This window comes from Aythya ferina (assembly GCF_964211825.1).
Source record: "Aythya ferina genome assembly, chromosome: 12".
Classification (NCBI taxonomy): domain Eukaryota; kingdom Metazoa; phylum Chordata; class Aves; order Anseriformes; family Anatidae; genus Aythya; species Aythya ferina.
The window spans coordinates 10,776,444-10,835,179 of record NC_140308.1 but is presented as its reverse complement, the minus strand read 5'-3'; the positions used below and the strand labels follow the sequence as shown (position 1 = coordinate 10,835,179).

Sequence of the window (58,736 nt, the reverse complement as noted above, 5' to 3'; positions counted from 1 at the left end):
AATATGTTTTGCATTATGTTAGGAGAGTTATTGATAAAAGAAAGCTCCAACTCCTAGCTTGTTATGACCATCCAAGTAGCAAAGAAATAGGTGCTTATTTATGAAGAAATGGCTTCTTATTTGTGTAATACTATTAGTAGATGTGCTCCCAGGAATGCTAACCCACTGTTTCTCTTATTAGCCTGCACCTGACTTCAAAGCTTGCTGAAATTAAGCTTATTAGTTCTACTCATGTTGTCATTATGCAGACACCTGTTCAATGTAGTCCTTGTAGTCTTTTTTTTTTCTTTTTTTTTTTTTTTCTTCTCTCGATTCTCTTTCTCCAACCCTTATTTAAGGTGAGGCTTGGGTCCTCTGTGGTTTCTTTTCATTTCAAAAGTTAGGAATTTTGTTTCTAGCCTGTACTGCTGGTATTTTTCAAGGGCATGAAGATGGGAAGTGTTTCCCAAAATAAATGATAAATGCTTATTGCAGAATATTACAGAGCTTCTGTGATTTTAGTGATTAGATTAGCTTGGTATTGCCTTTCTTTAGCATTTCCTTCCAACATCTTAAGTGTGTGTGTACATTTGTAAAATGTATGTTTTCAAGGATATTTTTGATACAAAACTTGAATGACATAAGAAGACATTCTTCAGTTATTATTATGGAGGATATACAGGGCTTTCTAACAGTGTAAATTTGAGGTTGTCTGGATGTACTTTTCTGATTTTATTCAAGAAGACAGAAAAAGAGAAGTTGTGAGGGTTTGTAATAGCTTTCCAACTCTTAACCATCTTGTACTTACCCTGTGTAACAGAGGGGAATTATATCTGATAATACCTTTCCAAGCTCTGATCATTTGGGCCCCCAAAAGTTTTGTTTCAGAAACTCTGCAATCAGGGATGTGAGCACAATGTGACCACTCAAAGAACTTAAAGCACAATCCATAATGATTTTTTAAAATGGGAATGGTGTATAAGTCCTGCATCTCATTCATGCACGCGTTCCCTTTGAAGCCAAGAGATTGATTGTATGACCAGACACTGATTGAATGTATACAAAATATTGTGTAAATTTACAGTGCTAGATAGAGGAATTTGAATAACTGTAAAACATGCAGACATCCAGTCATGTTGGGTATCCCTGGTCTGGTTACCATAGCAAATAAATTAGCTTTCTGTCTCGGCTGTTGAACTAAAGTTAGTGAAACATTTGTATGTGAATGCAAAACACCAACAAAAAAATAGCTTTTGAAGGAAACAGTTTAGCTAAAAATGTGCCAGATGTTCAGACTAAAATACCAGTTATCCAATTTTCTTGTGAAAAGTTAATCTCCTCTTACATTTCAACCATGCTGTGTTATGTGAGGTTATACTGGAGTACAATGTGAAGGGATGGATCATGCCATATTGTCAGCAATACAATGGAATAGCTTATATTTGAATGGAGAAACACATTTTCAGATTTGTTGCCAGGAAGATCTGCACATTTTGTGTTTCAATGGGTAAGTCAACAAGCCATGCTGTTGAAGAACAAATTAACATTGACTGAGGCCAATGCCATATCTTCCCTTAAAGTACAGCCTACATATTAATTAACATTTGTAAAGCACTTTGAGGTGCTGGATGAAAGGCAGCGTAGAGTACAAAGTTGTTGCTATGATTAATTAGTTATCACACTGAACATGTGAAGTTCTGTATGAGAGTGTTGCAGACCATTATTTATTAATTGCTGCTTTTGCCTGTGGCCTTCTTTGTTCCATCCCTTACCTACTGTGTTACTGCCCTTATTAATTATGTTCTTTGGTCTGGAAGGGAATGCTTTGACCTGTGTGGCAAAGGCCACAGATTTTCATCAAGTGATACCTGCAGGAACCATTATCTTCTAGTAAGGTACCAAGACATCTGACCTTGATGTAAAGGCTTCAATCCCACAATCCTAACAACTTGCACTATTAAAAATACATGACATGTATTTTGCTCATCTAAAACTTCTGCTTCCTTTGTGTCCTGTTATGCATTTGTCTGTAAATCAAAGGCTATCATTTTTTTCCCCTAACATGGGACACTGAGCAGGCCAACTGTCTGTCTTTACAGTGGACATGCCAAAGTGGAGCGCTGGTAGTACCGACATCCTGGGCCTCCTGGGTCCTGGCAGCAGCCTGGCTACAGCAGCAGTGGAGCCCAGATGAGCTACTGCTGCTTGAGGTGTGTGTGTGGGGTGGAAATTATCCTGGTGAATCTGTGTGCTAATTCAGCTAGACTATTTCCCCTACCCAAACCATGTTCTTGAAAACTATCACTTTATTGTGCTATCCGTTGTGACTTTTCAGATTTCTGTGTAGACATTCCCCATGGACAGATCCCTTCCTAATCTTTTCTCCTGTAAATAGATTGAGCTCCTCAAGAGTGATTAAAAGGTGGATTTTCCAGAGCTCAAATTATTTTTCTTGTTTTCTTCGGAACTCTGTCAAATCCCTTTGAAGCTTGGGTATAAAACTCATGGCACTATGTTTTGTCACAGTGCTAATGCCATCTTTTTGCTCTACTGACGTTCTTCCATTCATATGTGCAAGGAGTACTCATGCTTTCTTTACTGTTGCATTACAGCAGCATTCCATGTTAACTGCATGTGAAAAATGGAGCCATGGATTTTCTTGTCTAGTAGACTCTGTATCATATTTATGGTGATTAGAACAATGTTATAATAATTAGTGCTACATAGAGGGAGAAGCTGAAAAACATGCTGGGCTTTGAGAGCTGAGGCCTCAAATTCGTGGTTGTGATAATTCCTTTAGAGAAAATGCAGTGTTTTTCAGTGCTGTGGTATGTCTGTGTATCCTGCTGAGTATGTGCCAGTGCTGAAATGGGAAAAGCCCTGGATATTAGAGGCTGGAGCAGTAGTCATGGACTAAACTACTGTGGAGAAGAGGTTAAGAGAGTCTACAGAAGTGATGAAACCAGCATGAAACAGTAAAGTGGGAAATAATTTTTCTTTTGTAACTGTAATATCTAGTTTAAATATAAGAAGCAGATTTTTCACTTTTCCAAATGACTCTGCATGTGAATGCAACTGGACACCAAGGGGGTAATAATCTACTTGGTGCACATGAGATTGGATCTCACTGCTAGGAAGAGGGAGCATAGTCATTGAAATACGGCCCATTCCCATGACCCTTGATCTCCATGCTAGAAAACTTCTCAGTAGCTCAGTTCAGCATGGGTTTTTGGCTTTTCAGGATACTAGATTATGGATAGGAAAGCCCAGTCTGTGCTCCCATTAGGCCTATAGCTTTTCTGAAATGAGCTTTGGCAGAAACCAAATCCAAAGCGTGGCTTGCTCTTTTCAGGGCTATGGAGCAAATCCTGCTACTGGTTTTGTCCAGGGTCACATGAAGCTGAATTTGGGCACTTGCTTCTCTTTGTCTCTTATTTCTGTGGTTTGAATGAAAAAGTAGAAAACCTGCACCCACCGCTCAAGATGATAAATAAATAGATAGGGTGCAAAGGTCGTTTTGTCACTATTCCTCCTCCAAGATAAAATCAACTCTTCCTAGAACTTTCAGCCAGAGACTTCTGCAACTGGTCTTTAAAGACCTTCAGTGCCCAGAGGTTGCTCTGTTCCCCAGCCATTCTCAGTGGTGGAGAGCTCTTCCTAACAGGGAGTTGCAACATCCCTTGATAACAGCTCATGTCCTAGAAGAAACCTTTTACAGAGCTGAAAACTGTTTACCTAGTATTTGTTTTTCTGTTGTTTGGACAGCTTTATTTTTTTTCTCTTTTTCTTCTCTTCTCTGAACCACTGGGCTGCAGTGCCACTTACCAGTTGTTGAAGGTGAATTGCAGCTGGCCGAGGAGTCCAGGTGCCTGTGTCGGCACTTCATCCATGCCAGCCATGAAGTATGGGAGCTGTGGCACACCTTACCTTGTCCGGCATCTCTCAAACCTCTGCTACACTGAGGGTGGGTTTCCATTGCCTATTCCTTCCTTAACCATTCCTATCCACTCTTTGGCCTGCAAAAGAGATCTTGAGAGAGCTTAATTTAACTGAGAAATGTAGTTAGGGTCAGATAGACCTCTTCCTTTGGTAAGTATGTCCCTTGTTTTGCATCATATGTGTGTACCCAAGACTGGCAAGCTTTTAAGACCACCGAGACCTTTGTATACAGACCTCACAGGGTATGCTTCTCTTTATAAATGTACCGAAAGTCATTTTTTTTTCTTCTCTGATTTGAAGGCTTTTCCGAAGTCTGATTGCTCTGATACTTAGAAATGTTCTTTCGATTATCAACTGACATTATTCCAGGCCAGCTTATATTAATTTGTCAATGAGCAAATACTGTTTATGAGTTTAAATTGGTTTTCCTTCTTTAGTGCTTATTCATGTAGCTGTACTCATAAACAATGATCTCGTCTCTTCTTGGCATTTGCTAACCAAGCCTGCTCTTTGAGCTCTCTGGATTTCCTTTCCATGAGGTTTTCTCTTTGCTACTCTTATTCTGTGACCTTCTTTGCACAGATATACCAGTTTCAAAGGATGTATCAAAAAGGAGTGACTGGATTTATTTATTTATTTTATTTATATTATTTTTTACATGGCACTGCTGTTTCCCTAGCTGCTGGAAAAGCCTTTTTCAATCCATTCTGAAACTGCAGTTGACTTTGGTTTCGGTGTTGTGTCATTGCTTCATAACCATTCCATAGGCCAGGTCCTAATCTGTGTTATTTCATTGACAAAACTCCTAATTTATTGCAGTGTTTTTGTCATTAACCCAGCACTACATGGATGGGCCTTTTATGACTTTCAGATGCAAATTTTTTAGCATAACTATTATGTGATTGTTGAGGAAGTAAAACAGAAAAATAGAATATACCAATGCTCAAAGAAGACTTATATGAGACATGAATACTATGTCACTGATTCTGCTATGTGTTCCTAGAAATGACTTGAATGCATTTTGATGATGTTTCACGTGTGCCAGGCAATTAACACACTACATTCAGTATTTTAAAAATATTCTTTACATTTTTTTGTGTCTGGAAATTACCATGGACTTTTGATTACGGTGCTCTTTGTAGGTGAAAACTGCTTACTGCTTTTCAGACATGCAATGCCCATGCCTTGTGTGTGTATAAATCAACAGAAGGAGCGAGTTGGTACAGAATAGAGACTTATATACAGAGTATCATTAGACCGAATATGAGATATGAGATGGAGGGGAGTAGTACAAAGATTTTACTAGCACTTACTTGAGACTGTTGGTATTACTCCCTTGACTTCACCATTTTATGAGACTGTGTGGCTCTCCCAAGCTCATGCTGATAACGCAGTCACCATCCCATAGTATCTGGTAATTACTGTGTCTACACCAGGTATTATAAATACAGACAGAGAAAGGAAGAGAAAAAACAATGCTGTGCTAAAAGATTAAACAATGGCAGAATTAATTAGTTGCAATTGATGAATTTGATCATGCCTACAAACACCTTTAATTCCTTAAAAGCTGTTACACAGACAGATGTAAAAGCTCAACCTGTGGAAATGGAGAAAATTCTTGGATTGCCTCACCCTTGCATCTGTCTTCAAAAGCTATTTCTAATCTTGCACAGGCTGTTAATGTGGAGATAGTAGCAGTTATGAAACCTGGGCTAGATTCCAGATATGTTGTATCAAAGTGTAGAATGAAAAGGAAATCAATAGTCACTCCTCGAGGAAAGTTATGCCAGAATTGTCCAGTATGGTCTAGATTAATCAAAGCTATAACAGCTTTTTTTCATTAGTAGAACATTAACAAGTAAACAACATTCCTGTTTTGTTATTTAGCTGTACTAACCTTTTTCAACAGCTAGGCCCAGTGATAAGTCTGGATTTTCTCTGTTTATAGAAAACTGGTACGTCAGCAGATAATAGTACAACTCAATATTTATGGAGTGCTGGCTTTCTGGAAATGGGGAAACTGGAAGTTATTACTAGACTAGTTCATTAAAATGTAAACAGGAGTGAGGAGACAGCACTGACAATGTTTGTTTATTTATTTTTGCTATTGTCTGATTATACAGCAATGTCATGGCTATGGTGTGAAAGTGGGAGTTGGTTTTGGCAGAAGTTTTTCTGCTGACCCCCTGGAAGGAGGTAAATAACAGCAGCATGTAACACTGCTTCAGTGACACCTCGGTGCACGGATGTGGTGTGGCACATCCCAGTGTCTGCGTGAGCAGGACCTGTTTTCTGACTCTGATATTTATCTGTATTTAAACCAGAACTGTTCTGTTCTTGGGGTATCTGCAACAATCTTTTAAAGAACCTGTGACAATGGAGAGGCCACATAATGTTGTTGTGATTTAATTGACCAACATGCGTTGCTTTATGAATACCAAGTAGAGAGGTGTATTTTAGCTGTTACGTAAGCCTAGCAATAAATTTATTAGAAGATGACAAACTACTTGGCATATAAGAGTGAAAAAAAAAAGGAACAATACTTGTTCTACAGAGTTTTATTATCTGTATGAGAGAGATCTCATGCATAATTAGATAGTGAGCCATATATATTTTAACTATTGTTTTTAAAATTAACTTCCTCCTTGAGTTGTGTTGCTCAAGCCTCTGTGAGGAAGGATTTGAATGAGCAGAAGATGGCTGAACAGCACAGATAAGCAAGAAGAGGGAAAATAAAAGTGTTCATAGCATAAATGGGCAGCATAGAAGTGACAAGGTAAAGACTGGGAAACGTGTGTGATTGATTTGGTCGATTCAGAAGTTTGTGGGTTCTTCAGCAGCAGTGATGCATGAACTGTGGTGTCTAGCGTTTTGTACTGAAATGCTTGTAAGATATCTCAAGATTGATTTTTTCCAAATAAGAAAAATGCAAAAGTTTCAGCTCTTTTACATCAAAGCAGAGCTCCTTTCTGCATTTGTAAGAATTTCAGAAGTCCTGTGGTACTTCTGAATTGTGGCAGGGTTTGTCTTGGTGTGAGGGGCCAAGGACTTATATTCCCACTTACTGAATGCTCCCTTGGACAGGGGAGTGTTGCTCCAGGATTCCAGAGCTTGCAGCATTTCTTTGGTATTCTTTGTACACAGCTTTCAGAGTGTTTTTGGATGAAAAGTACTATGCAAATACAAAAGATTAATAATTAAGATTGTGTTGATTTGCAGTAATTGTGCATAATGTAGTGCACCACAGGAATTCCTCTTTTGGGCTGACTGGTCTGTTGCCTTTTTTTTTTTTTTTTTAAAGACAGGTTAATTATGAGATTCATAACCATAACTATGCAATTATCACAGGATAGGCAATCCTATTGATATGCATAAAAGTGATTTCATGAATCACAAGGACTTTTGGCTTATTTAACCAGTCATGAAAACTCAACAGCAATCTTGTGTTTCATAAGGTTGCCCTTTTCACGGGTCACTACAGAAGTAACAGGGATATGGTGTACTACAGAGGGCTCAAACCACTCCACAGTTGTGTGGTTGTTCCTGATCACACTCCTGAAGTGCCGTTACCACTCTGTGCTATATTTCAAGAGAGGACATTAAAACACAGTAAGGATAAATAATTGGAAAAATCCCATTTTTCTACTGGTGGTGTAAAAGAAACCAAGAGATGGTTTAAAACAACACGTGAGCTGTATTTTATACCTTCTGTAGTCTCTAGCATGGGTAACTTGAAGTCCTGAAGACTTCTGTTTACATACAGGAGCCCCTCACTATTAAAGATACAAAGATCCACGCCCTCACACAGCCGGTCCCCTTGAACTACCTAGGCTGCTCATGTGCATCAGGCTGAATGGGGTTGGGGCTCAGCACGTTCCTCCATCCCTCAGTTGAAGTGCTGTTAATTACTAGGTAGAGAACTGCACTTTGACACTGAGAGCCATGACTGGCTCTGTGTAACCTTTGAGTACTGTTCATATAAGCTAAAGTGCATCCAAAAAAATAATCAAAAAAACTCCTCCTGTAAGCCAGTGTGGCTCAGGATTGAACTATGGTTAGGAATATTAGCTGTGCTATTTTTAATCCACATTAGGAACTGAAAAAGTGGGCCACAAATGCAGGCAAGATCATGAAGTTAGCCAACTGTAGTCTTTTCTGAGTGATACTTCACAGCAAAGTCTCTGAACAGCTTCACTATTACATTTACTTATATTGAATGATTTTGAACATGTCTATGGATGAAGAATGAGGTGAATGAATGAAATCATTGCTTTCTGTAGCCTAACTAGATTTTTTTAAGACAACAACATTTTTTATACACAGTTGTGAGGGAATAGAAGAGCGGTGCTGAAGAACCTGCTTAACCTAAGGGTGTGCTCACAGCTTGAGCGGGGCTTGTGCAGGTATCTTCAGATCTGGTTGAGGATCAAAGCAAACCTTGGTAACCCCAGCACATTCAGACTGAAATGAGGGAGGGACAAGAGAATATTGCCAAGAGAGAAAATCTAAATTCTGGCAAATCTTAAATGTAGGTGGAAGATGGTAGATAAGAAGGCGTGGTAGAAATCAAGCGAGTCCTCCTACTCCCGTAATACAGTGGAAGAAATCATGTGTCATGTAATCTGGATGCCTGTGGTGCCAGAAAGAATAGGGTGGGGTTAGCTCTTCCTCTTTGTATCTTATTTTTCCCATTTCAGCTTTCTTGCCTTTGATTTTGGCTTCTCTTTGCATCTTCCCCACTGCTGATGCCTGAATTCTCCTGAAACTTCCTGTGTCTGACAGCCAAAAGACCACTGTTTCTGTTCCTGTCTCTTCTGCGATCTGCACAATAAAACAATTTTTATCTTTATCTCCAAGATAAAAAAAAAAAAAAAAAATCTGCAAATCACCAAGTTAGTTTCTCTTCACCAAATTTAAAAACATGTGAATGCTGCTGCTTGTCAGGTGAAATTCTCCTTTTGTACCAAACATTTCAAACATTTTTTGGTAAGTTTGTTTTTATCCAGTTGCCCAGCAGTTAAGGCAGTTGCTCTGGATTACAGATGTCTTGTTCCTATTCTGACTGCCAGGATTGGAGGCAGCATGGTCTAAGAGAGCACACAGCTGCCATCACTGGCGTGTGGTCTGGGCTCCCTCAGTTGCTCTCAGTCTATCCTTTTCTTGTTTCACTTTGCAGAAAATCTTAAATACCCACTCTTCAGCAACTTCAACCTTTTCATCCCATCTTGTCAACAGTCAGGTAATGGAGTAATTTTCTCCTTGCTCCCTTATCCTTCACACATGCTGAGTAAAAGTCTTTCATACAGAGTGAAATAGTGTTAATGTGAGGGACTGCTCCTTCCCTCCTTCTCGGCACAGTGCAGCCTTCTGAATGCCCAAGGGCAAGGCACTTCCAGAAATGTTGGTTCAGATGCCATCAGCCAGAAAATGCAACTGATCCCACACAACCTGAATGAGCGTGCTGACAGCTGAGCTTCTGGGTATGGGGGGTTAACACTAACACTTCCTCAGGCAGTTTTCTGAGTCTGCTCCCCCTCTGCCCCTGATAATTCTCTCCAGATGAAACTAGTTGACCACTTAACAGTTTCAGGATGACTAAAGCAGCATTTGCCAGTAAATTCACCCTCCTCCACTCTACTGCTGACCATGCTCCTTCACTGGAATTCTTGTTTCTTTAACATGTCTCTCAATTTTTTCTTCCTCCTTTTTATATTTCCTTTTCCTGGTTACCTTCTTCCCCATTTATGAGCCCTTCTGAGTTGTCCATCCACCTTGTTCAATGTGACTCTGCTCTTTTCTTTGAAGTTCCCACTTTCATGGCTCAAGTCACTAGAACACAAATTCTTCAGGGTTGGGCCAAAATACCTGACATCTCCAAATAAGCTCCTTTAGTGATAGGAAGCATTCTGAGTAGGCTAGTTAGCCCAAAATAGTTCTAAAAGGTATAATTCCTCTTTTTCCTCTGCACACTCAGAGAAACGTGCAGATCACAACAGTCACTCCGCATTTCAGTGTTCTCAGGTGTTGCCTCGTGAACAATGAGTTACTTAACACCAGTTGGCAAAACAAAGCTGGCATAAAACCCATGTGAGACTTTCCAATTGTTCTCTGAGTTGTCTTTAAAATGTTTTTTTAAAATTGGGTCTAGATTTGGACTTTGGAGATCAGGGATAAAACATCTCTGTTTTAAGCTCACAGCTACTATGTGTTTTTGGAAAACAAAACAAAACCAGAGAATCTCTTTGAAAGCGTTTTCCTTTAATCTGTGCCAGCAGCAAGGGTTCAATACTGAGTTGTACCAGGCAAAGCGCAACAAGCATCAGGCAACTGATGTGTAAACTGATCTTGCAGTGATACCCTCCCACCTGCAGCGCATGTTGGAGATGTTAAAGGTAAATGAGCAGAGCTCCAGTCTGCTGGAATTATTCTATCCATTTCATTACTTAACTCCTGTAGGTTGGGATTATTTTTCTTTTGTATTTGAACAGAGCCTGAAACAATAGGGTCTGTTTCATAATATGTGCTATCAGAATACAAACATGAATGAATGGAATTAAGAACTTGATTGACTTTCTTAGCTTTCTAGGTACCCCCACAACCAATCTATTTTAAAGGAGATTACAAGGCTTGAGACAAGAATTTTACTGAATAATACGGCTTTCCGTTTTCCCCTTGGTGTTATCTTCACAAGTTTCCAATCTTTTTGTGCCATACGGATTTAAAAACTTAAATTTTACTGGCTGTCAGAATGCCATTAGATTTGATGCGTTTTACGTGGCCTCACTCCTATATGGCGATGAGAGGAGTGGAATCTTAAAACCCATATATAAATAAACACAGTTTCTGGGGAAAACGGATTTGGGATGCACTTTTGTTCTGGCAGAAGCATGACAATCCTTTTTTTATTTTTCAGGTGTATGATGCACAAATCATAGTTTTGACTTTAACAGGTTTTAAAAATTGTCAGATTTTAAATACCAGAACAAAACCAAAGAAGGAGTTTTAGACTTTATTTGCTGTTTCCCTTATTTGTTGCACAACTGAAATAACGACATGAAATTATTTAGCAGCCTGCGATTACTACAAACAATGGAAGGAGATTGTTTATCCGCTTGCTTCTGCAATGAAATGTGAATGCTATGCAGCTGACTACTCTGATGTTAATAGCCGTGAAATCAATTCTCCCTTAGTCTGTTCAAGTGTTTTACTGACTAAGTGAAATTTTTCTAGTTTAAAATTCCAGCTTTTTTTCCAGTTTAAAAATTGTAAATCTCTCTGATGAGATTTATGACCAGTTAATGGTTTTTAATTCAATATGAACAAAAATACAGAAGGAATTTGTGTGATTTTTAGTCACTACTACAGTCCCTGAAGATTCTGCCTCAGACCCTTTCCTCACATCTAAGATGCTAGGTCTCCAAAAGCCCTGGAGCCCTTCTTTTGGTCACTATCTGTTGGTGCAAGTACAGGAACCTCCTGTCAGGGGTAAGGTTTTGGTGTAGGGGCTTTGGTAGCATTGTGCTCCGAGGGCCAAATGCTCATGGGAAATCAGCGGGGAAAGAAAGTCTCCCTGTTCACACCCTCAGCATATCTCACTTCCTTCTTGAAGTGGAACAGGAGCAGAGCAGTAACCACACTTGTGTTGACGTCCCTCATGAAAAGGGCTGTCACAGGAGCCATTCGGAGTGGGACCAAAGCTTCCTCTTCCCTGTGCTTGTCTCTGTCAATGGCCAGAGGCAGATGCTGAGAGGAGAGAGAAAGTGCAGGCAAACACGTGGTACCCCATGGATCCCATCCCACCTCCGTCTGTTTGCAGCTCAGCAGCTTCCATCATTTCCCCCTTGAGAACACTCCCACAGAATTAAGGCCACAGAATGTAGGCTCTGTCCCTTTCCATCAAATCTGAGGCACCCACAAGTTCTGATATGTATAAACTGAAATTCATAGTTGGGCAATTTTCACATATTAGTGACTCAGAATAAGGAAAGTGTAATTTTAATGAGCTTTATCTGGTTAGCATTCATGGACTCACTCCTGGGATGTTTCTGGTATCCTGGTGTAACCCAATGGCTATTAAGAGGAGAGCGTGAGGCATGGACAGAGCCATCAGACATGGAAAAGACAATGATACCAGCTAGGTGCTCATTTCTGTTAAAACTTTCTCACCCTCTCAATTCTACCGCTGAAGGAAAGTGAAAAAACAATTCCCTGCAAGCAAATGAAGGCAAAGAAATTTCAGGCAGCTTGTGTCTGTAAACCAGTGCTGGCAGCAGATGATATTAGAGTCTTCTTCCTCTAACCTTTTTTCCTGTTTCTCCGTGTTAGTTCCACCTGTCAGTGAAAGAAAGTGGAGGGTTTGGGCATTTCAATAGATGCAGCATCAGCCTTGCTGCAGCTGGAAGACACTCAGCCAATATTGTGCGTGATACTTTAGAGCAGGAGTTGCAGTCTAGGCAAAGGGTGCCTCAGAGTGAAGGGAGCTCTTTGTAAGAGCATCTTTGTTATGCCCAGATTTGAGCTCCTGTAGTTTTCAGTGTACATAGATACGAGCCACAGTGAATCCCAGAACATGCATAGAGACTTGTAGCTTTCAGAAACAATCTTCCGTTCACTACAATGGGATTTACAAGGGAAGTAGCAGAGGGTGGGTTAGTCTTGTACTAAGTACGTGCTGCTAAGGGAAGAATGGAGGGTATCATCTCTCTTTTTAAACCAAGAGATTGTTACCTGGCTACCTATGTTTAATGAAAGTTCAGCATTGCTTGAAATGGGAGAAAAAAAAAAAAAAAAAAACACAAACCAAACCAAAACCAAAACCAACAAAACAAAAAGCACCACCAAACCAAACTCCAGAAACCTTGGTGCCATAGAGATGGTGTCATGTCTTCTGGTATGTATCTAATCCTATTCCTAGGTCCTTTGGTTTTTGTTTCAGATTGTTAATGAAATCAAAGCATATCCTGGGCCTATCCAGGGAGTGGTTTAGTTTGTGTAGCTGAAGAACAATCACAAGACAATTTTCTAAAAACAATAGGAGATGAAAGAGGAAGTTTAAACCACTTCCCAGTTGAGAAAACACAATTCTGCTGATTCACATCTGTGCAGAATGATAGTTTTCTTTCTTTTGCACAGTTGTTCTCAGATTGCCCAGATTATATTAATATGAGTGCAATAGGACACTCCCAGTTGTAAAGCCCAGTAATCAAACAGAAATTCTTTTAACTGTAATTATCTCTTCAAATTTCATCTTAGGTTTCAGTTTTTAGCTTCCCTTCCTGTCGTACTCTTTGTACAAATAGACTTGTGTTATTCAAGGATGCTTGTGCAGAAAAAACAAATCTACTGATGCACCACAGATTCTGAAAGGGTGTATCAACAATAGCACCAATACCATTTGTAGGTCAGAAAATCACTCTGTGCAGGATGTGAATGTTTAACTGAAATAACCTATTAGTTAGGTAAATTGAACACCACCACTGTGAGCAGAGGGATGGCATGGCCTTTATAAGTTAGCTCTTGAGTCCTTCAGAAAAACAATGGCTAGCCAACCTTTGAACTTTTAGCCTAAGGAGACGGGTCACAAAAGGAGACTTCAGGATGTACGGAAGGCAATACTTTCTGTACAAGATATACTCACTGTAAAAGAGGAACTTCAGATATTTTCACTGTCAAGTTTCATAATACTGACGATAATTAGGAAAAAAAAAACACATATCTGACCTACCTAAAGAAGCCAAGATGGTATATGAGCTTTTAAGTAAAATTAATTGACTATTCAATGTGTACAGTTTGGAAGAAAATGCAGTCACATACATTGTGATTTGCCCTGGTTGAAATTAAACGTAAAAATCCTGTTAACTCTTGGTTGTCTCCAAGCAGGACAAAGTACCTGTCAGATTTCCTGGGAGTAAGCCTTCTCTTGTTGTGTAGAGGCTCTCTTGATCAACTTCTGTGTTTCACACGCTCATTTAAGTAGTATTTAAGTCATGGAGGTGCTTTGCTGCTCTTCCATAGCTGCCAGAGCATGAGCTCATAATAATAGCTGTTATTTTGCACAGATACCATATATAGAGCCTAGGATTAATGGCACAGTGTGGTTTCCTGAGTCACTGGGTAGTCCTTTGGCTTTTCCACAATGGTTTTGTGAGGTGAGAAAGGCCACAGACCTCGATCCTGGCCCTTGATGTGTCTTCTGTCTCTTACACATTTCCACAGCAGGACAGGTGCATGGGACTTTCTGTAGCACAGGGGGAGTGAGGGAAGAGTGGCAGGATGGGCTCTCACCAAAGTGCTCCGGAGGACATTGGGGAAGTCTGCTTCCAGCCAAAAAGACCAGAAAAACGGGGCTGACATCCAATCAAGCCAAATGTGGCACCAAAATGATTACTGGCTGTCATTAATATTTGAGCTTCAGCTCAACGATTCACTACTTTTTCCATGGAAAGTCAGGGCTATTTTCACAAATGGATCATGGCAGTAATAATTAGTTAAAAACCAGTTGTTAAACTTCCCATTCTTTATTTGGAACACAAGTTCTTAAAAGACATGACTGAAAATTTTTCTTATTGTATTCAAATTTTCTGGTAAGTTAGAAAAGAGTCTTAAAGTCTTGCCAAAAGTCTGTTCATCTACCTCTCCCTTATTCTGAAAAAAAAATCAGGTTCTATAGCTTACTACTTTACTATTTCTGTAGCGGTTAGCATTTAACTAGCCCCACTTGCTGAGTGCTTGACTTACATCTCGTTGCACGTGCTGGCCATCTGCATGGATGCTACTGAGAAGAAACACAGACTGTGACCCAGCAACAAAGACCTTCATTTGCATGCGTGCGTAAGCCTGCATTTTTCTAAAAGGATATTTGTGAATTAGTTGAAATAGATTAAAAATTAATACTTCTTAATACAAAACCCAGTATTTTAAGTTATGATCTTCTAAATCTTTTTCATCTTTTTTTTTTTTTTTTTTTCCCCATCATGCCACTATTATACCATCAAAAGGGATAAAAGGGTTAAGAAATAAAGCAGTGGAAAATTTGAGAATATCAAAATGATTGGTTGGCTTTAACATGTTTAACTGTAGATAATTTATATTGTAACTTTAATATAATTAAAGAAAAATACTATATTTAAATTACCAAAATTTCTAGATAATTTTTTGGTCATTTTTTTTGACAAGTTCTTGCTAATGTGGGTATAGTATTTTAGAACAAGTATTTTAATGTAGCACTGTAATAAAATTTTACACTTATTTGGATAGCCTCATTGACCATCAGAACATCTCAGCAATTACTAACAATCTCCAGAGGCTGAAGTATGGGACTGGAATCGTCCTTTCTAAGAAACAGATTTGAAAGCCATCGTATTGGTATCCATGGAGACTAGCAGCAAAAATATTGGCAATGAACCTATCGGGGGAGTTTATGGGAAATGCTTGATATAAGGGAGATGATTTCCTTTCTTTTTTTCTTCCTTTCTTTCTTTTTTTTTTTTTTTTTTTAGAATTGCAAAAGCCAAACATAAAAAATCGCATTCCATGAGTGAAAAATAAAAGAAACAGTTTGTATTTATTTTAAGTTATGTTATTTGAATAAAAAGAGCTCAGCAGTCACTGCAGGAACTTGAGAGTTTGTAGAGCCGCTACTTTTTTGTAGGCATTTCTTAATACAGCTGTCACAGCTAATATTAATGTTGAGGGTAAACATGAATCAGATTATGCAGCAGAGAATAAAAGTCTTCACTAACTTGCAACATTTCATTCAGAAAGAATTTTTTTGTTGTTCATATCAATAGGAATTACAGTAAATCTCCAAGATGTGTAATATTACAACTCTGGAACATTATACAAGCTTGTAAATTCTTATACCCAATACTCAGAATAAAAGGCCAGTTGTATCGTTAGTTACTACTGTGCACTCAGCACAAACTAGCTGGGTTTAAATCCTGCCAGATTGTACAGTACTGTGACATACATAGGGCCAAATTTAAGGTACAGCTTTTTCAAAACTAAGAATTAGGAATATTAATTCTCATGGAGGTCTGTAGAAGTCAAAGGAGCCAAAATAATTTCTGGCAACTTTGATTCATCCTGACATAGAAATGATGTCATTAGCTTGAGTCCTGGGAGAGGTTCTGTGCTCCGTGCTCTCTTATCCCTGAGATTCCTTTACAGATACCAGTTGAGCAGAGTCAGGAAAACATGGTTTAAAACAACCCAAGTCCTTCTTTTGTCTCAAAATATATGTCTGTCTGGAGACATAGAAACATGTCACAGATGTTAATCAAGATTCTTAATGCAAAAAGTCTATGAGAAAGATTCTGGAGAGCCACTCAATTGTTACTGGGATGGATAGTATAAAATTGACATAATCCAGAAGAGAAATAAATCGTTACTGCTCATAGCAATTATGAACTCTCTAGAAGGGTTAAATGTGTTCCCTAGAGAATGCCAAAGAACTGCCTCTGTTCTTAGTCTGAATAGTGGTTTAGTTTGCAGGTCCCTTTGAACATTTCCAGTATGTGTATATCTTTTCTGTATCTCTGTACTTCATAATTCAGGCATTATTCTTCCTTTCTTGACTGAATTCCTATGTAAGGATCAGGGTTGCTGCTCGCCCTTCCCGTCCCTTTTCTCAGGAGGTAGAAGATTCGGCACCTTTTCCTGGGCAACATGGCTGTTGTGTGTGTGATGTTTTGCTGTTTCAGAGAAAGCATATTTTTATAACATCTCATCTAACACTAGCATTAGCTGACTAGCACTAACCTAACTACTAATTTGAGTGGCGTTAGGGCAGAGTGTTTTATAAGAGTCTTTCAATTTGCTGTCCTGAAAATAATATCTGAAGTGTATTTTATGTTTGATTGTTAGGGGCATTTAGTGTTGCCTTGCTTAGTGTAAAAGAAGCATTTTTTAACTAAATAGCAAGGCATAATTTTGGCAGTGGAATTCTTTGGTTAGATGCCTTTGTGTAAAATAGGATTGTTATTTACATTTATTAAAGTTGTTTGTATATGTCTTGGCTCTCGTGAAATTCTCCATAGGCTGACAGATCTGGAGAGCAGGGCAATGCAGGCACCGTCCACAATGCTGCCATCCCATGCATACCTCACAATTCTGAGAAAGGCTGCCAGTCAGTGAGGGACTCCCACACCCTTGGAAACCTCAGAGTAATGGAATTTATTTGAGCTGGCCTCAAAGTCCGTGACTGGACAGTGGGTTTGTGAGAGAGGTGCTCAGGCAGATCGAAGCTCGGAGATGTTAACAGCTTTGTTAAGGAGTCAGTCCTATCTGAGCAATTGAACTAGAGTAACCTTTGCTTGCTCTCTGTTTATACAGCACCAACACCCCTGGAGACAGCTCTGTGTGTATCTATGAATATCTACTTATAATAGTAATATAAAGTCCAAAGCTTTGGAGTTTGGATAACAAGATTGTTTTTCTTACCAGCTAGTGAGATACAGTAGTGGATAATCTCTCCTATTATGGCATGGATTCCCATGCTTGCTCTTAAAGCTCTTTGGCAATACTGCTCTTAGATGGCTCTGACTACCTAATTGAAGTGTCTGATCTGGAGCACAGTTGACTCCTCGTAGAAAGAGCAAACTTCTTGTGCGGGTTGATTCCAATTTAAGGAGGTTGGATTGTCCTGTAGATATGTCTCTTTCTTGTCATTGGCTTTTAAACATCTCCATTTTAGAATGGCTCTTTTTGTAGCAAAAGCAGAGATATAGGAGTTGAAAAATCTGGGCTTTAATCCTAATGGTTTCCTGTTTGGACAACTCACTTGCCCTGTGTGCATTTCATTTTGCTTTTTGGTTTTCTGCCTTGTTTTCTCATTTACAAGTAGTGCATGCTTATCTCCAAAGGTTATTGTTCAAAGCCTGAAGAAATTTCAGTTTCTCAGGTGAAAGGTCTTATATAATCTTAAAGGATTATATTTGGGAGTTACTAAAGCCTACAGTTAGACAGGAAAACAAATTTATTTAAACTTTTGTATGTGCATACTTATATAGCCATTTTAAGCTCTACTTTTAAAACAAAGGGACATCTTAATTCTTTTGCCACTGATTTTACCTGAATTTGATCAAATCCCCAGTCGTGTATGAGCTATGGAGACTTACATTTTCATTCTTTTCCTAGTTTAATCTCAGCTTTTTGAGCTTCTCTGAACAGCAAACTGAAGTTGTAATTCTCTAAATGGAACTGCTTTGTGTTCCCTTGTGGTCTGGAAACTGTGTGAAAACTGTGCAATATCTTAACCTTTTTGCAAAGGACACTTAGTAAACACACTAGAAACCCTAGTAAAATTTCTTGTTATGATCTGCTCTCTGTCTCCATTGCAGCCTTCGTTCTCGAATTCTCGGCTCAGGCAGTAAGTCCTGCTGTCCTTACGTGCACCCTGGCTGGGCCAAATTCCTACTCACAGCAACAGCCCTTTGCTTGCATAAAGCCTGAGGGACAAAGTGTCAAGGCCATGAGAGAGGGCTGCTTTGCAGTGACTTTTTGTGGATCCTGGCATTTTGTGACTGCAGTTTACACCACTCAGCTCTGCGGATGTGAGTTCTGTGGGGACCCCCTGCACATCCTGAAGTTATATGGCAATTTAGCAGAGGTTTCCGTGTGTTTGGGGTGAGATTATTGTCATTGCTTAGGTGATATGCTGTGCCTTCATACACCCACTCCAGTTCTTTAGGAAGCATAGATTTACCTGGACTGAGGCTTCAGGATTATGGAGAAAAAATATAAAAATGCCAAAGAATGCCCGAGCCGTGGTTTAGATCAATGCAATGTACATTACATTTCTGGTCTAATCCAGGAGAGGGTGCTAACTTTCTAGCCATCACAACTGGCACACTGTGCTGGAGGAGGATTTTTCACCGCTGATATCCCATGTCTGACTGATTATTCACATATGCTGTCCCCAAAGGAGAGTCATCTTGGGAGTGCAAAACCACCCTCTCAAAACATTGGTTACCTCTGTTCAGTGCAGTAAATATAATTACATGACATATTCTTGACAGGGGAGTATTTATTGTTAATGTACTTAATTTAAATGCTGTTACGTATCGTTTGCTCTGTTCCCTCACTCTTCTGCCTTTCGCCTATTAAGGAATATTAACAGGCTCTGAATTTAGGTTTCCCCGCTGCAGTAACCCCTGCTCTCTGTGGCATTATGGGCAGCAACGCCCCCCACACAGCGCAGCAGTGTGCATGTCAGCAAGCTCCGTGCCTGCAGCTTGCTGCCAGCCTCAGTTAGTGACTAGGCGCAGGGCGAAATGTGTGTGAAGCAAAGTGTGCCCACAGCAGCACCCTGCGTGTGAAGGGAGCAAGGAAGCGGTGTGTGGAGCCCAGCTAGAGGAGCGTGTCCACGCTGCTGGGCCCTCCTGCCCAGTGCCTCCTTACAAACCCCTCCCCACAAAGCTTCCGCCTCTGTTGTCGCCTGGGCTGGGGAGATGCAGGACAGAGAAATAACCAAACCCTATTTGCTGAAGTAAGTTAATGAGCTAGAGAGGAGCACAAAAGAAAGAAGGGAGATGGGCTGGGGTGTTTTATGGGCCCACAGAGGGGAAATGCGCAGGCAATTGTGCAGAACATCTGCCCGTGGCCTGTCCTGGTGAATTGTTGGCCCTGGGTGCATGTGGTGTGCTCATGCACCTCCTAGAGCCACATGTCCCCAAAAGATTGGAAAGCATGAGGCTGACCTTTGCTTCCTTGGCCTGTTGGAGTGCTCTGGCAGTCACTGGCACTGACCCCATCTCCACCCTGGCACCCCGGTCCCCTCCCAGGCAAGGAATCCCTGCTGAGTCAGCAATCCCAGGGCGGTCTTCTCTCTTTCCCTCTCTTTTTTTTCTTTTCTCTCCCTCTCTTCCCCCCCTGTTGAACTCTCTCTAATTTTAAGCTGTAATTGTTAAGCAGAAGGCTTTGAAAAACTGCCACGTGTATAACAGAGAAGTGCAGACACCAGCAAGAAAATGGAAAGAAAATTAAAGTTCTGTTTCTGTGTGAGTGTGTTTGGGTTACTTGATGAATTTGATTAATAATAATTAGTTTTAATCTAATGTTGAATTCGTTTTAATCAAACCTTGTGATTTTGGGTGCTTGAGGTTGGAGAAAATTTTACTGTGAAGAGTGGCTCTGAGGCACTCCTTTGCTCTCTGCATAGAGCCCAGCATCTCTGAAGGCATAAACAACCAAGGGCAGAGCAGATGGAATCATTTTTCTTTGTTAGTTATTTTAATACACAGGAATATAGGAAAATTAATATGGAAAATACAAAATCAATTTGCCACATATTTAAAATGAACAGAACATGAAAGTTCAAGAGAAAGGGAAAGAATTTTTTAAGCCTTTAAACATTTGTCATGTTGTTTCTCAATACTCTGTTAGTAAACAAGTAAAACCAAAGGCAAGAGAAATGCTCTACAGCATGTTATCTAGCAAGAAATTGAGATCCAATTTAACAAGGAGTAAATCAACAATGTGGGTTCGAGTATAGTAGGCTTGTGTATTAGCACAGAGGTGTGTATAAGTTGAGTTGATAATATAGGCTCAAGCTGTCTGCAATGAGAAAGTAACACGGGGAGCCATACATGCTCTTGATGTCTTGAAATGGTCTGACTTGGGACAGTCAGCTCAAAAACACATCCCACGCCAGTGGAAAATACTCAGTAATACTTTAATAGTCCTCCTGAAAATTGTATCCATGAAGAATGGCCCTTTAAAGCTTAGAAGAGTTAATTGCAGCAAACAGTTTATTGGGCTAATTAGCCCACTTTTTCTGTTAATTATCCATGAAGATTGAGCATTTTGCTGAATTATTTATTTGGAATTATTTGATGAATAGGGCGTGCAAGCATATTTCAACCTCGAGAACTATCTGTCATGGCTATTACTTTAGAATTCACTGTTCACACTCTGTAATTAGCTAGATAAGTCATGTGGTTTTGTTTTGCTGTGATTGGATGTCTCCCAAATTTACAGTTTTCAAGAAAGCTAGGCTTATACTGAAGTGAATACATTTTGTCCAAGTGATCGTTCAAGTTCAAGAGAGTAACATGCTCCTAAACTAAAAGAGCAAAACACAGAAATAAGCCTATTGTTTTTATTGTCCTAGTGTTTTTTTGCATAGCTACAGATACAGGACATCTGCTGGCCACCACTGTAGGTATCCATTGTTTTACATACCATAGCAATTGTTCCTGGCACTAGAAATTTGTACATTGAAATGATTTTTTCTCAAGCGTCTGTTTTGTACAGCCGCTGTTGTTACACCATTTAATGTTTCTCGAGCTCTGCTGGAGGTTGTGAAGGTGTCCTTTGTTCAGAGCTTCTTTCCAAGCGAGGGATAACAAGAACTGTGTGCTGCGCAAGAGTGACCGCAAGAACTGTGGAGTGCTGGAAGTGCTTGGCTACCAGCGTCAGCGTGGGACTGCTGGTGGCATGTCATACTGACTGGTCTGAGTGGTGTCAGGGTCTGGCCCTGATCTGTGTGTCTTTGCAGTTGACAACCCCAGTACCATGCATACGCTTCCCTACCTGTTTTGAAAATCTGGGCCTTAGCGCTTAGATGTGGGCGCTAACCAGAATTTACCAGATTTCTCTGGCCGTGTCACTACATAGCTATCCTGCCCACTGCATCGCATCTGTGAGGCTAAATGGATATTTTCTCAATTATTCACAGTCACATAACTGGCCCTTTAAATTAGGCAATAGGATTCCAGACACCAGTTATGGCAAAAACGCACGATGTTCATCTCCATTATCTCTGTTATTTAAGGCTTTCAGAAAACCACTAACCTTAACTCCTACACTCAAACAAGCACACACTAGCACATAGAGTTAAGCCAACTTTTTAACTCCCAGTCATTAAGGATGTCAAAACATTCTGATATATGATATAAACTCATTATGACTGGATTTTGTTTTTATTAATGTAAGGGTTAGGTTGTGAAGAACAGAAGATTTTTTAAGCCTCTTACTCCGTAGACACAATGTGATTTGGTGGTTTAACATTGTAACATTTTAAAGGGCTTGTTAAGCTCTAATCAGAGCACATTAAGCGCTAACATTTTTAAAGTGCATAATAAGACCTAAACATTTTAATAGCATATTAACTTGTAATATAAACCAAGCACAGTCACAGTGTTGTCTTTTTCCTAGTGTTTTTCCTATAACAAGTTCAGACAAGTAACTGATACTTTTAAGAGCTATTAGAAAGTTGGGGTTTTTTGGGTTGTCCTTCCTGGAAAAAAATGCGAGGAAATTTATGCATAAGAAGTTTTGTTTAAGTGAAATTGGAAAATTATGCAGAAAAATTTGCTTTGAGAGTTTCCACCTCTGAACGTTAACAAATAGGATATGCTGGTAGAGAAAACTACTCTTCACAATGGAACACTGCTTTCTACTGGGAAAATGGTTTTGCTTGGCAAGTTTTACTCAGATCTGATAATTTTGGAGGCATTTATGAACAAGAATCATAGGATGGGCTTTTGCCAGTGATAAAAATTCACAGAAGATCTATGAGGGATTTTTTTTTTTGCCAACAAATCTTCCACGTATAATTCTGGAAAAGAGGTACGAGTTCATTGGTACTGTGTCCCAGCAATTTTCTTTGAGGAAAAAAAAAAAAAAGTACAACATAGCCTGTGAGCGTCTCTTCTTAATTGGTTTGGAACCTCTTGATGAGTGATTCCAGGCGCACCTTCCCTCCGGGGAGCTGAGCGCACCACCTCTGCAACTATCCCAGCCCTTCCCAGGTTATGGCAAGGCATCTGAGCTACCTTTAGGACCTTCATCTTCTCCATGATACTGTGAGGGGAAGTTGTGGTTCAGTTGCTTGAGCTCAGGTTTGATTGCAGCTGCTCCTATTTTCATGTAGTGGCTGTGACCCCGGTGCCTTCCGTGGTGGTGGCGGGAAGGTGATGACAGTGCCTTCAGAGGGCAGTTTGTAAAATGAGTTTGGAGATAGCTGGCTGAAGCTGACTCAGAGCTGTTGTTGTAGTACTTGACCAATAGTGGGCTATGTCCTCCCTGGATGTGGACAGTCATGATGATATGGAAATACACTTGTGGATTTGGTTCATAAGATACTGTAGCCATAAAACTGCCTTTGCGTTACTGCCCCGCTATGGTGGGAGACAAAGCTCCCTAAGTCTGGTGTCCTGAAGATGGTCACCTCTTCCGAGTTGTACATTGCTGCTGCTGTCCAACACGGTGCAGCAGGGGTGGCAGGCAGCAAACAGAATGCCCTTATACTAATATAGTATATATATTAGTACATAAATATCCTAAATATACTATACAGGATATACTAAAACCTTGCATAGCTTTGGCAAGTGCAGATCAACTCCAGCCGTGGTCTGGATGGGTGAAGAATTAGCTCCATCTGGAGAACGGGTATATGCTTGCTCTTTATAGAAAATGCTCCCCTTACTGTGACTCTGAGTGGACAGCTTCTGGAATAAGACACTTCGTGATGTGAGGAGGGCTGCCGAGGGGATAAAACACCCTCAGAAGCAAGCACAGGGCCCTGGCTATGTACACACAGCAGGCCCTTAGCTCCTGTGTAGGATCTCACAGAATCACAGAATTGTAGGGGTTGGAAGAGACCTTGAAAGATCATCGGGTCCAACCCCCCTGCCAAAGCAGGTTCCTCCAGCAGCTAGGGAAAAACTGCAACGCAACAGCAGCAAAGGGATTGTCTGTAAAGGAGCAGTGTTCAGGTGGAAGCTAGAGTGCAAAGAAATCAAGGGAGTGGTGTGGATTTTGCCCCGTGTCTGGGCACTGTTACCTGAATGCCTCTGTTTGTTTGTTTATTTATCCCATGCAGTTGGAAATAGTTAAAATAAAAAAAAAAAATGAAACCCCATCCTTATTCTGGAATAAGAGTGACCACAGGGAGGAAGAGGTAATTCTGGTATAACTACAAGGGTTTAAGTACTGCAGTGTAATTGTACCATGTAACAGGGAAAGTGTTCCTGTGGAGACAAGCTTCAGTCAAAGAGACAAAATCTTAAAATGCTCTAGACCTCATCCTATTTCAAATAAATACCTGTCTGTAATCTCATGATGATGAGTCTTTATTTTTAGTAAATAACTTGAGTCAATAAAAGGAGCAGGCTTTATTTTCAGGAACTGTATTCTGGCATTAAAGTGACAGATACCCTGCACCATGTGGGATGTCTGGGGGGGATGAACCACAGCTGGGGATGTGTTGCTGTACTGATGCTGTTGTAGCCCATGACTTAGGTGCAGAGGTTGTTCTTCAGTAATTTTCCTGATTTCACTTCTGAAATGTGATACAATCAGCACTGTGTGTTCATCTTCATTATACGTCACTTGATGTTCTGAAGTGGTGTCGGTGGGTAGCAGTGGATGTTATCTGCATGTCCCTGGAAAGAAGCCATGTCGTTACGGAATCACTGAGTGCTTGAGGTCAGGGCTCGTGGAGGTCACCTCTGCTCAGGCAGGGTCACCCCGAACAGATTGCCTAGGACCATGTCCAGACATCCTTTGAATATCTCCAAGTAGGGAGACTCTGCAGCCCCTCAGTGCAACCTGTTGCCTTTTATGAAAAACATTGGAGTATTCCCTGCCCTCCATTATGACAGCTTGGTGCACATTTTGTTGTAACTCCTGCAGCCACAGTTCATCTACTTGCTGTGACCTGGTGGCTAGAAGGATGGTACTCTTCCTATTAATACTAACCAACTGCAGTATGATGTTGCTGCTGCTAAGCTTTCCCTGTGCTAGCATCGTTTTAAAGCAGCAATGTTTTTCCTGATCACTTTTTTTAAATGAAAAAATCTATCCGTGCTAGGATGGTATTTGCAGAAACATTAAAATCATCAAGTGCTTGCAGATCATCTCGGAGTGACTTCCAGCCTGCTTTGGTGACTTGCTCACTCTGGAGCGAAACCTTACAAGGATAAAGTATGTAGGTTCTAGATTCTCTGGCATCTTAATTTAGTACATTACATGTGAAAATGGCAAGGAATTCACCATAATTCATGGTGCCTGAGAAATTGCATTTTCAGTTTAAAGGAAACCTTAGGATAGACTATGCAAAGACTTTAGGACCCAAAGGAATGGTATGAATGGCATGAAACTACGTCAGGGGAGGTTCAGGCTGGATATCAGGAAAAGTTTCTTCACCAAGAGGGTGGTCGGACACTGGCACAGACTCCCCAGGGAAGTGGCCATGGCACTCAGCCTGTTGTAGTTCAGAAAGCATTTGGACAATGCTCTCAGACATATGGTTTCGTTTTTAGGTAGCCCTGTGTGAAGCCAGGAGTTGGACTCGATGGTCCTTGTGTGACCCTTCCAGCTCAGGATATTCTGTGGTTCTGTGACCATAGTCCACAGACTGTGTGAGGTGTGTTTCTTTCCAGGTGGGCCGTGTGTCTGCCTGAGATGGGGGAAGTTCTGTCGTGCAGAAGTGTTTGGTAGTTCCTGGGAAAGGAGGCTTTGAAAGGGAGAATGAAAGATAAGGAGATCCCTTTTGAAAAAAGCAGCTGCTTTCTATACATTTTATGCCACACTCAGATCATAACATTTCTAAACTGCAAAGTTGAGTGGAGTACCTGGAGCACTTTCAAAGTCCCTAAAAGCCATCTAAGAAAATGCTTTAACTGAACTCTGTAAGGACTGTGGAGTAGTGTTGCACATAGTGCATGGATTAACTGTACTCTTGAAGATGAGCCAATCTCATGTGCTCATAGCCCAGCTTATTTCAGTAGGAATATTTGTGGATGCTGAATGTTCAGTCTGTGTTTTGACAGGTATTGCTTATATCTCATTGCATAGTTGCCTGCAGGTTACAGGTACTGTTATTGTAGAATGCAATGGATATGTCTACCAGAGAAGAAAGGCTCACACACTCTTCAGCTTGTACTCTGAGCTGCCTGGGTGTGAGTACAAACACATTAGCACTGTACTGAGCCCAAACTAATATACCTGCCTCATTAGCAAGGCTTATCAACTCACCTTCAGCACTGTGCTGAAACCTATGTGACATCTAATGTTCAGATAATGGCTGGCCAGCCAGGAGAGCTGGCAGAAAACTCTTGTGCCTATTAATCTATGAAGACATCTCCTGTGGATAAAGCATACTGAGAGTTTGGAGTAGTGTTATTTAGACAATATTTGGGAGCCTTTTTTATTTAAGTTCTAATTATTTTATTTACAATATAAGAATATGTTTTAGCGTATTTGCTAAACTTGGCTGCAAGAACTGATAAAAAGGAAAATGTGGAGGTGGAAGACAGTAACAAAAGATTTGTCAGGTGTTTGTGAATTTTAAACTTTGAAGAGACATATGTAACTGTCTTGCATGGATGTCCTCAGGAACCCAGTAATTTTACCTAGCTTAACACAAACCTGAACATTTTCAGTGGAGGAAATGAAATTGAGATATGGTTACTTAATAACAAAATGTGTGTTTTCAATCTATCAGTATAGACAAAATTCATCCTTGGTTAGTTATTGAATTTAACAAATGAATCTTTTACAGGCATCACTTACAGAGATGAGAGTACATGGTCGAAGATAAAAAGTGAGGAGAGTTTGGTATCATATTAAATGCTGGACTGTAGGCTATAACTTAGAAGCACATCACACACCAGGTTAAAGGGCTGGGTTTGAATCGCTTCCAGTACACTTAATAATACAAAACCTTCTGGCAGAAAGAAGAGATGGGTGAAGATGGAAGAGCATCATATCTCCTGACTTGTGTCAATAGGTTGCTTCTCTTATAAAAAGTGAGGAGTTTAGGTAAAGTACACTCATTTTCAGGCAGTGTATAGAATTGCAACAGCTTTTAAATAGAGTGCAAGTTCTCTTTTTTTCTTGGAACAAAAATGTTGATGTGAAATTGAAAACTCCTTTCAGATGCCTGCTGGGCTGGCAGGATGTCAAGTTGTTTGGCTTGACTGTCTCTCTCTTTCACTCCCTTCACATTGTTTACAGACAACATACTCAGCTCCAACTGACTGTATTTAAATATCAACTAATTATGTGCAAGAGGATTTGGAAAAGGGCACCACACTAAAGAGTCTCCATTATCTTAGGTTGGTTAGGAATAGACCTTGCTGCAGGCAAATCACAAAGAACTGTCCTAAACAAAGTGCGTGGGTGGGGGAGAAGGAGATAGGGCACGCGTGAGAGAGAGAGAAAGGAGGTAGGAAGAGACAAAAAATGCTTTCAGCCAGTGCTTTCTGACATCTGATTAGAACTGAGAAAGTGGATGACTCCTGACTTTTGCCTCAGGTTGTATGCACTGATGTGAAACGTCTTCTTGATGCACCATATTTGCCAAATGTAAGAAGAAGGGGCACTTCCCACACGGTGCAGTTTAGTCAGAGTACATCAGGACCTCACTGCCTTCCCAGGTCTTAGCTGGATTTGTGGCTTAGTCCCTTTAGAATCCCTATATATTTTTTTTTATTTAGATATGGAGGTAGTTCCAGCACAAATTTTGCTGAAATGTGTGGCTACTTTAGCCTGGATTTGCCTGTAACATGGGCTGGCACTGGTGTACCTTACTAAATCATTCAAGGGGCTGTTAGTCCTGCACTGCCTTAGCCACAGTGTTCTTGGAAAACAGGCGGTGAGTTCTCCTGCAGCTGGGCCAGGTGGCTGAGAAGGAGTCCTGAGTGCTCTAAGGCATGAGCTCGGACACAGGTAGCTGTGAAACCAAAAGTGTAAAGTGCATATGGTTTTGGAGAGGAGGGACTTGCAGCTAGGCTTGGCAGTGTTGTTCACGTAGGTTAAACGCGGAGGTAGGTCTGCTGTGGAAGTGATGGTGCATGGGAGCTCTTGGGAGATTTTTGGCTACTTGCACGTTCAGAGTTATTGTGCCTACTTTGGTGGTGTGGCCACCACTTAGGAGGCTAAGCCAGGCAGAGCTTTGGTTTCCTGTCATCTAAAGAACTCCTGGTATTCTTGAATTTTAGAAATATATAAATCTTTCTCTTATTTGTGACAGTGTCTTTCTTTTGGTCATATACCCTTTCTTGTCAAGTTTGGTTAATGTAAGCAATATGATACAAATGGTAAGTAAATGAGAGACTGTTAGGCTTTTATTTTCACTTATCTGTGATTTGGAGTTTTATGTGTACAGAGATGATTAGTGACCCAGCGTGACCTGGATTTTAAAGCTTTGTCCAGAAAGTTCACTCATCTTTGCACAGAGTCATAGCAGATTCTTTAATCATTTGGAGAAAAAACCTTTAAAATCTATGTCCAGTAGTTTATCAGCTTCAAAAAATTATGGGGTAGGGGAGGGGAAATATAAGAGTTGGATCCTCTTATGACTAAGGAAATTTTCTTTGGGAGCCTCATCTACCAAACGTGCTTATCTTCTCAGGAATTACAATGTGGTTAGTTTACAGTCTATTATGCAAAGTTGCATGCAATGTGTTAATGATATTGGTAATTTAGTAACTATGTTCTGCACTAATTAGTAAGGCTGCATATCATATTGCTCATCCTGGATCACTTTCAATGCTGCTGCATATTTTTTCAGTGTTTTTAGCTCTCGTCATTGCAGCGTGTATGTACAAGCCAACATACCTTGTGAACTTTGGAAAGAAACTCGAAGCCCCCAGTGTTTTATATTATGCCTGTCATATTTAGCAAGAAAACAATCTGGTGGTTTGATAAAGAGATTATTGTGGAAGGACAGCTTCTGTGGTTTAGGGAATAGAACTACCTAGAATCCTTTTCCATCACCTGTATTAAATGTAGGGTAAAGGACGATGCTTTGCATTGGGAATACAGCTGAGCAAAAAGGTTGTGACACTGTGAATCTGATTATAATCCCCCAGTTAAATAGTTGGGTCAGAGGTAGGTAAAACGAAAGGGTGCACATTGTAAGATCTCTGCCATGTTTGTTCCTGTTGAATAGTTTTTCTGGTGCTATTGTACGCTGCACATTTTTAAATAATAGTCATACCTTTCTTCTGTGAAGTGACTGAGTTGAAAGGTATAGAAAAAAGTTGCTATTACAGAAAGTAAAGGTAGCTATTTGGAAGTGGTCTTACTTCAATTTTAGATATACAAATGAGTATCATAGTTGCTATATGCTGGGTTCTCTCAAGACCACTGGGAAATGCGGATGTGTTAGCAGTTAAACATCTTTTGGGAGGTGGGTGGCTGCTTCCCACACAACTCCCAAAGAGCTAAGGAAGCACTAAGGAAGAAGAGACCTGTTGCCTGCTGCAACAGCTTGACTATTAATCTAGATTCCCAAGCCTTTTACAAAGTATGTAGGACAATCTTGTGTGAGGGTTGAACAGCCCTCAGGGAGGAACCCTAGAAGCTGAGAGAGGGCTTGAATTAAAGTTTCAGATTAACAAACCAAACTGGATCACACAGAGACTTTGAAATACTTAAAATATCTGATGCCAGATCTTCAAGTGATGCATGCTGTACTACACTGTGCTAGCAGAGCCTTTTGACCTCAGCATGTAGCAATATGCATTGGAAAAACGCATCAAATTCTTTGCTTCTGAACATGCTACAACTACTCAGGTAGCGACTCGAAGGCTTTGTTAGCTAGTTCTGTAAAAATGTCATCCTCAGGGTTCAGAAGCGGTTACAAATGAAATGAACCATTCAAATTTAGTGGAGAGGAATAGAGAACATATCAGAATGTACTGTTATGTCACTGTGTAAATCCTTGATGCACCTGCGTTTTGAACATTGTGCAGTGTTCACTTTTACCCCAGGAAGGGCAGAAGAGCTGCAGGTGGAACCATTTCCATCCAGGAGGGAAGGATTTAGCAGCCTGGCAGAGTGAGAGGAGCTGGCATCCCGAGTGGCAGGGGAGGTGATGCCGAATATGACATCAGGCACATTCAAGGGAAACAGAAAGAGGTTTAACACAGTCTGAAAGTCATTGGAATGAGTTGTGGTGAGTGCCAAAAGCTGACAGGCTTAAAAGGTGATGAGAGGAATCTATGGAGGGAAAATCCATCAAGGACTAGTAAGCAGAAGGACACTGCTTGTGGTTAGAAGTTGGAGGGATTGCTGTAGGTTGAGAGACTTGTACTGGGGAAACACCACTGTGTGGCACTGACCACTGCCAGAGCCCACGTGCAGGGCAGAATGGGCCTTTGGTTTGACCCAGTGATGTTGTTCCTATGTCTCTGATGGAAGGACTGGTTCCAGGTCTACTTCCCATATGTCAGTGCTGAACTAGCCAACGGTACTGTGCAGATAGGGAGCATTGATAAGCCTGTATTGATATTGAAGCTAGGTGGAAGCAGTTACTGCTTAAAAAAAATAAATCCTATAGCAAGTAAACACCCTTGCTGTTGTCTGTTAGACTACGGTCTTTCCTATCATATTTAAAACAAATAATGTTTATCTGCTGATAGTGGAGATGAGCTGACTAGAGATGGATTTTTCAAGAGCAAATGTCAGGTGTTAATTTGATATATTGAAAAAAAAAAAAAAAGAAAAAGATTGCAGCCAAAAAGGAGGATGATGTGGTCAGCAAAAGTTGATATGCTGCTTGGGAGCACTGAATGATTGCTTGCCTGTATTCTTTACTATTCATGGAATAATCAATTTTACAAATTTCTCCAAATACCTGTATGTCAGATTTTTGTTTGTTAGTTTTTGTTTTTCATTTTACGTATTTCTCTCTTCAATGAGATTGTTAATTTCCATGTCATTTAAAAATATATAAAAATCAGGACTCTGAAAAGACAAGAATCTCAGACAAGATTTTTAGTTATTTTATCTTTCATTACATCTATTGCTTTGAGATTATAACATCTGAAAATAGTTCCCTCAAACAATTATTAATGCACACCTGCTGTGTTTCCCATGTTCTTGACGTTCACAAAATTGGCATAGGGCTTGAGAACTTCAGTAGTGTTAGGATCTGATTCAAGCTCCAGTTGAGCCAGAGAGATGCATCTTGCATTTGAGCATCTTTTTCCTAACTGTAAATACAACAAAACTTTTTAAAAATAAAAATCTAAACCCCAAAGATTTCCCCTGGTACTGAGAGAACTCAGTGTGAATCTGTGGCACACAAAATGACTATTGCTGGTGAATGGCCCAAGGTTAAACAGTCATTTAATTTTATCTTGTGTAATAAGTTACCAGATAGCAGTTAATAATTGAAGAGATTCCCATATTTCATAGCAAAAGGCTTCATTATTAAATAAAAAGAAAGAAGAAGTAGAAACAATTTCTGGGGAAATTAGTGTGTCTTTTTCTTTGACCTGTGAGTGCATGAAACGATGAACCTATGATTTCATACGTAGACAATCTTTATAACAGTGAAGAGACCCATCAGGAAAAGGAAATAATGAGCAGAGTAAGAGTATGCTGTGTGGCTGAGCCCTAAGCAGAACAGTTCAGGGGGGTTCCACCAAGAGAAGGCCAGGCAGCCCCTGATGAAATTCAGGGACTTTGTTGGGCAGTTTTGTAGTTTGCTCCCTCAAAAAAACAGTGTAACTCTATTACATTTCACACTTGTTAAACAGAAAAGCAGGCAGCCTTGTTGGAACTGATGCCATTTTTTTTACAGCAACCTTTTCATGGCACAGAAATGGGAGTGGGAGCATACTCAGCAGGCCTGAGCCCTGATTTGAAAACAGGAGCTAGCTGGGGCATGAGGCTTCCAGGCAAATTCACCGGCTGAAGTGCTTGGCATTTTCCTCTGAAAAGCCCCAGACCTACCTCACAGTGCCCAGTCAGTCTTGCATTTCAAGGAGTTGGCAGGAGAGGGAGGAGATTAAATTCACCCTTTACCCCACTCTCCGTGCCTCAGGGACGCTCAAGGGAGCCTCCACATGCATTCTCCCTGCTCCTACAGTATGTTTTCCATGACTGGGAGAGTGGTGGGACGACCTACATTCTGTTGAAACCTTTGGCATCATCTCTTCCTTTGTCCCCATGCTCTGGCTGCTGCTGAGTAAGTCCTGCGGAGCACTCTGAAATGTGCAGTGGATGCATTTCCCTCTGTTTCACTCAACAAGTCCCATTCCCCTACTGCCGAACAGGCCTGCCTTGTATTTGCTAATGGGGTCCTTCAGATGGTGAAAGCATCACGTTCTTACCCATTTTCAAAATGGATGAATAAATCCAGATTCTGACGGATTCTGAACATCCAGACGTGATTTTTTCATATCAGACTTGTTCCTGAGTTTTTGGCCTTTTTTTTTCTTTCTTTCTTTCTTTGTTTCTTTCTTTTTTTTCCTTTTTTCTTTTTTTTTTTTTTTTTTTTTCTCCCCCTTATTCACAAATGTATCTGTTCCAGTAAAAATGTCATCAGATCCAGGGTGGGGTAAAGCAAGAGGAAGAGCTCCACCCAAACTTAGTGGTTAGGACACTCATCCGAGATGTGGGAGATCCAGATTCAAGTCAATGTTTTCCTGGTTCAGAGCAGGGACTTGAACCTTGAGTCTTCCCCAGATCAATGAATGCTCTTACTGCTGACCATGGAGTTGGGGGTGAAAGGCTTTGTCTCCCAGGATATTTGAGAGGTTTTGGTTTTATTTTGTACTCTGTTGAAGACAAATTTCAAACGCCAACATTATTTTGCATGAAATGGAATAGCTCTTTTCCAGCTAGCCCAAATTCCCTACATGGTGAACTTGGCCAGCGTCTAAGAAGCAGACGTTTGCCGTCACTTTGGAAATGAACACCTGGAGGCAGAGCCATGTCTGAGCCATTGTACATTAGAAGGATCCATTTTGGACTGCGTGGATGGGTGTAAAAGCAAAAGCAATCAGCCTCTTGCCTATTGCACATAGACATTGCTCCTACCAAATGCAGACATTTGTGGACCAGAGGCTGCCCCCAGAGCACTTAGTGTATGGACATAACAACTAGGGCCGTTTGCCTACACTACAGATAATATGAAGGCACAATTTCTTGCGAGCTCCTGCCATCCTCCTTCTGTGCATTGATTTCATTCATGGAAACGGAAACTATTTGCAGTGCTTTGAGACACAAGCATGCTTACTGGCCATTTGAGTAGCTTAGCTTGGAGCTTTCGGGCTAGCCAACAACTAATGTAAGGAGTTGATTGAGAGGTTAGCTGTGTATGGGGGCTAAAAGCAACCTCCTTGAAAAAGCCTACTAAAATTAACACTACTATGAAAATTTGATCTTTGGCTGTCAGTTTAATGTCAGATAATATGTTCCTTTCTTTCTCTTCTTTCTCTTCTATCTTTTCTCTTCTTTTAAAATTTTGTTTCATCCTGATGTATCCAGGTATCGTTGTGTACTGATCTAGGAAACCTCTTATCACTTCAGACAAGCTTTCTCACAGAATATGATTACTGATTTTTATTTTATTTTATTTTTTCACAACGAATGAAAAAAATCTACTACATTCTAGTTATTGGAAAACAAACTTGCATGAGCGTGTAATTTCACCTGGAGATTTTTAATGAGTATTTTATAAAAAACTTTCTGTTTTGGAACTAAGCTAGTTTTTGCTGAGCTAACACCCCCCAGTGTAATGTACGTATTTGCAGTACTTGGTTAATATTTAGTAACAGAAACTGTTTTGGTTTCTGAAAAATTATAAGTTTCCAGGTAAAGAGAAAATAAATTATAATGTGATGAGAGACACTGAGAAAGCATATATAACTTCATGTTTGTAAAGCTGAACTATAGAAACTGAGTGACTACTTACGTAATAGATCCCGACTCAGCTGGGGAATGGTAATCCGTGCTTGTTTATCTTGAAGATCTATCACTTTTAATGAAGGATAATAGCACTCACAACAGCCACATACATGCCTGGAAAAAGCCCACGTGTGTAGGTGCAAAAATTTGCCTTGCCTCGGGCAAATATACTTGAAAAATTGAACGCTGTGGTTATAGGTTGGTTTTGGCAGAATCGCGAAGAAAAAAAAATCAAAGAATATGAATGTCTAGTTAATTGTAGTGCTGTATCTCTTTAACCCTTTGATTCTTTTTTTTTTTATATAGTTTTATTTTTATTGTGTGTACCACAGTAATTTTATGAGTGATATATTTTAATCAGAGTATCTCCTGATACTGTTTCACCTTTGTGCCGCTGAAGCTGTGCCTATGCTCACCCCAGAAGCAGTTTGCCGTTTGCAATGCTGGAGGCACCATGGGGAGCCCCGCTGCGCTGCGGGCTGGGCAGGGGTTGTGCATGTAGGACTGAGTCTGGCAGGATCCTTCCCAGCTCAGTGCACCCACCCTAAGCCTCCTGGTGGCTGGAGCAAACAGCCTTGAGGAAAGAAAAGGAGAGCGAGACACTTGTCATTAGCAACTAATCTAAGCAGTATCTGGTGAGAGGCACCTCCTAGACCGGTTCCACACCACCCAACTAGCATCATAGGATCAGGAGGCCGCTGAGCACAGCTGTGGCTGTTCAGCCCTCAGTTGGGAGCAGGGTGGCTATGAGTGTACCTGCCTGATGGGATGCTAAGTCATGAACAGAGGGGGAGGCTCTGGTGGTGAGAATGGCCAGCAGACAGACTTCAGAAACCTCCAACAATGAGGTTTTGCAAGGTGATGCAGCTAGGTGATTTTCTTTATTCTTGGGATAACGCTCCTCAAAGTTGTTGCCAGTTTTGTTGGTGGCTTTAACCAGAGCAGTCGCAGCTCAGTGTTCAACCCCGGCTGCCTGTTGCTGGTCAATTCGCACTTCACACCAGAGAGATCTCCCCCCAGTGAACAAGGTGCAGCGAGCACCTAAAGCCCCAAATCAAACCTATGAGTTTTAAGAGCAGGACCTGAGGAAAGGGCTGTGCTACCCGGTGGCCTCAGCTGGGTGATGTTCCCAGCTGGGCCATACATCTAACACGCTGTGGCAGGGTTTTCCTGTGACAAAATTTCCCATCTATGCTGGGAGGACAAACAGGTAAATGATAGGAGATGTACCTTACCTCAGACAATCTTGCCTACTTTTGAGACCTGCTTTAAGCAGTTTCAAAAAAAAAAAAAAAAAAAAAAAAATTAAATACATCTCATTTTCAGTTGAACATGTGGTGCTTTTCAACCTTGCTTCTTTTTGTCTCAATTACTGTACATTACTATGAAAAGGCCAAGTAGAGAGATCATACTTGTTTTCAATATTTTCATTTTCTTTTGAGAAAAAAATAGTGCCCATTTTTCTGAGGATTTGTTCTGTTAGAAGTCTATCTAGAAGCATCCACACTTTTCAGTAAAGACAGCTCATCTGATAATCAGTACAGACTACTGCCTGTGAGAATGGCAGGTGAAAAAGCTAGCTTTGGTTTGATTTTTTTTTTTGCATATCTATGTTTGAGACAGCTAATAATTAATTATCTGTATTTCAGAAAGCTACTAGATAATATTTTCTTGCAGAGCAATGTGAGAACAAAACACAGCATTTGTTAGTACGTGGTTTTAGAGGCAAGAGTTTTTTTCGTGTGCTTTTTCTATAAGCCAGAGCAGTAGAAAGCTTTTTCCACTCAAGAGCCTCTGTAAGTACATTGTATTTAAGAAGGTTTTGTTTTTGTAAGATGGTTAATTATTTTTATTTAAAAAATACATAAACAATTTAGCTGGGTTATTTAAAATCCATTTGCTTTCATTATAGTAGATATTTAGTTCCTTACCATTTACAATGTATTTCTCAAAATTGTTTTCTCCTTTCTATCTCCCTGCCAGCTGGATCTTTATTCTACCACTGCTAGCTGCCTTTTTTTTCTGCCAAAATCTGAAACATTTTTAAATTACATTAAAATGGTTTAAAATTAGACTATACGAGTATAATTTGAAAAATATGTTAGATTGACTCAGCCTAATGAGTCAGGCCCATTTTTTTAGATACATTGAGTATATTGTAATATTTTCTCCGACTGTCAATAACTGAATAAAAGAAAGAAAAGGGAGATGAAAACAAAAAATGCTCCAGCAGAGCTGAAAAAAAATTATCAGAATAGTGTAAGTATGGGAGCAATTAGGAGCTGATTCTGCATTATTTTTGCACCTATATTCACTTTTATTTTTATATAGATTTTTTGGATACAGCTTTACCCAGGTAACATTCTCCTTTCAAGCTAAAGAAACACAGGTTTGTTCATTAGCATTTCAGGTCACAGTGGAGATTTCCATTCCTTAGCTTACACCAAGCAGCTATGCTCATGCATTCAAAACTGTTTACAAAAATGGACTAATAAGAGAAAACAGCTTTATCATTGTGGTTTTCCTTGTGGTCAGCATCTGCACGAGAGAGGGAAGGGGTACGAAGGAAGGGTAGTCACATTTCAACAAAACAGACAACAGAGCAAACTCTGCTCTGTTAGGTGGGTGTAAGGCCATAGCTAACTGCTGATTTCAAATCAGTAGTCCCAGAAGTACACTGCTGTACAATGAAAAGAGGTTTTGGAGATGTATTATTCCAGGGAGAAGCAAGGTGCTGTTTGTGCTTGCAGGTTTAATCTGCTTGTGCAAGGCATGTCCTGCAAGAGAGAGTGTTGGGAATAAATCTTCCTTTATGATTCTCTTTAAGCCCACTGAGGCAAGATTTACACCTCTGTAGCTGATCCAAGGCTTCTGTTCCCAGCACCAAACCCTGAGTAACCTCCTCATTATTTTCCGGCGTGGGTTTATGCACAAGTTTGCCATGACTTGAACAGCCATTGTGAGACACATACTGTTCTGGATAACCTGAAACACAACATGTATGGATTGCAATGGCCTAGCTTCGTACAAATGCTCTGTCCCCCACTCAAATGCTCCTTGGGTGAAAACAACTAAAAAGTCTGTAAGGAGACAATCTTTCAGCATGAACTATATGAGGTCCCACCTATTTCTAGTAAAGAACCCTGCAGAAAACATATGTATTGAATACAGTCCTGCACTGAGCTGAAGTTAACTCTGCAAACCAAAAAGCCTGGTTGTTCCTGCGATGCTTGCATGACAGGTATCAGTGAGGCCCTTTGCAAGCTTCTGTTTGGGGGAGGCAGTGCGTGAGTGAAACTCTGGGTGCTTAGATGGGCAGCTTTGGGTGCTGCTGCCTCCCATCACCCCTTGTGCTGTGCATTACAGGGTAGGCGTTGGGCATGGCAGCTCCTTCACGCATCTGGCGGCAGCAGGTTGCACAGGCTGCGTTCTTCCCTGGCATGTGCATGATCAAATAGAAGTATTGATGCGTGTGAAATGCCTGCCGTTGCAAAACATTACATTGCAGTATACTAGATCTTCTCTAATCTTTTGGATAAATAATTTTCAATATTCTTTCACCCAAAGGCCCTGTCTTGAGCTCTTTTACCTAGCTTAGATTCCCACTGACATTTAAATAAGAGTTGAGGCAACTGTGTTTGGAAACTTTACAAAGAAAACATATGTATCTCGTTTGCTCAACATCGGTGTCTGAAGAAATGTTAAAAGGTGTCCAAGATGCAAATGTTTGTTTATGAAACACTCCAGAGAGTTTCACAACAGCCTATAAAAGCAACCTAATTTTCCATTTGAACCCATGTACATCAGATATCTGCAGTGCGGATATCCACTCAGCACCTGTCCTGCCATCTCCTTCCCACTGACTTCACGAGGTTAGCGTGACAGCAGAGCCTCATAGCCTGCAGCATCCTGACCGCCTTGTGCTAGCCCAGGTGCAGGCTGCTCCTCAGAAAGCGCCTCACTGCCTGCACTGCCCCGGCCGAGTTCCAGTGCGTGTGGAGTACACAGCCTGGCTGATGTGTGAATAGTTTTTTTGTCGGGTTGCTTCTCATGTGGGTCAGGTCTGGTTCCCTGTGCAGTCACACAAGGGTCAGTGCTTGCATAAGGAAAGAGATGACATGATCAGCCCTGCCCCTCACAGCAGCAGCCCTCACTTAGAGCAGCTCGGAGCTACCACAATGCTGGCTCAGTGTCTGTGCAGGTAACACTCCGATACAGAGCGTGGAACTGGGCTTTAGCACCGCAGCTGCAAGCAGGCTTCCTGAGGTACCAAGAGGTGGCCTCTCCTCTCATGATAAGAACTTCAGCAGCGTAACTTGCTGCAGTGTGTCCAAAGAGGGCATGAGGGCTTTCTTACTCCACACTAACTTTTCCCCATTGCTTAGCCCAGGGTAACGCAAAGACGCAAGGAAGCAGCTGTCTGCAAATTTCATTTAAACTCTTGTAGCTCTTTGCCATATTATAGGAGAACTATTTCTTGGTTTATCTCTGTTCTTTTTTAGAATATGAATCTAATTGCAAAACTATGATACTGCACTTCAGCATGTATTGCAGAGTTTCCGGGATCACGTGTAGCTGCAAACTTTCACTTCATGCCGAAGTACTGCACTCTAATGGGTGAACTTTCTAAACTCAGTGTTCTGAAAGCACGGAGGTATTTTGAAATAAAACCCCAGTGGATAAAAATAATCCTGTAGTATTTTACTTCCAATTAACCTTTTGATGGAAGAGAGTACGGAGTTGGGCAGTAAGGCTTGAAAGTCCAGTTAGTCTCAATGGGATTATTTGTGGAATAGCTCCTCTTCTGTGTTAATGAATCAGAATCTGCCCTTGAGTGAGTATTCTCTAAGTTCAACATCTGTGACCAGGGTATGTATGGAAAAGAGTCATAAATACTACACAGTCATAGGTCAAGGCAAGTGGACACTTTGTGGTGGTGCACTTCATAATTATTTAATTGTACCTAAAGTCCTAAGCTGGTGGATGCAGCAGGGGCAGGAGTTCACGTATTCTGTAGGTCACCTCAGTAGTTTTAGCTTTAGGCTGAGAATTAGTCTCGTTCACTGTTCCTGCCCCTCTTTCTGGCTCAGTCACTGTTTAATGACTCAATGCAAAGTTGAACAGTGGCTCCTGCCAGGGCTGAGAAAGCCCTTCCTCCCTTCCTACAATACCTGTGGGTAGCAGCTGTGCTACTCACAAAAAGGAATTAAACCTGATTCCCTTCCAGGCTCCCATTTTATGGGAAGCCTCTAGCCACTGAACTGCTGGTGAAGGTGGGGGATGAAGGCAATAGTCTTGTAAGAGGAAGGTGACCACGTTCCACGGGGAACACTCAGCTTGCTCACTTGCCTGAGTAGTGTAGGGAGATGCAGGCAGTTCTTGCATCCAGCGAGTTTGCTGGGCAGAGCTGGGGCTGACATGCCTGTGCCCCGGCCGGGTGTGTTAGCATGGGACATTCAGACCAGAAGCTACTGAGCAGCAGCTGGAGCTTTGGAGGTTTAAGGGAGTAAAAATGCATTAAACTCAGCACTTAAACAGATATACCTTCAACTTACTGCACAAGCAAACATCTCAGACAGTGACAAAACATGGTGTAAGCCTGAGACATTAGTACGAATGATAGAATTTGAGTTTTAGGTCCTCTTGTAGGCAGAAAATTAAGTTCTCTTCTTTTTGACCTGCTTGGTGTTTGCTAATGGCAGTTCAGAGACTTGGTGTTGTTTAAGTATCATTTGAAAACACATTTCTACGGTTAAAACTCTCACACAAGATGTCAGAGACCCTCATTTAGGGGTGTTTTACCATGTCACTGACTTCAGCAGGAGTTTATGCATGAATAGGCTTTTGAAGGAGCAGGTTCTGAGCTGGGATGAATTTGCAGGAAGATGCTGAGCCCTGCTCTCTCATTAAACCTGTCAAGGCTTATCCAGTGTGACCTCTTTGTACAGGCCTACTGAACTGGGAAATGGGGTGGGAACCCAAAAGGTTCCCAGGAGTTCTTTTGGTCTTTTGAATTTCAGTGGAGTCTGAAACTGTTAGAAGCACAGCTGACTCTCCTGTCTTGGGACAATTCAGGTTTTGTTTTGGCAAGCTGACAGAAGGAAGTGAAGAAGAAGAGAATTGCAAGGAACATGGTGAAAACTTAGTTCTGGTTAGATATGTGGTCCTGTTTTTCTCATCAGTGTCCTGCCCCTTGTATCATTTAATACAAAACATTCCTGACATGTTCTGTTTGGTGGGGAAGACAGGATGAATAAAATGCTGTTCTGGATTCCTGATTCCCCTAGTTGTCCTGGTGTTGATACAGCACCTGACGTATCACAGCAGCATGACAGTAAAGATCAGCATTCACCAGCAGAAAACCCTAGTAAAGATGTTATTTCCTATTCCAATCAAAAGTGATATCACTAATATCTGATGACAATTGCTGTCTTTTTAATAATCCCCACTCTGGAAAGCCTTGAATACTCAGTTTTGGTTGCACTCCTGGAATCATTTAGTCTTTGCTTAGAGATGTTTGCTCCACATAAGCCAAGACCGAACAGTGCCCGAGGGAGCCAACCAGCCAGCTACAGCATCTTGATCAAACTGACACGGACGGCACTCATCCCTGGCAGGCAGAGCGAACACCCCTCACAGGAACAGGATTTTCTTTCAGCGTTTCAGTGTCACAGTGTAAACTGGAACATGCTTTGGCTTGCTGGCTGGGCATGAAGGGAGGGAAGCCTGCAGTCCATTACCTCTGCCCCCACCAGCTGTGGCAGTAGGACTGTGCTGCAGGTTCCAGGGAGTGTGAGGATGTATTTGGACAGCTGCAGAACATGAGCAAGGGGAAGAAAAAGGGCTGTCTCCAGGCAAACATGTCCTGATTTATAACGGAACTATATTTATGTTAGTCGCAACCACATTATTCAATGTAATTGGGGTCAAGAATTGAACGAGTCTAAAAGAATGCAAAAAATAGTTTCAAAATTCCTATTATAAATAAAGACCTGGTTTAGAGGTTTTGTGAGAACTCCAGAAGTTAAAAGGGTAGCAAAACCCTAGTGTTTTCAAAAAGACAGTGCCAGAAAAGCCACATGAAAATTCCCCTCAGTGGAGACTGACTGCTTTCAATTAATTTTTATTTTTTTATTTTTTTGGTGCTTGTCAGTTTCTCATGCTGCCCTCACTGTCATTTTGCTTCATGCTATTCCTGTGCAAGCTAACCGGTTCAGTACCAATGCGCTGTACTACCAGTCAAGAACAGGGACTTGCTGTTCCTATTTGCCAGGGGTGAATTTCCCTCCCCTCATCATGCCCCAGGGTATTACCAGTTGTCAGCCAAACAAAGCGATGGCAGTACCCTCCAGTCTTACGCTGCTTGTTAGATTTTCAGCTAGAAAAATATATGTATTTCCCCCCAGCTGCATTTTGGAAGGCTGGCCCCTGGCTGAGGCAGTGTGTTCTGCTCTCCTTTACATGTATGTGCTACCCAAAGGCAACATTTGTTCAAAGAGTTCCTACTATTTGCCTAATTATTTTTTCATCTTGCTTCTTTGCTTATTCTCTGTCTGGTAGGATAATACTGAGCGCACAGTGAAAGCTCTGCCTGGGCACAGCTTTTAAGGCATGAATTTTACTCAGATTTTCTCTGTCTAAAAAGATGTTTCTCCCATCAGAGAGCTCTCTTGACTGTATTGCTTCTCTCTGTGCTTTTCAAGTTAATACGAAGTCTCCTCTCTTCCCCAGGTCTTTTCTTTCCACCTACTCCTGTTGTCTTCTTCGAAGAAACATTGCCAAATAATTCTCTGCAATTGCCTTTTTATGGCTCTGTTGCCATCATTAGAGAAGTTGTCTTCATTCTGACAGAAAAAGTCAGAATGTTGCTTTTAAGCTATAGTAATGCCAACATTTTCTATTACAGTTAACCTTTGCTCTTCAGTTAAAGCTGTATCTCAGACCTAAGCCAAGGGTCATAGATAAAACATCCCTGTTTTTTTTTTTTCTACCTCTTAAACTGAGTTGCATCAGTGAACCATTAACTTAGTAGATTATTTACTGTTACCTTTATGGGAGAAATGCATACTGTACTTTTCCTGCATTGCTCAGGGTTGATTTATGTATGGCCTCGGTTCTATAGGTTCCTCACTGAGGTAGGGCCTTCATACCACAGCAAAGTAAACAGCAGAAACTTGCCTGAACGGTAGTCAAAACTCACAGAAATTCACATACTTTTGTCCCTCTATCTTTTCCATTTCACATGCCGCACTAACAGTCCTGGTTTGTACTGGGGAAAAACTAATTACAGCAATGTAGGACTGAGATAAGTGTTAGCCTCAAGTTAAAATGGGAAGGCTGGGATCTGAGCTGTGCCCAGATCCTACAGGGAGCCATAGCCAATTAATTATAACTCCCTGATCTGAGGACAGGTTGCAAGCTGGCCCCAGCACTGCCGAGAGCAATATTAGAGAAGAGATTGCAGCATCCTGGGGCTGCTCTAATCAGGACCAGCTGCTGGTGGCCATCATGGCCCACCAGGGCATGGCTGCACCCCTCTGTGCCCTTGCTGTGGACTTGCAGGGGACTGCGGGAACTGGTTGCACCAACTCTCTGGCATGATAAAATATCTGGGCTGAAAACGAAGGAGTTCTTTCAAAGGACACAGCATGTGGAAGTGGGGGAGCCATGGGCTGACTAAATCTTCACCTTCCCATTGGGCAGCCCAGCAGGAAGTGATAACAAAACGGGAGACATCCGCTGGTAGTGACCAGCCTTTCTGCTCTCTGAGTAGCAAATGGAGCCTTCCTGGCCTGACGATTTTCCACTTCCTCCCAGTCTCACCAGCCTATCTTTGAGAGTCAGATTTTACAGTAATTTCTGGGAGGTGGACTTCCCTATTTCTTCTCCTGCAAGCTCCTTTTTGCTCTTGCCAAACATTATCTCCCCTCCCAGCACGTTGGAGCTCCCCAAAGCAAAGGGAGTGGAGTGTGAGGAAACCAAGGGATTTGTCTGACTCAGCTTCTTTTGGTCTTTCAATCAATTGAGAAACAAATGTGATATCTCCCTCCACTCCCTATCGACTGGGCCCACGAGTGTAGGTCAGGCATCTGGAGCTGGATTTTCCAATGGTTGGGAAAGAGTTTAATCCCTAAGAAGAGATTTATAGGGAGGTGCAGAGAAGAAGGGTTGGGCTCTCTGTTCCCTTATGGTGGGAGCCAGCAGAGAGGTGATTCACTCAACTCTTCTGGTAGCCCTCTACAGATGCCTTTTAAAGGCGGCCAGAGCTCCTGGAGGAGGGCCATACAAGCCAGCTACAAAAGCTCTTTTGCTGCTTACATTGACCCCAGCTGATTTCTTGACAAAGCAGGGCTTACTGCTGCTTTCATTCTGCATTGAGGGAAAGATAGGCTTAATCTATTTTGACAGGCAGGTTTGGTTCTGCGTGATGTTGCTGCTTTGCTAGCGGTGGTGGCCAGGTCTGTCTGCGGCTTTCGGGGTGCAGGGTAGGAGCCTGACTCTGCTGCTCCGTGGCACAGGGTCTGATGATGCCGCAGAGGCTGTGCGTGCTCTGAGCACCCCTGAGGGGCTCCAGTCCTGACTGCTTTCAGAAGCAGATTCTCCATGGCAGTGGCCAAGTCTGGGGACAGCACTGCCAGCTGCTGTCTTGCTACATCTAGCATGCCAAAAGTGGCACAGTTTCTGGGGGCAGAGGGGAAGGAGAGGACAGAGAGAGAAAATGTTTGGATCTCACTGCTCTCCTCCCACACGCAGCTGCCCTAAGCATATGGCTGCTGTGTGTTGTGCAGTACAGTTGAGCTTGAGCCTGGGGTGTCCGACTGTGGCAGGGCTGCCGCTGCTCTGTCTTTAAGCATCAGATTAGACCTCAGAGCCCAGAGGCTGGTGGTGAGCTAGCCTTGGGCTGCTTTCCTCCCAACACCCAAGAGTGCACCACCCTCTTGGATACTGATCCAGGATTTCACGTCTCTCAGCTGTGATGTTTTCTTGCCCTCTGGCCTTCGGCTAGATGCTGCTGCCCAGGCCACTCAGCAGCAGAACAGTGCCTCATGTCCTTGTGCCCTCCGAACATCCCAGTACCCCTCGGGCACTCAGGTTACACAGAGCCCGCCTCCCTCCTCCTCTACTGTCAGGATGTAGGCATGCACAGGTAAGATGTCCCTTCCCATGCTCTGCAGAGCTCTGAAACCTGGGTCAGTAACCCCAGCCCCCCCCTCCCCCCCCCATACTCTGCCAAATGCATTGCAGCCCCAAATGTTCCTTCCAGACAGCTTAAGGAAGTTGAATGTAATTTTATAACCTGAGGCTAACTCAGGGAGAACTGCATACATCTCCTTTCCCCCACCCGCTCCAAAGAAGTATGCCAGCATCTGCACCCAGCTATGTGGGAGAACACCCTGTACTCCCAAATCCCAGTCCCCCTTTGGCCATCCTGAATTGTGCACAGAGATGCACAACAGGTGAGGCAGAGGAAGCTGGCTGAGAGGGGGAAGGTGAGCTCTTCGACTGCATGGGTCCCTTATTCAGTACAGCTTTTTCCTAGCTAAACTTGAAAGCCCTGTTTGTTGAAAGGATCCAACACCCTTCTCTTTTCCCTTTCTTTTCCTTCTCTTTTCCCTTTCCCAGAATAGATATTCTGCATGCAATTTAAAACAGCCTGTATCAGTAAATCTTAATCTAGTTGGGTACCACAGTGAAATACGCTAGGTGAATTTTAGTTAGGCTAAAAAGCACTCACTGAATCAGCTTTAAACTCCTTTTAATTAGACCAGTGTATCGTTGTGAGGGGTCGATGTATTTTGGTCCCAGCAGTGCTGTGGTTCTGTGCTTCGGCCCTGACCTTGCTTTAGCCATGCTCGTTTGTCCTTCTCTAAAGATGTGGCTGGATGTCACGTCCCATGTAACGCTGTGAGGCTTATGGGAAGGTTGGAGCGGAAACAGTTCAGTCCTATCCTTCATGCTCACGGTGTTGTTCATAATCAGTGCCAAGATAACAATCTGCTAGTGTTTTTCCAAAGAAATGAAGCTATAATTTCCCTCTGCTTGACATTAGCTGTGAAGAGGAGTTTGTTATGCCCCTTATTACAATAGATGATTGCAGGGTTGAGCAAGATGATGAAAACTTCAAGGTTAAGTAAGGTCAGGAAGAGAAAGCCATGTGGCCCTAAGTGTGCTTAGCAGGTGAATTTTAAATACCTTTTTCCTTCTCTGGAAGAGAAATTCTGCTTCTTTGGAAGTAAATACTGCTTTCCCCGTGGCTTAAGACTTCCCATTCACAGAACACCTCCATTTTTTTTCTACACCAGCCCAGGTGCATTATTTTCAGCTGCTGGTTGCTCTCTCTTGTGAGCATAGAATGGCATGAAAAAAGCTCCAGCTGTAGGACAGGCTTCAGGAAGCCTCTGAGGGATGCAGTGAAAGTAACATCTGCATTACTACCTCAATTTGTGGTGATACTGTCTTCTGACAGCTGAATCCCCTGGTGTGCATGTCTAAGAAATCCTTGAGACTCCAGGTTATCTCTTGGGAGAAAGGCAAACTAGTCCTGGGGGCCATTCTTCCTCTGCAGGATTCATGGCACAGCCCAGATTTTTTTTCAGAAATTTTCTTCCAGAATTGTAGAGGGAGAACATTGTTTTTCAGGAAATTATTTTCAGGTCTCAATGGTAACCTGATTTTTCAGGTTTCGTGGTGACCCTCAGCTCCCACAGAGAACTGTGCTGATGGTATTCATTGCTCAGACGCTGCAGGAAGTGAACTTTGGCTATGTACCACACACAAGCAAACTCCTGATCTTTAAAGCTGTTCCTTATTATGTCCATTGGCATTCAAAAGAGTGAGGATTTAAATCTGTATTGAAAAGGCAGAGACAAAAAATCTGAACACCACATTTCTCTTTGTTGGGTTTAGATCTACTCATATTCATAACACAGCAGTTCTGGTGAAATTGGTAGATTTTACCCCACAGGAAATAGTGCACAGAGATTTGGGACTTGTGCAGAATTCCATTCAGTACCTACACTATGGTAATGCTTAACATGCTTAACATTCACGCTTAATATTAGGGACCACAGTGATTTCTCTCTGTGTCAAATTCAGGAGGAACTCACACCACTCTTCAAATAGCTTTTGCCCTAGAAGAAATGTCCTTCTTCCTCTTGGAGGCCGGTGCGTATACCTGTACTTCTAAGCTTTCCTCTTCCACTGCAATTTCTGTACATTTTCCTCTGTGAAACCTTCACCATTTCTAAACTCAGAATTTCTCTCACAGTTGATTTCTGTCTTGAAAAATAGTTTCACTTATGCATTGCTCAATCAATGCTATTCTTACTTTCTTCTATTTTTGGAGCTGGAGTGTTAGACCTGTAAGATGGCTCCTAGTGGTGACCATTGCTAAGAGCCAGTGACCTCCAAGATCCTTGGAAACAGAGAGCAGATGAGCTGACTGCTTTTCTGATGGCTCTGCCTGCCAGACCTTGCAGTTGCTGGGCTCACTCGTGGCCCCAAAGCAGGCTTAGGTCAGGTGTTATAGGCTGAGCACCGGCACTGCAGTAATCAACTTAAAGTGCCGGCCTGGATTTTCCACTGTGTACATATGTTTTTCTATTAGCTTCCATTTTTCCTAGACTTGGAACTGGAAATATTGCAGAAAGAGTAATTGAATGTAAACAGGATGGTGGGAAGCCTCAGACTGCCTGTGCAAAGGGCACATAGCCTGTCTGTGCCTGCTGGGGGAGACGTGTGCAGGTTGAGGACATGAACGCAAAAGTCCTTTAGTCTGTTTGTGCAATGCCTGGCTACCGTGCAGGATGGGCATGAATGAAGTGCATGTACTTGTATGAATGTCTGCTGGTGTCCTGGCACCAGGGGTCGCATCATTTAAAGTTTAAAATGGTTAATAATGTTTTCTATTTAATTTTGATACAAACAAGGAAGTGCAGTGTGCAGCCATCTTTACAGTCAGCCATTTTCAGTTCTCCTTTTTGTCTGATCCACCCTGGACACGAGAACTCCTGCGAGCGCATGCAGCCCAGAAGCAATCCATGGTCACTTCAGAAGTCATATGAGTCATTTAGTTGACCAGATTTACTGGAAGACACTCTCCTGTTTTCAGTAACAGAAGTATGCAAATAATGGAAGTCATACACATTGGAAATGTTCCTGTTTTACTTTGCTTAACAGCAGAATCCATTTTTTGATATTACTTTCAAGTAATTCTTTGCAGTTCCTTAATTTTCACATTTCACTGCAGATTTGTTGCTATAGGTTGGATACAATTACATTTGAAAGAAGCGTGTTAGACAATGGTAGGATTGCATCAATTAAAGCAGAGAAAGTCCTGACTCTAGCAGCAGTGCTGATGGGTAGAGTAGGAAATAGTGCTGAAAGATAAGCTGCTCCACGGCGGGGGCAGCAAGAAAACTGCTTATTATAGAACAGTTGAAAATAATGGTTAGAAAAGATTTATTCAGCAATTTAATCTCTCTCACTTCATGTGTGATTTTAGAACTCATGTGATGGACTCCTAGATGTGAAAGGCTTTTGCACAGGATAGGGTGTGTTCAGATCTGTGACTGATCCCTGTGATGGGTGTTTCTCCTGTACTGCCGGTACTGAAGAGCAGCCTCCCTTTAGGCTGCAGGCCAGTGACCCTTCATTTAAAGTCAAAGGTCCCAGGCAGGAGAAGGGGAAGTGAGGTCATGAAAAAATGACCGATGCTTGGCTTGAATTCACTGAATTCAGCTGCATTAGCACGTTTCCTTTGAGGGAAAGTATGTGACATCTTTGCAACGTGTTGGACTTTCCTGTGGCATCCAGTTGCAGAAGACAAGATGTACTGCTTACCTCCCAGTAGCATTACTGTGTTGCTAACAGCATGACTCCTTCAGCTAATTTCAGAGGGGCAGATTTCTTAAGCTAAAAAGCAGAGGTTCAAACCCAGGAAATAAACCATCTGGTCTTTCCTCAGGTGATCGCATGAATAATCAGTGATGTTAATCATGTGAACAGATGCTGAAGGATTACATTTTTTTTTTTTGCTCCAGCAGTGTAACGATTCCTTATTAGCATGGCAAAGCGATTTTATATTGCCTTTATCAGCTCTCAGAGTGATACAAATTGTTCTTCCCATGCACGGTGAAAGTACCTGCCTATGGGGGCTGTCTCAGTATTGTGCCTATTGAACATCCCATTGACTTCTGCCTGTTAAAATATATGCACCATAATTGTGCTGTTTCTCAGCTGCTGGTAATTCTGGGGTAGCTTTGCTAGATTTAAGCTAAATCGAATCCTGGCCATATTTCCTCTCTGTATTGTAAAGATCCCTTCCTTTGTCTTTGGGTCTCCCCACAGTCTGACACCGCTGGCCTCAGCTGCTCTCCGGCCCATTTAGCACAGTTTCGCAGCTCACTGATGGCTTGGGTGCAGCAGCTGACTGCAAAAATGAGGCAGACCTCAGAAGAGAGGAACCATGTTTATTTGCTGTGTTTCTTTTTTAATAGCATTAATATATCTAAGAAAACCCAAGCCACTGGCAGGACAGTCCATGCAGAAGATATGATTGTCACCATACTATTTTGCAAGGTTCTGGTTATTTTTGGCAACAAACCAGTATCTATCAGCTGCTGACTAACCTGGCAATAGACAATAAATGACACACGTGCTGAAGATGGACATATTGTGTCTTTCACAGGGATGGAAAGTACAGTTTTTCTTAAAAATGTTTTAGTAACTAAACATATTGGCAGGTCCTTTCCTTTCCTTTCCTTTCCTTTCCTTTCCTTTCCTTTCCTTTCCTTTCCTTTCCTTTCCTTTCCTTTCCTTTCCTTTCCTTTCCTTTCCTTTCCTTTCCTTTCCTTTCCTTTCCTTTCCTTTCCTTTCCTTTCCTTTCCTTTCCTTTCCTTTCCTTTCCTTTCCTTTCCTTTCCTTTCCTTTCCTTTCCTTTCCTTTCCTTTCCTTTCCTTTCCTTTCCTTTCCTTTCCTTTCCTTTCCTTTCCTTTCCTTTTTTCTTCTTCTTCTTTAAAAAAAAAACAAAACAATTTACACATTTTCTTCATCGATCTCAGCCTAGAATTCTCTGTTAAGTGTTCCACAAGAGTGATGCATCTGAAAAAGGCACTTGCTAACTTTTTACATGCTATTAATAATCTTATCAAGGAAATAGCCACAGGACCTACACAAATGAGGTGTAGAGCAGTGCTTAACGCTGCATTGGCTGTGTTTCCACTGATTGCAGCCCATTCAAATCTGTAGAAGATTGGTGCTCACTAGCAATTGACATCTGAAGCCAAACAACCACCGTAGCCCAAACTTCAGACACCAGAAGTCAAACCACAGTCAGGCTAGAGAACAGAAAGTACAATACATAGAGAGGGATTTTGAAATGCTGTTTTAGTGAACTTTTTGTAGCAGCAAAAATGATGTAACCATTTAAGGAGTTTGAGGTACAGTATGTCAGTTGCTGAAATGCTTAAAAATAAACCACAGCACACTCATTTTCACAGACTGGGAAATCGAAGTGCAGAAAAGTGAAATGACTTGGCTCATAGAAGCACAGTAGCCTCTAGCAGGTCAGGACCATATCCCAGTTGTCCAAGACCCAGTGCTGGTGTTAATCAGTAAGGCCTGCTGCTTTGTGTACAGCATAATATGCATAATATGTCTTGTATAGTAATTGCAGTCTGTTGTCATCTTTTTGCTTTTTGTCCAGTGCGAGGGCTGTAAGAAATAGCTGTCTCACTTGCTAGGTGACAGTTTTCCTTACTTCTCAGTAGGAGAGATGAGTTACCAGAAGTGCCCTACAGAGAGAACAGGACTTGTTGCTGGGAAGTTACACATTCAAGTGTCCAAGCCCAAAACCACAATGTACTATTTGCTCTAGACAGTCATGCGATAACGCATTTCTTTCTGTTGTAAGCTGTTAAAAATAAAACAAGGATGCAGAAAATAAATGTTAGAACAGAAGGAGCACCCTGACTTTCCACATAGCTAAGGCAGCAGGGTGGCAGCCCTTGAAGCAGAACAAAATTATGTTCCAGAGAGTTATTTCTTTTTGCTCAGAGTTAATGAAAACTGCACACAATTTCCCTACCTGTTTTTTTAAATTATTTTTAAAATCAGCCTCACTCTGAACATTGTTTTGGATGCTGACATCTGACTAAGAAGCAGCTATACAAAACTACATCTGCTTGGCTTCTCTGTCTTGTTTACCACCTGACTTTTGAAATACCCTGCCCTAGCATTAAGCTCTCCAGGGTATTCGTTTACACATCTACTTGTTTCACACATTAAAAGAAGAAGAACAAAGTAGTCTCATATCTTACCCACTTTGCAGTGTAACTCAGTGTACCCCCAGCCTTCCCCACTTTGCTCTGGTCATGCTCAAGTCGGTCAGGCTGTGGGCAGAGCTCCCAGTGGGTGCTGTGTCACCGGGCATCATCTGTCGCAGGGCAGGGGTACCAAGCTCACCGTGATTAAAGGGGAGCAGAGTGGTTAAGAGCAACTGGTGATGAGGCATGTCTTTATCTGTATGATGGCGTGCTTTATGTGACAAATGCCATCCTGGACAATTGCATCCTCAAAGCACAGATCTCATCAGCTAGAGTTAGGTGGTCCAAGCAGCTGCTATGAAAGACTTCTGCCAGCCGTGTGCTGGAAGTAGGGGAAGGAGAAATGGGCGGTGGGGAGGGACATAAAAGGTACATTTTTCCCAGGACTAAACCAGCTCCTCTTTGGGTGCTATGAAATAAATCACGTTTCTCGTGCTGTAATTAGAAAGTAGTACAGCGCATGGTTGTCACTAATCTGAAATAGGAATGATTGTCACTAATTAGCTCCTGGCCCCACCACAGAACCTGTCTCCACAGGATGATATCTTACACTGCGGGCACTTACTTTTTCCTGTTGAAAGTACACTTCCAGAAACGGGCAGGTTATCTCCGCCTTGTGGGGTTTATAAGAACACAGTCCCAAGGCAAGGGACTGAAAAGCACCTAGCTCCAAAGCAGGCTTTTAGAGACTTTTCACATTGTTTGAGCAGATGGAAACCGCCACTGCCACCACTTCTGCTCTGTGGGATGGAGCGTGTTGATCTGCACAGGGACAGAAATGACTATCTGTTATCACCATGACTTACACGTGACCAAGAGGGCGGATGCTGCCGCCCAGCAGGTGCAGAAGATTCCACGATGTGTTATCTCTAGCCACGGACTGTCCTGTTTCCAGGAACACTCTTCTGATGGAGGAGATAAGAGCCTGCCAGTAACTTCTCTTGTTTGAAGGAGTCAGCAAAAGTGTCTCCATCAAAATGGCTTTGTAATTGCATTAGTTCCTCAGAAGCACAGGAGGAAATGTAGATGCAGTTGCATGTCATATCCTACTTTTTTACATGTTTTGTTAGGTAGTTGTATCATATTTGCGGTGTAGGAGATAAATTAAGTGGACTGTGAAATGGCAAACAAATAAATCAAAGTCCTGCAAACATGTATGAGCAAACGTAGTGAATACAGTGAGCTACTGCAGGTGTGAAGATAGTCACTTTTTTCTCAGGGCTGAAAGGATCAGCTGCCAGCTTTTCTGTGTGTGCATGATTTGAATCTTTTTTCAGAACAGGGTGGATGGAAAGTGCCTCACAGTGTCTAGTGACTTGTATGCATCAGGAATTCCCCCATAATCCATCCCAAATGAGCACGGATATACAGTAAGGTCCATTTATACATCATTCTTTACAATAATTGGAAATGAAGAAGTTTGTCAAAATTTCTGTCCTGAATTCCATGCCCTACTCCTTTATGGTTGGCTCTAGGTCTCTGGCATCTTTCCAGTCTGGAGATGAATTAATATTTTGGAGTTTTGCAAGCAGGCAAATGTGGCAACTTCAGGGATAAGGGCTTGATCCAAAGGCCATTTTCTCCAGTTGGCCTGGGCTTTAGCTCATTAGTCCAAACTAATTAAGGACATTGTACCACCCTTCAACGTCCAGGCAATGCTGAGATCTTACACTGTGCAACTAAGCATAAGCAGCAGTTCCCAGCAGCACATTTTGCCCTGTGTTAGCCACCTGGCGAACACTTCCATTGCTTTTGTCATTACCTAAAGCATCCTTTAGATGCTTTAGGTAACGACAGAGGAGGCAGGAGTAAAATGATAAAAAGAGAAGAAATTTGATTTGCTGGGATCTATACAGGTGGGATGAAGGTCTGTTGTTTCTGAACCACATCCCTGAGTTCCTTTTAAGCAGACTGTGTTTGGGGTTGATGGGATTCAGTGGTGAATGAGGCAGGTGATGTCCTAGTGTGTGAGGACAGGCAGCTGCAGGCAGTATAGCTCTCACACAAAAATGCTAACAAGCGATTACTGTTGCAAATTGGTGTTTGGGCTGCCTCAACTCTTCTGTTCATTCTCCTGCTTTATCTCCCTCTTCCTCTCCCAGATTTAGCTTCTGGTATTCCCTCTGGAGCACATCTCTTAGGGACAGAGACTGCCCATCAGTTTGGTTCCTGGCTGGAGGGGGAATTTGCTATCCCCATCTGCATTCAACTGTGCATTGGATTATACACTGCTTCTGCTGCTCTTGTAAACAGAAATTTGTCTTGATCCTGGCAACATTGCACTTGTGGGCTAGCTCTTACAGAGGGTTCTTGCTGTCATGTGCAGTAATGGGAAGGGTTGGACGAACAGCCAAAGGTCTGAAATACACAGCTGTGAGACTTGCCCAAAAGCCCGGCTGCTCTGGAGGGGCAGTCTGGTCCTGGCTTTCAATGGCTGACAGATCCCGAGTGCCCAGACTTTCACCCCATCCCAGAGTCACTGGAGGAGACCCTACGGTTGCTACAGCCTTGACAATCAGCTGGTTCTGTGGAGAACAGCCACAACTCCCAGATCCTTTTCAGGCCACATACAAAAGCTCTGTGTGTTGCAAGAGGACTACAGACCACCCTTGGGAACCCTTGATGGACAGCTTCCCAGCCTCCTGGCCCCACAGCGTCACCCTGAACTCATCATTTCTGCTGGGCCAGAGGCCTTCTATGAGTTAGCCTGAAGTGCGTATGCTTGTTTTCCTCTTGCACTGAATAAGAGACTGACAATATCTAATTGTCAATACCCCTCCCTTGAGAGACATGCAACAGAGTTGCTCCTCAGGGCATATTCCCCACTGCTGTATTTAGAACAGTTTGAAAAGACCAAATTTTAAAAATAATAGTCTTTCCAAAAACTCCCCACCCACTAGCACTCCTCTGCCAAATTTCAGTTTGAAGAAAACGAAAAAGGACAAGTTTATACACTCTGATGAACAGGAGTTCAAAATGGAACCTGAACATCGTAATTCTTCTTAATGTACACTGATAATGGAAAGCAGGGGTGATGATGGCATAGTGCCCAGAGGGGCCCTTTGTTGTAGATGCTTGTGTTGTTGCTTCTTTTCTCGGTTTATATTTAAGGTGAAAACCTCTCTTTTCTTCAGTGTTTAAGACTCCTTTCCCCCTTTTAAATAAAGCTACACATTGTTACTTCTGCAGTGTTGTTAACTGCAAATCACTTGCAAAGTAAGTTTAGCTGTTTTCCTGCTCATGACTCTCTGTTTCTGCAGATATTGCGTGTTTAGGTTATTTGTGAACATTTGCCACAAAACACCCAGTGGACAGTTGTCAGACTTTCGCTTCTTCTGGTAAGTATTTGTAAAGGAAGGGTCACCTAAGTGGATGGCATCGTTTCTGTTCCCTGTTTTGATAAACAGTATTTGTCCTGTCTGTGCATACTAAGTCTAAAGTGAATGGCAGCATCAAGTAATTTTATTGGCCTGCAGACCCTGCTTTAGAAAACTAAGGGAGGCAAAAATGTCATGGTTAGGTGGTTCTCCAAAACTCAGGTGAACAGAACTCTTGTGCAAGCTGTGTCAAACTCCATGCAGGAGTCTTGAAACTGGATGGAAGAAGAATGACTTTGAATTAGTAAATACAGCTGTGGATGCTGGGTTCCACAGTACTTGCACTGATCAAAGTTAGTGATGTGAATTCTGCAACTTGGTTGTCTTCGTGCAAACTCTGCCGAGGTGCTCTCATACTTACCCAGCTCAGATGCAGGCAATCATTTCTAAAGGCTGTAGAACACGTTTGTGCCACTGTGAATCCACAAATAATACGTATTTTGCCAGTCTCATGGCTAACCCGTCACTGTAGATGAATTCTGACCTCACTAAACCCTCTGCGGCACCAGTGAAATGTATGCAGTTAAACGCAGAATTTAATCTTTAGATTTTTTAAGGGTATAACAATTACCTTTTACCCATGCACATGAAATACTGCATCAGGCAAATCTATAATTAGTTAAAACTAAAACAAAGTGCATTTCTATTATTAACAATATTGCATAAAAGTCTCAGTGCCATAGCTGAAAAATCAAAGCCAAGTAACAGTTCAGAGACAGTTGCTGCTATAAAACTTTTGACCTTAGTTACCGAATGTACACACAAACAAATAAACTAACCAGACAGAGATATCCCCCTAGGAACAATCATGATTTGCAAAATTCTGGGGGCTTTCAGCCAACCTGTAAAGTTGATGGAATGAAAAGTGTGCCTGTGTATGCCAGCTCATTAATCAGTGCCCTTTTTCACGAACTGAAAGGATGGTTTGTAGATTTGCTTCTACCCAAGGCATCTGTTTTTGCATCCTTTCCAATAAATACTGCTGACTCGAAGGCTTCAGGAGTCAGAAAGTGTTTTGCTGAACCATCATGGACAGCACTATGTATCTTGTAGTGGAAGCTCGGTGGAAGGTTGTATCTTCAGTCTTGCCAGTTGTATTCTTCAGATGCAGCTATCCTCCTGGATGCCTATTGCTTCATGTTGGCTTAAAATACTGCTGTGTTATATTGCTATATCTGGGACCCCTTCGACAACTGGTTCCAAATACATTTCTTCAGTAATATTTGAGGTCTCTGATGGTCAGCATTGCTTGTTCAATGGGTCTCAAATATGGCAAGTTAGTTCTCAATATTCCTGTGTCAGTTCTGCTTATTGTTAGCCTCTGGCCTTGGCACATCTCACCCAGAGTGCTGAGGATTATCTCACTGAGGAATTGTGCTGGTCTCCATCACTCAAGTCTTCTTGCAGTCAGCTGCAATCCTTTTCCAGTGAGCAGAAGTGGTCGTTATTGAACCTTATGTATTTTTTTCTTTTTCAGTGTAAATTCTGTGTTGACGGTGTGCTCATCCCCAAAGCCCCTTAAAGTCCACTTTAAATCACATATTAGAGGCTTAAATGTATCATTCACATACCCATGAACTTGTACATACTGGGTATGGTTCAGGGTAGCATTTTAGAAAGTGACAACTCCTTTTTAGCATCTGTGAGTACTCCTGGAACATGCTGAGCTTGTTTTCCAAAGCTCTGCTCGTGGCTGGCATTGCCTACCAACTCTGAAAACAGGGCTTTGTATCTCTTACCCTGTGTCCCCTAAGGTAGGGGAGAATCATAAATATGAGCCTCAGGTATCTGCCATGCAGCAACTGTGTGATGCAGTTGGGAGCAGAGCTGCTGTGACTCTGACATCCCTCTTCAGGATGTCTCACAGAGTGTGTGTTCAAGTAGCTATATAACACGCTGATCTTACCCTGTTACAACGTACTCCTACTCAAAGAATATTGCAGTTGGCTTACATAAGAACTAGACAAAACATTGCCATTTGAAGCTAATGCCCACTGTTAAAGCATGAAGAGAAGGGTCCCTTCATTCGCGTGTTGTTTCCCTTGCTGTGCCACATTGAGGCACCAGAATAAAAGAGACAAGTGGATGTCAGGAAACCAGCTCAGTAAAACCTCTTTAAAAGTTTACAGAAGACCTTGACTTGTTCTTGGGTGCATGGAGGATGGAGTGAGGATGCACAGAGAGAAGCTACGTCTGGTCACTGAGAGCGGAGAGAGGAAATGTAGTGACGTAGTGTGAAGTGGGGGGACTGTGGGAACCTGCTGTGAGCCACAGGCGTGCTGGGATATGTGTGTGCCGCCAGCACACAGGTAACATAATATACTTTTTTTTTTTTTTTTTTTTTTTTTTTTTCTTTTCTTTCAGTAAAAGGGCAGTATTTCTCTGTATTTAGGGGCAAATCCCGTCATGCTCTTTGCCCAGCCCCTGGGCCTACTCTTGGGCAACTAAAGGGCTCAGAAGGCTTGGGAAAGTAGTCTCATGTCCTTGCAGCTGGTTCCTTATTCCTGTAGGCAAAGCTGAAGAAACATTGTCCCTGTTCTGGAGCAAGAGCAAAGGGCCATCTTCTGCCCTTTACCCAATAATATTTATTTCCTGAGTGCTAATCTGAATTAAGCTTTTCCATAAACTATTTTTGAAGCAAATCAGCTCACCAGGCTTGGATATGGGAGTCCAGTGAGCCAGGCCTTGAAACATCAGGTTCCTATAACAAAAGGTTAAAGTGTCATGCATAGAAATGACCCTTTCCCTTAGAAGAACAGCCGCACAAAGCAACCTACAATTTGTCCAGCTAACAAGATACACATGGAGCTTACATTTATAAGCCTTTAATCGTATGTGTGTCTTCACTAGCTGTGCTGCGACATGTTTGGGCTGTATAAACTCTTCCGAGCCCTGTCCTTGTATATTTGTGTGAAATGTCTTACACACCTACAGAGCTGTATATAAAAAATAAATCCTAATCCTCATCAATAATCAAAGAAGGGAGCAGCTGCAGGCTGTACTTTGGCTGACCCTGGCCCAAGTGAGCTAAAGAGAAGGAAATAAAAACCCAGCATATGGCACTGAGAAGCAATAGACAGTGTCTCAGCTCCTGTCTGAAATGATCTGTGTTCCTGTAGTGCTGGAAAAACATGGAGGATTTTTCTTCCCATCAATAAGAGGGTTGCACCAAGGGGCTCCCTGGTTTTGCAGATCCCTGTGGCCCACACACCCTGCTGAGGTCTGAGGGGAGAGGGCAAATGCCAGGAGGAGAGGCACCGGGACTGTCCCTGACCTGGAGGGAATGAGGCAGGGTGACTCTGGGAGCACATCCACAGCCTGACCCAGCTCCAGGGATGAGTGATAACTTTTTTCATACGGGCATCACTCTGCTGAAGCCAAACTTCCTCTGTGGCCTTTTCCACAGGCTGCTCTGTGCGATGCTGGGGTCCTCGGGATGACACAAGGTGTGAATTTGCTCTACTTTGTCTTCACTGCCTGCCAATCTTCAGCTGCTTTCAGTCCTCACAGGGATAGTAGACATGCACAATTTCACATGTTCCTCCACAGCTGAATTTTCCATACAAATCCCCACTTTACAGCTCTCCTGTGCTCTCAAAGATGAGAAATTATGTTCTTGCCAGTTTAACCCATGTAAACTTCATCGTAATCTGAGTTTGGGAGAGAATTAATAAATCCCAGTGCAAGTTTCCTGGGAAGGAATTCTGGTCTGTTTTCAAGATGATGATGCAATCTCACTGATGGAGTGAGAATAGCTTTTCCTTCAGTCCACACCTTGGGATACACATTAGTTACGTAGAGTAAGTGAAGTATTCCCAGGAACACCAACAGAATGGCAGTAATTTTCTTTCTTTCCTTTTCCCACCATTCTGTAGTCTTCACTGTTCTCCCTTCAGCTTTTCAAACAGCATGGATTGCTTTATTTTAAAATCAAAATCCTTCCATCAGATCTCTTCTGCTGGCTACACGCCTGTCCTCCTTCCGCATGCTGCTCTGAAATAATACTGTGCTCATGGCAGCAGCAGCTGGTGGGAGACCAGCTTACATTCGTGGTATGGGGAGCACCGAGGTAGCATCGTTACACTGCTACCTGGGAAGTGATGCAAATGTCTCGCTCTGTTCTTTTAAAAACTTTAAACTTTGCTTTATCTCTTAACAAGTGTGCAGTTAACTTCTGTCCTGCAGAGTAGCCTTTCTAGCAAGGAGTAGTTACACCTGTAGCGAGTTTCAGAGTTTACCAAATTTTCTCTTCCCCACTCTTTACTGTATCTTTCCAAGTGCCCTTGGTTTCCGTTTTCCCTAGGTAGGAAGTAATTCACCATTGATCTTTTAAGGTTGCATCCAAAATGTCAGAGGTCTCTCAGGATGCATGGACGCATTTTCAGTCAAACTGGTTGGTTTTGATGGAAATATTTATTCTCCTGCAGCTGTTTCTTAAAGGCTTAAGGCAGTGGTTATATGAGAAAGTAGGTAATTTTAAGTCACTTTGGGGAAAGAAGCAGTTCATCAGTAGCATTCTGCACTTCTTTGGAGATCATCGTATGCTCGTTAAAGTCTATATTGACTGTATCATCTCTGTAATTCACTAGTCAAGCTGGAAAACCATTTCATTCCATAAATACTACATGACATTCCTTCCAATATGCTGTGGGTTGTTATCAGTCCCTTTGTTGGTCGCTTTTGTTCTCTTTTCTTTCTTGGTCTGATCTGTGTTCTCACTTCGAGATAAATCTGAATTGTAGTTTTAAAATACAGAAGCGAATTCTGTGTTTTATTTGTTTGGCTTATTTCTTTGTTGTGAGGCAATTGGTACCTCACCCATGCTGTAAACATTATATGTTATTACAATCTATACTGACTTAACTGCTCGGATCTCAGTGTTCACCCAGTGCTCTGTCCCTGCTTCCTGGTGGTGTTCAGTCTCTGTTCACTGACTAAAACCCATTAGGTCTGTCTTGCTCATTTGCTTTTCTTATGTCATGTCCTGGGGATGCAGGTGGTCAGTGAAGGACAGCATAAAGCCAAGTCTAGCAGAAGACTTCTTTGGCCCCAAGACAATCTTCAAATCTTTGCTGTCATTTTTCTAGAGTGGCAAAGGCTATGTGGCACATTTATGATTTAGGTTTTGCGGAGGCATGGAAACAGGCTCCTGTCCTGTGGAACTTACTTTATCTAGAAAATTATAAAATTTGTGAAACTAAGTGGAAAATAAAGAATATACAGTTGAAACTGAATTGGAAATGAAATGTAACTTTATTGTTAACCTTGTATAAAAGGCTGCCTGCAGCATCTTTTGAAGCAGACTCTTTTGGGGCTAGTCTAAGTCAGTTCGGAATGAGCCTTATCTAAAGCACAAATTCCACTTTTAAATAAAAGTTTTCACTTCTTTAATTGACCTGGTGCAAGTTTGTGTGTAGCTGAATACAATGTTAAAGTACAAGACATCTACTCCTGCCACACATGC

General features: G+C 41.8%; 1 long non-coding RNA gene across 1 annotated transcript; it reads right to left on the bottom strand.

Annotated features, from left to right (window-relative positions):
* Positions 1-32,118: 32,118 nt before the first annotated feature.
* Positions 32,119-50,659, bottom strand: LOC311443644. Its single transcript, XR_014697373.1, has 3 exons — positions 50,457-50,659; positions 49,890-50,029; positions 32,119-32,438 (listed from the first exon to the last, which is right to left on the bottom strand). It is a non-coding gene; the product is annotated as an uncharacterized lncRNA (long non-coding RNA).
* Between the last annotated feature and the right edge of the window lie 8,077 nt (positions 50,660-58,736).